This window comes from Lampetra fluviatilis, chromosome 6 (genome assembly GCF_964198595.1).
Source record: "Lampetra fluviatilis chromosome 6, kcLamFluv1.1, whole genome shotgun sequence".
NCBI lineage: Eukaryota > Metazoa > Chordata > Hyperoartia > Petromyzontiformes > Petromyzontidae > Lampetra > Lampetra fluviatilis.
Window position 1 is genome coordinate 17,938,479 of NC_136280.1, and position 72,089 is coordinate 18,010,567.

At 49.5% G+C, this 72,089-nt stretch overlaps 1 protein-coding gene across 1 annotated transcript; it reads right to left on the reverse strand.

Annotated features, from left to right (window-relative positions):
* Window positions 1-19,847: 19,847 nt before the first annotated feature.
* On the reverse strand, window positions 19,848-52,145 carry LOC144932937 (interferon-induced very large GTPase 1-like). Its single transcript, XM_078857336.1, has 3 exons — window positions 51,976-52,145; window positions 40,654-40,747; window positions 19,848-25,239 (listed from the first exon to the last, which is right to left on the reverse strand). Exons 1-3 carry the CDS (start codon window positions 52,004-52,006, stop codon window positions 20,418-20,420), a joined length of 4,947 nt encoding a protein of 1,648 aa, XP_078713462.1. The 5' UTR covers window positions 52,007-52,145; the 3' UTR covers window positions 19,848-20,417.
* Between the last annotated feature and the right edge of the window lie 19,944 nt (window positions 52,146-72,089).

Here is a 72,089-nt window from a genome sequence, read left to right on the forward strand (position 1 = left end):
CAAAGAGAACATGACAGCGTGCTCGGAGGAGCAAGACGAGTGCTTCTCCCAGGATATACTGGACTTTGAACGCCGCTACCAAGGACAATAGAACGAGAACATGATGGAAGACTACATTTGGGGACTTATTCGTGAAAGTGATTTACAGAATAATCGTAAATCTCGACAAGCTACTCACTTCTAAATCGTTTGTAGTTAGTTTTGCATTACTTTAGTATAATATCCTGATAGTGGCGTTGTATTTATGCTGTTCGCCTTTTGGCGTCCTCTGGTCTAACACTGTTTGAGACTAGGCTCTAAAGAAATCTGTCACTGGTGTGAACCAATCAGGTTCAAAGACAATGCATATACTGTCAGAGCATGTTTTTTGTTCGTATTTTCACCACAAGTATATGTGGTTAATGCAGACATTATTCCTTGCAAAAGGTTTCAGTTTGATGTTTTAACATCTTAACACCTTATTATTTGGTTCTTTCGGTTAAGTCACGTCTAAAGATAAAATAATAAATTAAATAATAGCATATTACGACGTTTCGATTGCAACACAAGCAATCATCATCAGGTATAATGAAATAGCGACATAAAATCTAACCAGAAAACTATAGACAGACATATAAGCAGACAGGTATCACCAAGATACATAGAGAGAGCAACACACGTACAGAGAGGGGCTGATCGTCTCTGTGGGGTGGCCTTAAATAGACAGAGGGGGGCGGAGGCAGAGAGAGGGAGGGGGTTAAAGAAAAAATTAGCATATCAATGAGTGGACAACAAACGTGATGCTGCAAGTGCGATGACACGGCAAGCAAGCCTGAAAATCGAAACAACGTGTGGCAAATTGTTTTTTTATCTAAGTGTTGGGAGTAAGCCGTACTTGGAGTTAAATTTCATAGTGATTGTAGTGTGTGAAGCTACGTGTCCTGACTTTTGGGCCACCCTGTAAAATTGTAAACATGTGTGTCCTGACTTTAGAGCCACCCTATTAAATAATAATCCTATGTGTCCTAACTTTTGAGCCACCCTGTTTGATAATAACCCTGTATCCTTATTTTCGAGCCAGCCTGTAAATAATTGCCCTATGTGTCCTAACTTTTGGGCCACCCTGTACAATAATAACCATGTGACCTGACTTTTGGGCCACCCCGAATAACAATAAGCCGATGTGTCTTGACTTTTTGGCCACCCTATAAAACAATAACCCTATGCGTCCGAAATGTTGGGTCACACTCTACATATTTCTCTCAAGCAATCTTCGCTATGCACAGCAGATGGCAGCACAATCCCTCCTGATTGACTACTCGATCATCTTGGCATGGATAATCCCAAACCGGTTTTTTTCTTTAGACATTCTTAGAGCTGGAATTTAGCCAAAGTACATACATAGCTAATGTTTAACTATGTTATTTCTCGTACATTCGTTGAGTGACCGGGCTGAGATGTTATCTCCCTTGCCTGTTACATATTTGGAGTCCGCGTGTTCTCTTTCTCTCTCCCCGTGTTGGTCGCATTGATTTGTCTCCGGGTCTTCCGGTTTCTGCATTTCACATTTTGAATAAACATGTGTTTAAATTATTTGTCTGCTATGAAAATGCCCTTGTGATAAGCCACTTCTTTGAGCTATCATTCGTGGCCAGGTCGCCTCTGAAAAAAGAGCTGTATAGCTCAGTGGGACTTACCTGGTTAAGTAAATAAGTAATATTTTTTTCTATTAAGATAGTTACAGTATATGTGTCTCTTAAGCCAGCTGGTCGCAGCTTTGAGGATACATACATTTAAGTGCGAAAGACACTCTTTCCAATGCATTATGAATGGGCAACTAAAAACATTGATACATCGGAACGTTGATGTTCTGATGGACACATTGACGTTTTGACATAGATGTTGTTGGTTCATCTGGTGACATCGGAACAAGGACGTTCTGACTGGACACATATGTTGACATCGCTTTATATTATTACACGCTTTTATTTAACTCACTCTGTTGTTTTCGTAGTCGTATCCTCAAATATTGTAACTCAATTTTAACCCACTCCCAATGTGGTATCGACTGCAAACTTGGTATCGACTGCAAACTTGGTATACTTATGTCACACTGATGACAATACTATATTCTATATAAAAAAGCATTTTTAAACATTAATTTTTATGTGTTATGTTTCGGCTTGGGTCTAATTGTCCATGCTCAACGAACGTTGGCTGTAAATCACCAAGGCCCCTTACGTTATGGCAAGCCTCGGGGCCACTTCCTGGAGTCGTGGAGTTCTGGATTACTCGTACGGTACATTTCATTAAAGCGTGTTTAAAAAAAAATGTTTTCTAATTCTTACTTATTGTGTTTTTAATTGCGTGGTGGAGACACAGGGCCCGCGGAGCGTGTAAAGTGGCTCGTGCGGAGCCAAGCGTGGCCCGCCGAGGGGCGGGGTTTGTGGACGGAGGGGAGGGGCGATGGGGAAAAGGAGCACGGGGGGGATGGGCAGCTCGGAGTTGGCCGGGGGGAGGTGCGGGGAGACGCGGGGATTCATGGGATGACAGCTCGGCAGTGCTGGGTGTTGTGCTGGGTGGTGCTGTGTTGGGTGCTATACTGGGTGGTGCTGTGCTGGGTGCAGTGCTGGGTGGCGCTGAGTCACTCCTGAAAAGTGCTATTACCTATTGTATCTAACCCCTAATAAAATGATGTATCTGATGACCAATATTGAATGATGACGAGGATAGTGCTTCTGTTTTTTTTAGTTTTGACGACAGTCGTGGTGGTGTTGATGGTGGTCATGCCGTGCAGGCCTTCATAGGTGCTACTCGCTAACAGCACTTGCTCCTACAGTCTGTTAAGGCTATACGGGAGATCTCTGTCTTTGATGGTGATGATGGCGGTGGTGGTGTTGTTGGTTAGCGCGCTGTGCTTCGAACCCGGCGACCCGAGTTCGATTCCTGTTCACGGCCAACACCAATGACGATTATCTGAAGCGGTCCTGGGCTTCCCCTAGGTCGACTCAACTTCAAATGAGTACCTGGTGCTGTGTGTAAACATCGCCACTGGGGAGACAAAGGTCGTGGTGCTGGCTACCCACACCCTCGTGTGCTTTGTCAGCTTTCATAGATGCTCGCTCACCGCACTTACTCCATGAAAAAAGCCGTGCAAAACTGCTGCCCTAGAAGAAATGGGACAAATGATAAAGTACGACCCCGATCAAGAGAACAATTAGCCTTCATCAAAATGCTTTAATACTTTTAAACGTTTTAACTTTTATCCATAATTAATTAAATATAATTTGGTAACAATATTTGACGCCACTGAAAAGTACTAAATAAAATATATTTAAAAAAAGTTTTTTTTTAAACACGCTTTTATGAAATGTAATAAAAGTTTTAAATAAATGTTTTCTGTTCAAGTACTTTGCATTATATATGTTTCATGTACTCTTGTTGTAACTGACTAAATAAAAGCGTGGGGCGCGCATACTATTTTAGAGCAAATATGGCAGTTATAACAAGAGTATATGAGACATATATAATGCAAAGTACTTGAACAGAAAAAAAAATATTTTAAACTTTTTTGTACATTTCATAAAAGCGTGTTTAAAAAAAAATTTAAACATCTTAAATTTTTTGGGTTCCTTTGATGGCATCGGTACATTGATCTTCTGATTGAACACCTCAGCATTCGATGGTGTTGATTCCTCTGATGGGACCTCCGATGAGCACCTTCGATTATCACGGTTGGCTACGTACGGTGCGAAATAAGTTCAACATACATACATCAGAACATCGATGTTTTTTGTCAAAGTTTTGTTCTGTATGGCATTTTTTACGCCAAAAAGCTGAAATGTGTGACATATCCTACCAACTGATGGCGTGGAGGAGGCCGTGATGGCGGGGAGGAGGCCGTGATGGCGTGGAGGAGGCCGTGATGGCGTGGAGGAGGCCGTGATGGCGTGGAGGAGGCCGTTATGGCGGGGAGGAGGCCGTGATGGCGTTGAGGATGCCGTGATGGGGTGGAGGAGGCCGTGATGGCGGGGAGGAGGCCGTGATGGCGTGGAGGAGGCCGTGATGGCGTGGAGGAGGCCGTGATGGCGTGAAGGAGGCCGTTATGGTTATGTATATCGTCTATTGTTAAATTTGAATTTCCTATGATTACTGTTGTTACATTGTTTTAATAGCTTTATTTTGGTGATTTCAAAAACATATGGTTAAGCCATGTTTTTTGCGGAAGTGCGGAGTTGATCTGATAACTTGAATCGAAATTGTCTAATGGTTATTGTTTGACTTGCATCACACTGGGATTTTTACACACAGCGTTGTAATACGGTGGGTTTTTTTGTTTTTCTGAAAGATTTGCTGGTTTATCCAGGATGTATCTGTTGTGCGTCATCGCTTTAAGATGTTCTCTGTTCATATTTTTGACTCAGGAGCCGCATGGCTCGCAGGGCTGTACCTAATAAATTAAACTTGAACTATTGGCCACCTTTAGATAATTAATTTTATTTTTGAAAATGTCGCTCTGCAAACGTTGGTGACAGGTGCATGTACTGTGGATGGATGTAAAGTTAATATTCTGGAAAGAAGATGTATGCTTTTTGTTGGTTCAGTTGTGACCATGCAGTGACAGCTTTAAAAACATATTCATGCGATTCTTTATGTGTATGTATCATTACTTATTCTTGCTTTGTTATTCAACATTTATTTAAAATACATAGCTCGCTCTTTCTTGCTTTGTGTTTAAAAAAAACATAACATAAAACGCTTTGAACATTGAACAACAACAAAAACAATAATTAAACTTTTATTTTCAATCTCCTAGTTGAGATCGATGTATTCGTTCAATAATATGCAATATAATCTTATATAGATGTATATGTAGTGGATTCAACTGAGTCGCAGACGTACTTCTTGGAGGCAACACATTTATTTATACCAACACATAACAAAAAGGGGTTACTGCCCCTTTACCAGATAACCTAGGGCGTTGGACCACCAGGCTAACTACACTGGTTACTGGGAGTAGCTACAACGGACAGGACCCTAGCTGGGGTCCTCGTCCACGTGTTGGTGACTTCTTCTTGGACATAAAACGTAGATCATAGATCTTCAGATGACGGCAGCAATGCTGAACCCCGGTCCCCTGTGCGGAACCCTGCTGGGTCGTGCCTGGCCCCGCCCTTGGCCACGACTACCTTCGAGAACCCTCTTGCAGGTTTCTCAACCCTTGCCGTAGGATCTCACCCTGACACGTGACCACTTCCAAGCCCCCACCTGGGGTCCTTGTGTAGATCTTACTGGTCACGTGCCTTCCAGGGTCAACCAGAGTGCCATGGCCGAGGGTAACCTCATCCCATGGCTGACACTCTCACACTCCCTCCTATAGGAGTCAGCACTGCACGCCACTGCGCTATGCCAGTGCTCACCGAGCCCCACCTAGGACTGGTACTACAACCACCTATGGGGTGTCTGCAATGACAATGCATCACACGCCGTGTCTCGCTAGAGCCGGCATTACACAGTGACATACACGATGTCACTACATACAGTGAGGGAAAAAAGTTTTTGATCCCCTGCTGATTTTGTACGTTTGCCCACGGACAAATAAATTATCAGTCTATAATTTTAATGGTAGCTTTATTTGAACAGTGAGAGACAGAATAACAACAACAAAATCCAGAAAAACGCATGTCAAAAATGTTACCACGACATAAAAATGACCACCAAATTAGTGGTCTGCAATGTTATTGTAATTCATACACACCTGTATGGTGCAGAGAGGTAGCTTGTCATAAGTTGCCTCTGTGGTAGCAGTTACATTGGAGAAACCAAACGACATGTCTCGGACCGCATCTGTGAACATAAAGCAGACCTGAAACACGGTAGGATGAACACCTCAGCCGTGGCAGATCACTGTTATAATTCAGTGGGCTCACATGACATTGACTTCTCCAAGACAGAGGTTCTCTGCAAGCCATCTGGCTACCATGAGAGATTCGTTCATGAGGCGATCCACATATACAAACACAGAGACAATTTCAACCGAGAAGATGGATTCTGGCTCAGCAATTATTGGAAGGACGTGATAAACCATTTCGGGTCTTAAATGATTGTGTTCACGTTTACGGTGACTTTCAGACCGCAATCCACTCGCTGGCATTGACTATATATCTTTTGTATTCTCCTCAGGGAATGGAGTCATTGCTCTGCTGCAAGTCTTCTATCACCACTCTCCCATTGACATATTTCGTTGCTTCCTCTTAGTACCTTTCACGCGACGGTCAATGGTATAGTGTATAGCAGATTGTATAATAATAAATAGTATAAAAGTGTAATGTTTAATATAATGTATAAGGTAATATATAGTATTGTAATTGTATAGTGAATATACAGCAGTGTGGTATACAGTAGGGTGTGTAGAATAATACATAGTGTAATATTACAATGTATAGTCTAAGGTATAGGGTGGTTCATCTTCTTGGTTCTTTCGGTAAAGTCACGTAGAAGGGAAGTAATAAAATAATAAAAAATAAAATAATTCTCACGACGTTTCGGCCACAATGCAAGCAGCCGTCCTCAGGTGAAAACCAGGTCTGTCGAGGCGACAGCGTCTGAATGAAACAGCACACGTGCTTGGAGCATATATATAAGCTGGGTTGGAAGGGGGGAAAGGGCGCCTTGACAAAAGAATTTGCATATCAAGAGGAATTTAGCATATTTATGGGAAATGCAGGTATGTGATTAGTACTACTTTTGCCCGTGCATTATGCACCACCGAAGCAGGTATGTGATTAGTACTACACATTCCACAAGTAGTGACTAATCCCATATCTGCATTTTCCATAAATATGCTAAATTTCTCTGTTGATATGTAAATTCCTTTGTCAAGGCGCTCTCCTCCTCTAATCCAGCTTAAATATACGCTGCCAAGCTTGGTGGTGTTCATTCGGACACTGTCTTTCCGACAGCCCTGTTATTCACCTGAGGACGGCTGCTTGCGTTGTGGCCGAAACGTCGTGAAAATTTTATTTTATTATGTTTTTTTTTTATTATTTCCCTTCTACGTGACTTTACCGAAAGAACCAAGAAGATGAATCCCTGCAGTCACGAAAGCTTTAAATCGAAAAGGAACGAACAGTTAAACTTCTCCACAAATCTGGCTGTCGCCCGATTAAGTTAGTTATAATTACTGGCGAAACGTCGTACTCAGATTGTAAATGTTGTGGATTGGCTCTCCAACACACTGGTGTGCTGTACTAGTGACGAATTTGCATCTTCTGTTTACGTGACAACCCTTACTAGTTGGCTGTGTCGGGTGGTGGCGGGTTTTCACGACACTTTTATATATTTACGCGATGTAACCCAAAACACCTATATTATGGGAAGTGATAAGGGTTGGGATTGGCTTGGGCGTAGCTGGGGGTTAGCAGTATCAGGATGATGATGGGCTAGTGGAGGAGATATGTTAATGGCGGAACGGAAGCTGCAGGTTGTTGTTGCTGTTAGAGTGAGGAAGATTGTCGCTCTGTGTGCTGCAGTGGAGGAGTTGGTTGCAGTGACGTGGAGTGAGAAGGAAGCAGAAGAGAGCGAGACTGTGCAGAGCATGGTGGCGAGGGTGGCACGGAGAGGGATGTTAGGGATACATATTCCCTACGCACCACCTCGTATGGGTCGCGCTAAGAGAATATATATTTAACTAAGCTATACAGCGTGCTTCAAAAACATATTAACACTTACATGGGACTATCGTTTTTAATGAAAAAAAGAACGGATAATACACTGTAACATAACAAATATGTATCTGGTTTAAGTTTGGTGTGTAAACATTTAACACCTGTTTTGTTGCCATAAAAAAGAGGAAAATCCTATTATAACAAATAAATGGTAATAGCTTCAAAACATCTCCACTTGTTCGCCATCATTGTCAACACATGCCTGAAATCTTCTCCAGGTGGTCTCCAGAGCCTGCAGGCACATTTCTTGTGGTATTGTTGCAAATTCTCAGAAGTGTTCACATTTTTTCGAAGCACCCCGTATAACTCTATTTGATAAGCGACCTGGCCACAAATGATAGTTCAACGATGTGGTTAATCTTGTGGAAATATGTAGTAGCAGCCAAATAATCACAGCACATGTTGATTGCAGTTTGGTTGTTGTTTTATAGTGCGAAAGAAATTCAACATATATTTATACAAATGTGGAGGTAAAAAATTAACCCGTAAAAACAAAGTTTTTCACTATAAATCCTTTATATGTGTGGCGGCTAGAGTCCTCTCGTCCTCTGGCTTGAGATGGCTGCCACCTATGGGTCAGATGATTGCATGCCACCATTAAGCAATTGGTAAATAAATATAATATTTTTGTCCTTAATAGTGTAAAATTTTGGGAAAATTTTTTTACGAAAATTAATTGTCACGCACAACGAGTCTGTGTGGAAAATGTCAGCTCGATTGGATCACGGGAAGTGGGTTAAAAAATGACCGAAAGATTTGCACGGTCGTAAGCAAGCAAGCAAGCGCGCAAGTGAACTTAATATGAAGGATTTAAAAAAGAACGGATAATACACTGTAACATAACAAATATGTATCTGGTTTCAGTTTGGTGTTTAAACATCTTAACACCTGTTTTGTTGCCATAAAAAAGAGGAAAATCCTATTATAACAAATAAATGGTAATAGCTTCAAAACATCTCCACTTGTTCGCCATCATTGTCAACACATGCCTGAAATCTTCTCCAGGTGGTCTCCAGAGCCTGCAGGCACATTTCTTGTGGTATTGTTGCAAATTCTCAGAAGTGTTCACATTTTTTCGAAGCACCCCGTATAATTCTATTTGATAAGCGACCTGGCCACAAATGATAGTTCAACGATGTGGTTAATCTTGTGGAAATATGTAGTAGCAGCCAAATAATCACAGCACATGTTGATTGCAGTTTGGTTGTTGTTTTATAGTGCGAAAGAAATTCAACATATATTTATACAAATGTGGAGGTAAAAAATTAACCCGTAAAAACAAAGTTTTTCACTATAAATCCTTTATATGCGTGGCGGCTAGAGTCCTCTCGTCCTCTGGCTTGAGATGGCTCCCACCTATGGGTCAGATGATTGCATGCCAGCATTAAGCAATTGGTAATTAAATATAATATTTTTGTCCTAAAAGGTGTAAAATTTTTGGAAAACATTTTCACGAAAACAAATTGTCACGCACAACGAGTCTGTGTGCAAAATGTCAGCTCGATTGGATCACGGGAAGTGGGTTAAAAAACGACCGAAAGATTTGCACGGTCGTAAGCAAGCAAGCAAGCGCGCAAGTGAACTTAATATAAAGGATTTAAAAAAGAACGGATAATACACTGTAACACAACAAATATGTATCTGGTTTCAGTTTGGTGTTTTAACATCTTAACACCTGTGAAGTATTCGGAATGACGGCGGGAAACCACTTGACGGGTAGCACACTTTATTTTCACTTGTCTTCCACAATAACACGTGTCGTCACTATTTCTCACACTACACACTCCACCTGACACTGGTGGTTACTACAGCTCACGCTACACACTCCACCTGACACTGGTGGTTACTACAGCTCACGCTACACACTCCACCTGACACTGGTGGTTACTACAGCTCACGCTACACACTCCACCTGACACTGGTGGTTACTACAGCTCACGCTACACGCTCACTTGACACGCGTGGTTACTACAGCTCACGGTACACACTCCCGGGCACTCCAGCCCCGTAGCGTCCGTGGCGCTACAGACCCACCCCAGCTTGGGCGTGGGTCTCGACCTCTGGGTCCCGCGGGCCGGCCCTGACACGGACGTTCGGCCCCGGGTCCCAAGGTCCCGCCTCTGGGCCACACAGGGCCCCGGTCCTCACAAGGACAGCGGGACTAGGTGCCTCAGGGCCCTATCTCTTCCTCCTCCGTCTTCTGTCTTCACTGGTCACCAACTCCCCGTGCGCCTGCGCGCACCGCCTTATATAGCCTCTCCTCCCGGGAGATGGAGCGTATGCGGACCGTGACGTGAGCACCCCCTTAGTTGACCAATCCCCACGCGCTTCCACACGATCCCTTCGCTGTCAGCGCGCGTCACCGATACCCAGCCAATCACTGCCTCACAACCCATGACCCCGCGCTGACCCATGATCCTTCACCGTCAGCGCGCGTCACCAACACACACAGCCAATCACTACGCGCTGGCACACGATCCTTACCCCAGCTTGTATCACCACAACACCTGTTTTGTTGCCATAAAAAAAGAGGAAAATCCTATTATAACAAATAAATGGTAATAGCTTCAAAACATCTCCACTTGTTCGCCATCATTGTCAACACATGCCTGAAATCTTCTCCAGGTGGTCTCCAGAGCCTGCAGGCACATTTCTTGTGGTATTGTTGCAAATTCTCAGAAGTGTTCACATTTTTTCGAAGCACCCCGTATAACTCTATTTGATAAGCGACCTGGCCACAAATGATAGTTCAACGATGTGGTTAATCTTGTGGAAATATGTAGTAGCAGCCAAATAATCACAGCACATGTTGATTGCAGTTTGGTTGTTGTTTTATAGTGCGAAAGAAATTCAACATATATTTATACAAATGTGAAGGTAAAAAATTAACCCGTAAAAACAAAGTTTTCACTATAAATCCTTTATATGCGTGGCGGCTAGAGTCCTCTCGTCCTCTGGCTTGAGATGGCTGCCACCTATGGGTCAGATGATTGCATGCCAGCATTAAGCAATTGGTAATTAAATATAATATTTTTGTCCTAAAAAGTGTAAAATTTTGGAAAGAAAATTTCACGAAAATAAATTGTTACGCACAACGAGTCTGTGTGCAAAATGTCAGCTCGATTGGATCACGGGAAGTGGGTTAAAAAACGACCGAAAGATTTGCACGATCGTAAGCAAGCAAGCAAGCAGGCAAGCACACAAGCAAGCAAGCAAGTGAACTTAATATAAAGGATTAAAAAAATCCACCCGATCACCAGGGAGAGAGAGATAGAATATGCAAACTCAAAATATGCAGCAGACGCAAGGGTCCAGGATCGAACCAACAACATCCTCCATACCAGGCAAGGGAGGTAACATCTCACCACTGCTGCGGCGCCCCAGGAGGAACGCACAGCGTTAGCTGTGACGTGAGCAGAGGAACACCATGCGTGGAAGGAATCAATTTATCCAGAAGCAACCACTGCAGAAGAACATCAAAAGCAGAGGAGGAATTTGAAGAGAATGAGGGGGGGGGTCCATCAGCGGGAGCTCCTGACCGTCAACAACAGCAACAACAAGACCAACATAGGCTGCAAACATGTTCTTAGCTTTAGGCTTTACTCTTTCCAACAAGAATAATACAGAAGATCTTGAAACACCAAATAGACACCGATTATATGACAAAGGCATGATTAAGTCTGGATTAACCACACATCATGCTTGTGGCAAAACATGCAAACAAATGTTCTTTCAAAGTAATGTATGCATTGCGACAAGGCCGTGAAGGAGGCTGTAGCTCTGGTGCAGGCCACTCAGTTTCAATGACAATGCATACATGTTTAGTAAAGCACGTATGTTTGCATTGTTCTTGTACTGTTCGCCTTTTGGCATTGTTTTCCAGTCAAACACTGGTGCAGAGACAATGCCATTAAGGAGGCTATAGCTCTGTCTTGATTTGAAGCTTTCGTGACTGCAGGAATCCACACTCTTTGGTTCTTTCGGTAAAGTCACGTAGGTATAAAATAAAATAAATCACGACGTTTCAGGCGCAACACGAGCATCCGTCATCAGGTGGGAAAGCATGGTCTGCTGCTGAGGCAGACCGTTTTAAAATGTTTGAAATAGGTGTAGCCCAAGTGTCATAAAGAAATGGCCGGGGCTAGTGATGTCAATGTGAGAAATTAGCATGTAAGATAGGAGAGTGGCCTCCTCGACGAGGGCACGGAAGTGGCTATGTTAATGTGAGGGATTAGCATGATGTTAATGTGATAAATTAGCATGTAAAAGTAAGCTAGGAGAGCTGCCTCCTCGACGAGGGCACGGAAGTGGCTATGTTAATGTGAGAGATTAGCATGATGTTAATGTGAGAAATTAGCATGTAACTGGAGAAAAGAAGGAGAAGAGCGGTCTCTTCGACGAGGGGGGCCTGTGAGTATGAGAGTGCAATCCAAAAGACATATGAGCATGAGAGTGCACTCCAAAGGCATGCGAGTGCAATGCAACGGACAGGTGAGCATGAGAGATCTAAGAGAGTGGCATAGAGAGAGAGGCACAGAGAGTCGAAATAACAGCTGACATAGGCAGGTTGGATGGAAACATCACAGTCAGTTAAGACTTTACCTGGTTAATAACGTCCTTCCAATGATTGCTCAGTTTGTACCTATCCTCTCGGTTGAAGGTGTGTCTGTGTTTATATATCTGGATGGCTTCATGAACAAATCTCTGAAGGTAGCCGGTAGGTTTTCAGGGTACCTCCGTCTTGGAAAAATCTATTTCGTGTGAGCCCACAGCGTTAAAACAATGTAACTGCTGCCACAGCAGTTACATTGGGAAACGAAACGACATGTCTCGGACCGCGTCCGTGAGCACAAGGCAGATCTGAAACACGGTAGGACCAATATCTCTGCCGTTGCCGATAACTGTTTTAGCTCTGGTACAGGCTCATCAGTTTCAAGGACAATGCGTATATTATTATCAAACCATGTTTGTTTGCATGTATTACCACGACATATTATGTTTGGTTAATGCAGACTTGATGAGGACAACAGGTGTCTAGTTGGTGTTTGAGCACCTTAACACCTGCAATATATTGTTCTTTTTTTCATCATCTTGGCATTTAAAAAATGTTCCGTAGACGTTATTAGTTTCATTCCAGAGCCACAGGCAAATACTGCTTTGTTAAGAAAAACTCCTCTAAAACAGGGCTAACTCGTTTGCAAGCAATTTCCCTGTTGCTTTCACGTCCAGGGGCCAACGTCACTGCACGGCTCGTACCACAAAAGACAAATATCCCACGTGTAGCCTAACAGGCTTTTTGAGCAAGTGCTGTTATTAACGAGTAGCAGCAGCAGCGCCCGCCCTAGGAAGATCAAATCCAGGGATGCACTTCTTTGGATATTTCACAAGGTGTTTGTTTGTGAGTAATTTTAACTCGATTCAGCTCTCCAAGCTTCATCAGCGTTGAATTCGCATTGTTTAAGATTAAACGAATGGGTCTAAACGGGCTTGTTGTGAACTCGGGTCGCCGGGTTCGTAGTACAGCACACAAGTTGGCACGGAGGGTAGTGGCAGTCAGAGCTGGGACATCGGTGGTGGCAGGCTCGGTGGGGGGAACTGAGGTTTGTATACTGGTCGATATGGAAGCATCAGCGACTATTATATCCCTGCACGTTTTTGATAGCTTCCCCACATGGCCCAGTGGGTTGCGCCCTATGTAGTGGCAAATGGGGGAAACATGGGGATTTTGGGACAGTTAGAGACCCAAATTCGGATGGGAGAACTGGTCATATCAGGCCCCGTGCTCGTCTCCAGGACGTTGACGGTTCCCTGTTTGCTGAGGACAGACTATTTGAATTAACTCCCTATCATAATTGTAAGGGACCAGGGGTGCATTGAAATGCTGTCAGGGGAACGTCTATATTTTTCGCCCGGACAACAGTAACCGGACATCAGCTCAGGTTCAGGCAGTCGTGAAAGAGACACTCACAGTACTCACAGCAGCACAAATCTTAATTCCCCCTCCATATCGCACACCGCTGTTGATGGCTTGACCAGACACACCTGTATTGGTATCACCGGCAATGGCGATCATGGATCGACACGCCTTAGCAGGAGCAGACACCATCCTGTGTAGCCACAAAAAATTGTACATTCAAGTTTGAAACACGGCAAACACACCTGTCACAATACATAGGGGAACGGTTTTGGCACATGTGCAGCCCATGCCAGCATGGACTGAACATGTGCCAGAAATAATGATGAATGAAACTGATCTTGCAAGCAAGGAGGCTTGCCCTGGCTGGAAGCAATGACAGCCCAGAATGCTAACTTGTCTGAGCCGCAGCGTCAGGCCCTTCAGACATTGTTACAGGATTTTGAGGACATATTTAGTAAGGGACTGTATGATTTAGGGCATACTAATTTAATGCCACACCACATAGAGAGGGAAAACGCGCCGCCCATCCGCCAAAATTCATATCGCATGGGGCCGATCGAGAAAGCTCACGTACAAAACGCGATCGGCGAGATGTTAACGGCCGATATTATCTTGCCATTTATGAGCCCATGGGGGGCCCCTATTGTCCTGGTGAAAAAGACAAACAGTTCATTGCGGTTTTGCGTCGACTTCCATCGCTGATTAAGGTTACAATAGTGGACGCTTGTCCGCTTCCACGGATTAACGATTCCTTGGATGTCTAAGTGTGAGCCAAATACTTTTCTACATTGGACCTACCACAGGGATTTTGGCAGCTACCACTCGATGAGGATTTAAAGCACAAAACCGCCTTTAGAACACTGCAGGTGTTATTTATTTTTTTACTATATTCTTGGGTTTTTTCGGTAAAGTCACGTAGGTAAAAACTTTAAAAAGTAAAATAAAATAAAAATCACGACGTTTCGGAGGCAACACAAGCTTCCGTCTTCAGGTGGTACCGTCACAGCCACGACAGCTGTATCGTGGCTGTGACGGTACCACCTGAAGACGGAAGCTTGTGTTGCCTCCGAAACGTCGTGATTTTTATTTTTATTTTATTTTACTTTTTAATGTTTTTACCTACGTGACTTTACCGAAAAAACCTAAGAATATGAATCATTGCAGTCACGAAAGCTTCAAATCTAGAATTATTTTTTTACTGTCTCCCCATGAGATTAAAAATGGCCCATAGAACTGGTACTGACGGGTCTCCAATGGTACGTTTGCCTGATATATTTGAACGACATAATTGTGTTTGGGCGATCCTTCCAGGAACACACCAGTTGAGGCTTGTTTTTTCACATATCAGGGAAGCGCATTTAAAACTCAAGCCTTCTAAATGCCACCTTGCACAGCCCTCGGTCAGATATTTAGGGTACATAGCGCAACAGGGGTAGTTACTGAGTCTGAAAATATGTGTGTTAGGGAATGGCTCACCTCCGTATCCATACCGGATGTTAGAAGATTTATAGGCTTTGTTTCCTATTGCTGCAGATTCGTACAGGATTTCGCAGACATTGTGAACCCCTAAACGTACTTACAGCGAAGGGGCAGAAATTCCAATGGAGTATGGAAGAGGACAGGGCTTTTAAAAATCTGCGTACACTACTTACAGAGGCGCCACCGTTGGCCTACCAAGATTTTTCATTGCCCTTCACGGTGGATATGGATGCGAGCGATGTAGGGATTGGGGCCATCCTATTTCAGGTGGTGATAGCATATGGCCATTGTGCATTTGTACAGCAATTTCACCCATACCTATAGTGACGAAAATTATCAGTGCAGACTGAGCACGCAGCCCTGCAATACTCGTTACGTATCGACCAACCATCTGGTCAAATGGCCAGGTGGATAGATAGGCTGCAAGAATTATCCTATGAGGTGGTCCATAGGAAGGGGTTGCGCCACACCAATGTGGATGCTTCATCGCATCTGCCCGAGGTAGGTACCTGTTCCTGTGCTAAGGGCTCGCCCAGGTGTAAACCACTCTCATCTGATACGACGTGCCTCATAGCCCCTATGCACATGTGGGAATGCAAACAAGAGCCTCCTCTGGACGATCGTGACTTAGGACTAGGTCAAGAGGAATGTTGTCGATTACAAGGGCAAAATGAGATGCTTGACCCCATTCGTGTCAAAGGACCAGCCTCCAACAGCTTCGAATTCGTAGATTACGAAGGGCAGTTGATACGTTGGGAAATCGACACACAGTCCTACTGTGCCATCGTGCCGACCTCCATACGCAAAAAAAGTTGGTAGCGGAGGTGAATTGCTGCCGCCTGCTGCGTTTGGGTGAGCTAAAAACACTTTCCACCATTAAAAAACATTATTTATGGCCGGGCATGATGGCAGATATTCGGGCATGGATGGGCTTATGTGTAGAATATGCATGGCAGAAACCGCCAGCACACCCTGTCAAAGTTCCCCTCCAGTCAATCGAGGTTTCTCGGCTCAATGAGTTGGTGGCCCTGGACATATTGGGACCCCTATCTCGTGCCGACAGATGTCACGAATATCTGCTAGTAGGGGTCGAGTATTTCATGCAATGGCTGGTAGCGTGGCCCCTGAATGAGCAAACCACTCAGTCAGTCGCAAAAGCTTTTGTTCAAGGACTTCTATCGGACCAGGGTAGATTTTTTTTTCTTCGAAATTGAAACAGGAAGTGTGCGACATCATAGGCACGAAGAAAGTGCGCACTTCTCCATACCACCCACAAATAACTAAATCGCACCATCATTTCCATGCTATGACAGGTGGTCAATGAGATTCAAACAGACTGGGATTTACACATAGGCGAGGTCCTGGCGGCATACCGGTTAGCCCCGCATGTGTCGACGGGATACTCTCCGTTTTTTTTATGTATGGTAGCGAGCCAGACCCTCCCATCGAGCGCCAGCTTAGTGATCTCCCATCTGGGGCTGCGAAATGGCGAATAACGGTACGACGGTTAATGCAGCAGTGGGAGACGGTGAGGGAGGCAGCACAAGCTGCAGCGGCTTCCACTCGCTCCGCGAATGAATGAGCTAGGCAAAAGAGAGTGACGCCCCTCCCTTTCAAAGTGGGAAATAGTGCATCCCCACAGGTGCCCTTAAGGACCTCGCCCAAACTGTACCATCCATGGCAGGGCGCTGTAAAGATGGTGTAAATTATCAGGCCCCAATGTGTATGGGTCCAATTGGGATGCCGGCAATGGTACATACACCCCGCTCGCCTAAAGCTGGAATGGTGGATGCCTACCATGGACGCGCCACTACACATGGCAGAGCACCCACTACACTCACTAAAAACCGGGTTACAGCGAACATCTACACCTTTACCCCTTCACTCACCTTCATCATCACTGCCGAGGTCAGGAAAGTCACTTGCGACGAACTGACCTCTAGAAGGTTGCCTTCCTTCCCCAGGACTGCCCATAACCAAGGAGGTGCAGCAGCATCCGACCGAGCCGCAGCTACATGTCCCAGTTAGGGGCCATCAATTTAGTACGTACGCATGGAGGGGGAGGGTTAACCCAAATGCGTACGCTTGTGTATGGGGGGTCTACTGGCAATGTACGTACGCATAGGAAACGGGAGGGGGAGGGGTGAAGACTCGATAATAACACTGTGTAACAAAAAAAATTGAGACCAGGACACAAAAGCAAAGTAAAAAATCCACTCCATTAATAACACTGTGTAACATTTTTTTTGTTACTGGGTAGTGTTATTTTCTAATTGCTTATGCCTCAAAAGTACAGAAAATGGCCATTATCTATTATTCCCCACAAACTTTCTTTTTCTGTCCAGGACAATGATATTTACCTATTTTCAATGAACAAAACGTGTGCATTTGTGCCATTACTTCACGTAAAGTCCTGGTCACAAAAGCAAAGTTTGTGGGAAATAATAGCCATTTTCTATACTTTTTAGGCATAAGCAATAAAAAAAACTTACCACCCAGGGACAAAAATCGTGTTACATAGTGTAATTTGTCAACATTGGACTTCAAATGAGCCACAGTTCAGTTTCTTCAGCTGTCAGACAAGTACTACCGGGAGAGGTGGGACTGAGGGGGAGGTGTCACTTGTATGCCACCGTACCCCTGACTGCAGCCATCACGCAGCTCAGCAAAATAAGTGGCCAAGGTACGCAACTTAATTATAATGCAGCCGGTGGTGTTTGCTTAAACAAGTTAATATTATGAATCTTTGATCGATTCTGCCTGGATTAAATATCGGCCGTTATATAGGATTCGTGGGGGGGGGGGAGCATACAGGTGGAGGGGGGTGTAAAAAGTACGCGTGCGAACAGGGAGGGGGAGGGATCCGTTTTGATAGATTTTTGCGTACCTACTAAATGGATTTGCATTGAATTGCCCATATAGGACTCACCACTGTGATCTCTACATTGGGTCAAACTTAACATCTCTTAATGTTCGACGGCTTGTGCACCAGATCTTATTTATTCACAAAAAAATCCGCAGACTATGTGTCTGCACGCACGCACGTGTGTGTGCGTGTGAAAGTGATTTTTCCAAGACGGAGGTACTCTGCAAACCTACCGGCTGCCTTCAGAGATTTGTTCATGAAGCCATCCAGATATATAAACACAGACACAACTTCAACCGAGAGGGGGGGTAAAAACTGAGCAATCATTGGAAGGACGTTATTAACCAGGTAAAGTCTTAACTGACTGTGATGTTTCCATCCAACCTGCCTGTCAGCTGTAACTTCGACTCTCTGTGTGTCTCTCTCTCTGCCTCTTTCTTAGATCTATCATGCTCACATGTCCGTTGCATTGCACTCTCACGCCTTTGGATTGCACTCTCATGCTCACATGTCTTTTGGATTGCACTCTCATACTCACAGGCCCTTTGGATTACACCCGTTTGGGTTGCACTCCCTCGTCGAGGAGGCCGCTCTTCTTCTTCTTCTTCCTATCTACAGTTACGTGATAATTTCTCACATTAACATCATGCTAATCTCTCACATTAACATAGCCACTTCCGTACCCTCATCGAGGAGGCCACTCTCCTATCTTACAGTTACATGCTAATTTCTCACATTAACATCACTAACCCGGGCCACTTCTTTATCACCCTTGAGCTACACCCATTTCAAACCTTTTAAAACAGTCTGCCTCAGCAGCAGACCATGCTTTCCCACCTGATGATGGATGCTTGTGTTGCGCCCGAAACGTCGTGATTTATTTTATTTTATACCTACGTGATTTTACTGAAAGAACCAAAGAGTATGGATTCCTGCAGTCACGAAAGGTTCAAATCAAGATTGAGTGTGTGAAAGCTTGAGTGTGTGGGGAACGGTCGCGTAGTGGTTAGCACGCTGTGCTACCAAAACGGCGACCCGAGTTCGATATCCCGCTCACGGCCAACACCAGTGACGATTATCTGAACCGGTTCTGGGCCTCCCCTAAGTAGACTCAGCCTCAAATAAGTACCTGGTGCTATGTGTAAACATCACTGGGGAGACAAAGCTCGCCGGGCATGGTGTTGGCCACTCACCCCATCTTGTGCCGTGTCGGCCTTCATCGGCACTGTTCGCAAATGGCACTTGCCTCAACAGCCTCTTAAGGCCATACGAGTGATATTTGACCCTTGTGGTGGTACCCCGGGGTATCAAACAATACAAAATGGCCGAGGCGATTAAATGTTTTATTTTTGGGACACTATTTTTCCAGAGGTGTACGTAACTCCGCGACTGGGGTACCAATTAATCCGAAATCAGTGCCACACTCCCCGATGTCGAAACGCAGAGAGGACGATTGCGCCGAAACCCTGAACCCTCGCACGCACCGTAGTGGTGATGCATCGTGTACAGCTCGTCGAGATGAGTCGATAGTCGGTCGCATCGCCGACCATCAACACAGACTAAAAATTACTGCATCACGGACATTATCCGAGAACCGGGGCACGATGGTCTCCCGGGGTACCGCCATAAGGTTAACTTGTCATTGGTGTCTGTGCGTGTGTGCGTGCGTCCGTGTGTGTCTGCGTGTGTGCGCGTGCGTGTGTGCAATTGTGGTAAGTCATTGTCCCTATGCCAACAAGCAAGCCAGCATCAGTACTCAAGTGAAAAAAAAATTCTATTCATGTTACTTTATTTTGTTTTATTTCCTATACAGTATTTTTTTTAGTGGTACTTACGCATGCACAATATTTATTTCTACTCATGAAATTAACGTTTTCCTATTGCATCGTTAACACATTCAATAACACTGATTGTATGAGCATTTAAATACGGTATATTATTGTGTTCCCACTGACGAACTGTTGGACTTACAAACGGGTCCCAGGAACGAATTATGTTCGAAGCCGAGGACTGCCAGTATATTATTCAGAATTAGAAGTCTATTTGCCACTGAATAAAGCCCACTGAGCTAAACTATTTTCAAAAGGGTGAGTCGGCTGGCTGACATCAAAGCATTCCACAATTACAGATATAAAAAAAAAGCAATTACGTTGTAAAATCACATTCACGCTTCAACCTCATATAATTCCTTGGATGAAATAATACGTGAAATTATTTTGATTTCCAAACAGTAACATTAATCGTGATGCGGGTAATTAGTTCATGAATTTTGCTGCAAATTGCACAGCAGCCTATCCTTAGTTATTTGTGTGTGCGTAGTACATCGTATCTCACCAAAATTTGTCGTTACATTGTTTATGGGGAAATAATTTTGGCCCAACACGTAATTTTTCAGGGAGACATCTACTCCTCCTGCGTTAAGCTGGGACTCACTGTACTTAAATTAATTTCACTCATCGATTACAACGAGGCCGTACATTCTTTGCAAATCGCGTTCCACTTGTTCCTTGGTAATATATTTCCATCCTCTCGGTATGTCTGCCGGCTGGGCGACTGCACGCTCAGCAAACTGTTCATTGAACTTGCAGAACACGAATCTCCAGAAGAGTGGGGCCTCCAGTGTGGAACTTTCCGGAATATTCCAAGAGCCGTAGTATTTATTCACAGTGCGGTAGTCTGCATAACGAACGATTTTCCTGTTTGTGTCACCGTTGGAAAACTTATGTACTTTGAAAAAGAACAAGAATCTCTTTGCAACAGAGGTGGTGCACACTTCGACGGACAGCTTGTTGCACGAGTCCCATTTTTGGCCGCAGAGTCCTTGAGGGTAGTGCAACGTTGCCCGATGCTCCCTGTGCTCTCCACCACTCTGGTCGCATGGCGCCTTGCACAGGGGACAGGCGTTCCCACATCCGGCCAACAGCTTAAAGAGCTCGCCATGCGGCCGCACGGTCAGTCTGTCCAATTTTCCCTCAATGTCGTAGGACTTCTCAAAGTCGATGGCGACCTCGCGGCTAACTCGATCGACGCCTCCGTCTAGCGACTCACAAAACCGTTTGGCGCTGTTGGAGTCTTGGAGCATGAACGGGCCGATGATGTCGAGGGCGTACGTTGCCATGACAATGTCGCCCGCTAGGGATAGCTTTAGCTTTTGCAAAAGGTCGGAAACCTTCACCGGAGTGGATTCCCTCAGGAGAGACGACACGACTCTCTTTGCTCGTTCCGATTTTTCGAACAAGATACTTTTTGTCAGATAGAAAATGTCTTCTCTGTTTTGTTCGCAGTAACTCACAACATGCTCCCTTATCCACGTTGTCGTAAACTTTTTGTAATCGTTTAAGAATCTGTGATATAAGTCAAAATTATCTCTCTCCAGTAAATCGGATAAGAGAGAATGTTGGAGGTTTTTACGATTGGATAACGTGATACATTTTATTTTGATATATTCCACAATCTTTGGACCTAGTTCTTGGTCTATGACTTCCTTCAAAGCAGGTTTGAGGCATTGATCGCAAAAGACCATTGCAATGTTTCGCATTTCATCGCCAGTATTATACATTTCCGCAAATACACTGTGGTATTTCTCCTTCATTGATGGAAGTTGATTCCATGGGTTGTTTTGCTCAACAAACTCTTCATGTTGATCTATGAATGGACCAATGGCAATTGCACAAATATGAATCTTGATGTCCACGACAAAGTGTTTGCCAAAAGGAATGTTCTGTTCAGATCCTCTCTGCAGTTGATAATCTACGATTGTGAAAAGCTCATCCCAATAAGTAGGGAGGTAATCGTTGTTGGACTTTTTCTTGGTTTCTATCAAATCTTTGCATTCCTTAATTATGTTATAGGACAAATCATACAGCTCTGATGGTATGTGGCTAATTTGCAGAGAAGACCCCATTTTCATAATCCAGCCTGCTATGTGCTCATTTTTCACCTGGAAATTATGCTTCTCCATGCACAAGATGGACGGATCGCGTAGCTTTTCATTCACCAATGCTTTATGGCGCTGTGTATTATGACAGAGTTGTTGCTCCATGTCTTTCTGTACGTTGCGCCTCCTTATCGATTCTTTGGGAAGCTTTGAAACCGTTCTTGACCACACATCTTCGAATTCCTTCTCAATTTCTTCGTCGGTCAAATTAGCTTTGCCGAATTTGCATTTCTCCAGAAGATCGTTCACACTTTGCGAGATGGTATTCCTGTACTGGCCTTGCAAAGTTTCCAAAGCGAGGAGACATTTCCTCTTACAGACGGTCTCCTCGCACTTGTCAAGAGCTTCGGTCAGTATTTGCTTGGCCAGATGCTTGGTGCTGATGTTGAAATCCTCTTTGTATTTCACAATGAGGTGAGCATCTTCAGAAGGTTTTGAAAAGAAATTCTCTATGTGCTGTAAAAGCAGTGTTTTGTGATTGTCGACTTCTTCCCTTCCTTTCTGTTGTAACCTCTCATGCACATCGTGGAGCTTGTCCGGTACCGCGTTCATTATGGTGTTCTGTGCAAGTTGTGTCCAGGAAAGGAGCTTGCTACGAAATTTCCACTCCCAATCTGCATATGTCGTACACAGATTGCTATATGCCTCAATGACCAAGATGTTTCTGAAGCTAAAGATGAACGTTTCCTTTTTCACTGAGTCCCATACCGTCGACACCCACTGTCCGAACTCGGTTAAGCTACAGGGTTTCTTCAACTTTAGTTTCTCTTCGAAGATGTGTGCCTTAAGTTGAAACACTTGTTCAGTATATCCATAACTAACAGGAGACATGGCAGAACAGCCAAACCAAAGTCCAGGAATGAACCAGTTGTCTTTGTTCAAATCGTGTGCTATGACGTCGGTAAATTTGTTGTAGTACATATCTTTGTGCTCCATTTTCGCTGCTGCATTCGTCATCCTGTCCAGTTGATCCAGCAGATGTTTCTGATCATTGAGAGTCTTGCCCATTGCAGATACGCTATTAAAATTCTGATGAACGAATAGGCAGTGTGGCTTTTTGCCGGCCTCTCTCATCCGTAAAAATGAATGGACGACAACCTGCAGTACGTCTTTCATCTCTTCTGCATTTTCCGTGGCCAAGTTAACGATGGCGACGTCACTCAGGGCAATTACCACTGTGGCCAGCTCGTTATCGCGCTCACAGCTGTCATCGAGATTTGCGAGCTGCGGCGCCTTCAGCCCTTCTGTGTCGATCACCAGCAGGAAGTCGAAGCAGAGCTCTCGCTGGAAGTTGTCGTCAACGTGGAGCAGCTGCATGAAAGCGCCGCGAGTGCATCGACCGCTGCCCACGGCGAACTGCAGGCCGAACATGACGTTGAGGAGCGTTGACTTCCCCGAGCTCTGCAACCCCAGCACAGACACGATGAAGACTCGGGGGTCACGGCCCAGCTGGGTGCGCACTTCGGCAAGTACGTCCGTCACCCAGTCGATGGGAATGCAGCCAGCATCTCCGTCGAGGAGCTCCATGGGGAAGCCATTTATGAGCAACTGCGCCATGACCGACGGAAGCCTCAGGAATTGAGGATTGCTTCTGCTCGCTTTGGAAGCCTCGTATATCTGCCCAAGCTCGCGCATGAAGTGCTCTAGACCCACCGGGGAGTTAGCAATCTTTGCATTGGTTTGTTTAAGCGCTTCTTTGTGATGGTTCGGGTCAATGCAGAGCTCCTTGAATTTTTCTTCCAAAGGAACGATAATGTTGCTTGACAATACATCGAGCTTCATTTTCATTCGCTGCAGGAACAACACTTTTTTGTCCACAGAAAATTCGAAGCATGCTGAGATGAATGAGTCCACCACGTCGGGAAGTTCCACTTTCGCCTGCTCGTTGCGGATTTGAATTTTATGTTCACTTAGTTGTGCAATGTACTCATTGATGTCCACATCTCCTCTATGTCTCAAGCGATTCATCTCCTTGTCCTTTCTTGACCATTCCTGCCAGAAAAACCCCTGAGCAGTGAGCAACGTCGCTTTAACAGATTCCTTATCCTTCATTTCAATCTCACTGACAATCCAGTCGGCGACAGTCGCGGACGCCTGGCAGTCGCTGCAAACTTCGTCGGTCATGATGCATAACTTTGGGTCAGTTTGAGACATGTTTTCCAAATTTTTCGATACCTTGTTGTATCTCAGCACGCCGTCGATGCTGCCGTTTATATTTTTCAAAAACACGGTCTGATTTTGATTGCCCCAGATGTGCACATTTTGGTTTTTCAATTTCAGTTCAGTCAAAATCCTCCTGACACTCCCCTCGGTTTGGCTTCGGTGCTCCACATCAGGATTAATCACGAGAAAAACGTTTGAATTTGGATCGAAGCTCGAGGTTAAAAAGTCACAATCTCTTTCGCCAATGTTGTCCACAACAATGAACACCGCGGCCGAGTTCAATTTCAGAAACTGGAACTGAGCCGGGCTGTTGCGCACGTCGCCGCGGAGATTCGCCACCGTGAATATCTCCGGGAAGACGTCGATGGTCGATTTCCCACATGGCAGGTGAAAGCAAACTTCGACAAGGCCATTGGAAATCCTTCGTGGAAATTTTCCGCATTCCATGTCCCGGTGCACGAAGAAATTGTGCGGCTCCTTGCATACAATGGAGTTGATGATCGATGACTTAGAGACCCCGCACTCTCCAATTCGCACAAAAGAGATCATTGGCATCGCTGTAGTGACCATCGCATGCTCAATGTAGCCTTTACTCTCCTCTTTAGAATGCGGTCTCCATTTGTGAATCACTGCCCTCATGGCCCAGAGCAGGAAGGTGATGCTGCCCTGACTCACGTCGGGCAGCAATAGAGGCAACGCGAACTGACACAAAGACATCTTGACCATGAGTGTCTGCTGCAAGAGGCTGTCTGAGCAGAGGAATACTGCGGTTATCAAGTCCAGGATGGTGACGGAGTACACTTCTGGATCAATAACGCTACCCAGAGAGAACTCTTCTTCATCGTTTGCATAAGAACGATATATAGGCGTGGTTCCTTCACTTAAACTGTATTCAGTGTTTCTAGATTTCACGTTTGCCCTCATTACATTGTACAGGAAATGCATGGGGATTTCGTTCAAAGACGTGGGTTTTTTTCTGAAAATAGAAGCTCTGGTTATCTTTAAAACAGAGCTGAGTGTCAATTTTTGAGGGTAGAACTCCGTCAAACCCAAATCACTTAACATGGCATCGAAATCATTTTTTATTTTAACGTCAACTTCTTTTGGTGCTTGCGAATCGGCGTTAGCACGGCGGTGACAGGATGAGCCATCTCCTCCTTCGTCTTCACAGCTGTAACAAACAATGAACACAAAAGTCAGGACATATTGGGTGATTGCAGGTGGCCCAAAGATCTGGACAAATTGGGTTAGTGTCATACAGTGTGGCCCAAAAGTCAGGCCACAGGGTTATTATTTTACAGGGTGGCCAAAAAGTCAGGACAAATAGGGTAGTTATTATACAGGGTGGCAAAAAAGTCAGGACACAAAGGGTTATTGTTATACAGGGGTGGCTCACAAGTCCAGACACATAGGGTGTTAGAATACAGGGTGGTCCAAATGCCAGGACACATAGGGTTATTATACAGGGTAGCCCAAAAGTCACGACACATACGGTTGTTATTATACAGGGTGACCCAAAAGTCAGGACAAATAGGGTTATTATACAGGGTAGCCTAAAAGTCAGTACACAGATGGTTATTCTTATACAGGGTAGCCCAAATGTCAGAACACATAGGGTTATTGTTATACAGGGTGGCCCAAAAGTGAGGAAACACTTATTATATAGGGTAGCACAAAAGTCAGCACACAGGTTTATTATACAGGTAGGCTCAAAAGGGAGGGCATATAAGGTGGTTATTTTACAGGGTGGCCCATAAGTCAGGACACATAGGTTTATCATACAAAAACACATCGGGTGGGAATTATACAGGCTGACCAAAAAGTCAGGACACAGAGTTAGTATTATACAGGTCAGGACACGTAGTTTTATTGTTGTGTAGTGACATCAGGGATGTCACTGTATGGTGCCGGCCCAGAAGGGCTACACTGTTCGATGTTCCTACATCGTGGACAGCACCGTGTGGGTGGCTGTGTATAATACCAGCCCTAGTGGGGCTTGGTGAGCAATGGGATAGTGCGGGCACCATGCACAGCGTGTGATGGGGGCTCCCACGAGGGGGAGTGGTGAGTGTCAGCCCAGGGGCAGGGTTTCCCCTGGCCATGGCACTCTGGTTGACCCTGTAGACACGTGATCCGGAGAATCCACACAGGGGGCCCCAGGTGGGGGGGCTAGTGGGTGATCACGTGTCCGGGGAGAGCTCTTGAGAGGGATTGAGAGGGAACGAGTATGCTCGAGAAGGCGGGCGGGGCCGAGGGCGGAGCGGCCCTGACCGTAGGGGGATATATGGCGGGTCCCTAGGAGGGACCGAGGGTTTCTTCGTTCTACAAGCTGGAAGCTCGGCGTCTCAAGCTGGAAGCTCTTCACCCTACGAGGAACCACGTAATCAGAGACCCGAGTTAAGGTCCAACCCTTCGTAGCAGTTACTCCTCTGTATAGTGTAGTTAGCTGGGTGGTCACCACCCTAGGTTGTATCTGGTAAAGGGGCAGTTACCCCTTTGTGTTACGGTGTTACAAATGAAGTACCGTTGATGACTCTTGGACACCGTTGGTGAGGCACACGTATTTATTCCGTACAAGTAGTCACAACTGTGGACATACAATACTAGAGGGGGTATCGGCCCCCTCACCCGGCTAGCTGGGAATACACTGCTAGCTATCTCTGACCTACCTCCTAGTCCTCCACTAACAGGCTAGGGGAGGCTGTCTGGCCCGACACTGGTAAGTCGGGCTACGGTACCCGGAGTCCCAGAGCACTAGCTCTGGTTCTCGGGACCACGCCGCTGGCTCGGTCCTGCGCGGCCCTGACAAGGGCGGCGTCCCAGGGGAGTCCAGGGCTCTAGCTAGACGATCTTCGGTCTTCACTGGTTTAGCTTTAACATTCTGCCCCGAGCCCTCTGACACATCCCCCTTTATACTCCACCCCCGCTGAGGGGTGGGGCCCCGGGCTGCCTGGTGCGGACGTCGGTGAGAGCACCCCCCCCGTGCACTCACGTAGCCCCGCCCACTGTGTTTGTTTCCCATAAGCTGCCATGCATAACGGCTCTCTCTCTAACACCCCTACATCACCCCCCGCCCCCCCCCCCCCCCCCCCCCGCATAGCTTGCAGCCGTCCCGGCTGCCAACATACAAAAAAAAACGACAATAAAAGCGCATTTACCCCCTGACCACGCGTGTGCCTCACTATTTTTCAACATAACGCGAAGAGAACAACAAGAACCAGAAAACCCCGAAGGGAAAACAACCCGACGCACCCCCCCCCCCCCGAATAAATACGAATTCCGTAAAAGCAACGTATATACAAATCGCAAGGAACCCCCAACACACACATGACACAACACAATGTGCCAGGAGCACACCACCGACGCAGCGCACAGTAACCATACACGTGAAAATAAAAAAATACAAAAAATTTCTTCTTTTTGTGCATCACAAGAGTCTGCGCATTCTTGCGCGCGTCCTTGCCGCAGGCCCGTCACACGGGGCAACCCCGGATGGCGGACCATCCGGTGGCAGCTGTCCATTTCGAAGTGAGTCTGCGCTTGATGTCGCGAGACCCTCGGCATCCCCCGTAGGGGTTGTTGGGCGGGAACCCGTCATTCCTGGTGCACCTGGGGGCGGGACAGCCGGCAACACGTCAGGCGAGAGCAGCAGAGACGGACCCTTTTAGTCGGCCGACCCCCCACATGTTTGGCCACGCGTGTGTGGAGTGGGGCCTCGCACCGCAACGAAGGGTTTCAGACTAGAGGGGTGCACAAACCACCGGCGCTTCCCCCATTTGATGCGAACGCACTGAGGCCGCAAAACCTCGACCACCTCGACGGGGCCCCGCCACGGCCGCACCAGTTTTGAGGAGGTCGCGAGTGGTACCTGGGGACAGTGCAGCCATGCCCTGTCCCCCGGCTTCCACTGTAGCACGTGCGCGCGACCCAGTCTGAGGAGCTCATTCACTTTCTGACGCCTGTCTGAATTTAGCATGGCAGCATCCCGTGCCTCAGTCAATTTCACAAGGTTAAATTTAACATGGTCGGCCAATTTAGTTTTTCCCAGGGGCGCGGGGATCTGCAGCTGTGCCCGAACAGGTGGGTCAGGTTCACGGCCATACATGAGGAAGAAGGGTGAAAATCCCGTCGCAGCATGGGGGGCCAATCTGTATGCTGCCAGGACCCCTTGAATTTGCAAGTCCCAATCGGTCTGTGAGTCCGAAACCTGCTGCGACAACATAGACGTGATGGTTCCATGCAGACGCTCGACCATCCCGTCAGTTTGTGGGTGATAGGGAGAGGTACGAATTTTTTTCGTTCCCAGGAGCTCACAGACCTGTTGGAGGAGTTTGCCGGAAAAAAATTTTCCCTGGTCGGTCAGCAGCCGCTCCGGAGCACCTTTGTCCATGACGTAACCTTGGACAAAGGCCTCCACGATGGCTGCTGCCGACTGGTTGGCCAGGGGCCAGGCCATAGGCCAGCGCGTAAAGTATTCCACCCCGGTCAACAAATATCTATTGCCCCTAGGGGTGGCGGGAAATGGCCCCAGAATATCCAACGCGACAAGTTCGTTCACTCTGGAGACTCTGATAGACTGCAAAGGCGGGTTTGACTCCCGTGCTGGTGGTTTTCGCTGCGCACACCGAGGGCATGATGCCAACAGATCTGCGACATCCCTCGTCATGCCTGGCCAAAAAAAATCATGCTGGAGCAAGGCGAGGGTCTTTTGGGTACCCAGGTGGAGGAGGCGCTCATGAGCAGCCCACACCACCCTACCCCGTAACCCAGAAGGGACCACCAGCCGGTGTCGATGGGATTTCCCGTCCCAATGCATAAGCAACCCCGCGTGCATTTCCCATGCGTCGGCATCACCCGTCCCCCGCCCCGCCTCCCCGGCGCGACGACGCGACGCGAGGAGGGAGGTATCCTCCATCTGGAGGCGCCCCCATTCATTAACAGGCAAACCCAGCAGGGAATCTTTTCCCTGTTGTGCGATAGAATTTGGAAGCAATGTTTCGTCGTCGGCGGCGGCCGCCAGGACCGGAACCGGCATGTCCCCTGCTGGCTTGCAACGTCCCGACCCCAGGAGGCATGCACATTCGGAGGTGGTTGACATGCGCGACAGAGCGTCCGCGTTGGTGTGGCGAACGCCCTTACGGTAGGTGGTTTCGAAATCAAAATCCTGGAGGATCTCCAACCATCGGGACAATTGTCCCGATGGCTGTTGAACTCGCAGGGCGTACTGCAGTGCCGCATGATCTGTGCGGACGGTGAAATGCCGACCGTACAGATATGGGCGATACTGTTGGATGAAATAAACAATTGCCAACAGTTCCCTATGGGTGACACAATATCTTTGCTCCGCTGGAGACAACACCCGACTGCCGTACGCAACCACCCGTTCCACGCCGTCAACCACCTGGGAAAGCACGCCCCCAATACCCGTGTTGCTCGCATCGGTGTCGAGCAAAAATGGTTCCGAAAAATCGGGGTAAATCAAGGGAGGAGCTTTTACCAGAGCGTCCCGAAGGGAGCAGAAAGCAGCCTCCTCCTCCTGACCCCAGTGGAACCGAACCCCTTTTGATGTTAAAGCGAGTAGGGGTTTGGCAATCGTCGCAAAATCAGCGACGAACCGTCGGTAATACGACGCGAAGCCAATGAAACTCCTGACCTCTCCCACCGAGGTGGGAGTCGGCCAGGAGCTGACACACTGCGTTTTGGCGGGATCGGTAGCAATACCTGAGCGCCCCACAATGTGCCCCAAATAACGCACCGAATCGCGTAACAAATGACATTTTTGGGGTTTGAATTTCAAATTAGCAGCCCGCATCTTTAGGAAAACCGCCCGCAACCTCTGGAGATGTTCGTCAAAAGTTTTACTAAAGACGATAACGTCATCCAAATAAATCAGGCACGACTCCCATTGCAATCCAGCCAAAACCAATTCCATCAAACGCTGGAAAGTTGCCGGCGCTGAGTGTAAGCCCATCGGCAACCGGTTGAATTGGAACAGGCTGTGCGGTGTACGGAAAGCAGTTTTAGGCTTTGAATCATCGTCCAGAGGAAGCTGCCAGGATCCCGAAAGTAAATCCAGTGTGGAGAAGAATCGCGCTCCCGCCAAGGCGTCCAGCGATTCGTCCATCCGTGGGAGCGGGTATGCGTCGGCAACCGAAATTTTGTTAAGGCGCCGAAAATCAACGCAAAATCGCAACGAGCCATCCTGCTTTTTAACCAGGACGATCGGCGCTCCCCAAGGGCTGGTGGAAGGAGAAATTATGTCGGCGGCTAACATGTCATCAATAGCCGATTTGACATGGTCCTTTTCGGCGGGACTTAACCGAAACGGATTCTGGCGTATTGGCGCGCTGTCACCCGTGTCAATATGGTGACGCAGCAGATGAGTGCAACCCAAATCGTATTTGTCCCGACTGAAAACGTCGGAAAATTCCCGCAGTAGCATTCTAAGCTGTTGGCGCTCTGAATTTGACAGGTCCGTCGATCCCGCACAAAGCGCATCGAGCCACCCTCCATCGCTGTCCGAATGTGGGTGCGGCCGGGGAGCAGTGCCAACGTGATTCGCAACAGGTTCCTCGCAGGGCACTGGCGTCGCGTGAGCAAGCACCGTCCCTTGAGGAACTACCACTGTCTGCGACCCCACATTGAGGACCGCGATGAAAGGGTCCCTGTCCCCTCTTACGACGGTCTGGGCCGGAATCAAATGAGGTCCACTAACCCCGGCCCTAGATGGTCCCAGCAGAATTCCCTGGTCCCCAATGCCCTCAGCGAAGGGCCGACGAAGTTTTAGAGGCACCAACATTTGAGCTCCCGGCGGCACACGAACTGTTTTAACGACGAACGCTGGTACTGTTACGAACGCCGTCCGAGCCGCAGTAGGGGAAGGCAGGAACGCCATGCGTCGTCCCGACGGGAGCTCAATGCATCCCTGGTCTATTAAAATACGAATCGGCATTTTGCTCAAGAAGTCCGTCCCCAGCAGGCACGGAACCGCCAGCGAGGAGGAAACAAAAATCGGGCCCGACAATTTGATATCCCCGATACAAATTTGCGCTCGAATCTGTCCAATGATGCCAAGAGAGCCCCCGTTAGCAGCATAGAATGGGACGTTAACCGGCAGTAAAGGACGGCTCTGGACAGGTAGAATATTGTAAATGAGTTCGGAAATGATGGTCGCCGATGCCCCCGTATCGACCAGGATGCGTACCTCCACCCCGTCAATGTGTCCCACCACGGCCGACGACCCCGACGACGCGGCCACAACGCGATGGGCCAACATGGACCACTGCCTGGGTTCGATTTGAGTCCCCATAGTGGTGCGTGTTGGCCCGTCGCAGCGCAATGTCGGCCCCCCGTTCGTTGCGGTGTGCGAGTGTGTGACGAGTGTGTGCTTGGGCCAAACATGAGGGGTGCCGCGACTCGCCGGATTATGTTGATGGAGCTTGGGAGGAGGAGGGCCTGCGTCCTGTCGAGGCATCGTCCCGCGCTGCCGAGGAGAGCGGCACCCCGAGGCGACATGGCCCCGGACGCCGCAGTTGAAGCAACACGGGAGCGCCGGCGGCGATGACGGACGGTCGAGGCGGCTCGACCCATCCCGGCCCGACCGTGCTCCCGTCCCCTGCTGCCGTCGACGGTCGACGGCGTAAACCTCCTCCGCCGGGAGGGTGGCTGCAGCCACCGCACGCCCGGCCGCTGCCCTGCTGGCTTTCCGACGCTGTGACAGCAGGTTGGCGTGGAGGAGCCGCGCAGCCTGGAGGGAACTCATCTCCGTGTCCTCCTGTGCAACGATGGCGATGTCCAGGTCGTCTGCCAGCAGGAGGATTTTTTCTGTGACCATGGCGTCCACGCCGTCGTCGTCCATTCGAGGGAAGGCCATCTTCGCCAGTGCCAGGAGACTCGTCCTGTACGCCAGGAGCGACTCCTTTGCACCCCGCTGGCGATCGTAAACCTGCTGCCTGCATTCCGCTGAAGGTCCGTAGACCCCGGCCAGCAACTGCAGCGCCATCTGTAGCGTGGAGCGCTTCTCCCTCGGCGCCGATGTAAGGGCGGCGAGTGCGTCGCTGTCGAGGAGCGCCGGCAACGCGCAGAGAGCCTCAGCATCCGACCACCGTGCCATTTCTTGGTGGGCGAGGAAGCGTCGCTGGAAGCCACCCCAGTCGCCCTCCGTGCCAACAAACTCTTTGAGCGGAGGCAGCCGTTGGTGCAGCGCAGCGGTCGCCATGGAAGCTCGCAGGCTGCTGTCCCCGTAACTCGGCTGCGCTTCGGCGCGAACGGCAGATGGTATCGCCTGTCGCAGCCGTGATGACGCTCCCTCCGCTGGCGGTGACGCGGCAGCCCCAGCGAGAGCGATGTTGGACCCGAGGTCCAGGCTGGCCACGCCCTCAGCAGCTGCTGCGGCGATGGCGGGAGATTCAAAGTTTGAATCCGTTGAGATGGCGGGAAGGCGCATCGGACGTCGGTTCTCCTCGCCCCGTGGTGGTCCACCAGCCCCCAGCCGCGTGATGTGTTCGAGTATGGCGGCAGCGGCGTAAAGCAGCTCCGCCAGCCTCGCGTGAGCCAGCCTCAGCCCTTCTGATGGCGGCTCCTCTTCATCCTGATGCCCCGGTAAGAATGCGTCCGGCCCCGGCTGCACAATGTCTTGTTGAGCCGTCTCGGGCTCGACAATTTCAGCAGTGTCCTCCACCTGCGGTACTCCGGCTCGAGCTGTCCGGCGCGTGTCCATGTTCGTAGTTGTTCTGACACCAGATGAAGTACCGTTGATGACTCTTGGACACCGTTGGTGAGGCACACGTATTTATTCCGTACAAGTAGTCACAACTGTGGACATACAATACTAGAGGGGGTATCGGCCCCCTCACCCGGCTAGCTGGGAATACACTGCTAGCTATCTCTGACCTACCTCCTAGTCCTCCACTAACGGGCTAGGGGAGGCTGTGTGGCCCGACACTGGTAAGTCGGGCTACGGTACCCGGAGTCCCAGAGCACTAGCTCTGGTTCTCGGGACCACGCCGCTGGCTCGGTCCTGCGCGGCCCTGACAAGGGCGGCGTCCCAGGGGAGTCCAGGGCTCTAGCTGGACGATCTTCGGTCTTCACTGGTTTAGCTTTAACATTCTGGCCTGAGCCCTCTGACACATCCCCCTTTATTCTCCACCCCCGCTGAGGGGTGGGGCCCCGGGCTGCCTGGTGCGGACGTCGTTGAGAGCACCCCCCCCCCGTGCACTCACGTAGCCCCGCCCACTGTGTTTGTTTCCCATAAGCTGCCATGCATAACGGCTCTCTCTCTAACACCCCTACACAAATAAAGATGTTGCCTCTAAAAGGAACAACGTCCGCGACTCAGTTGGACTCACTACAGTTGTACAATGTAGCCCAAAAAGTCAGCACACATAGGGTTATTATTATACAGGGTGGCCCAAAAGGAAGGATAGATAGGGTTATTATACAGGGTGGCCTAAAAGTTAGGGAACAGGCTTATTACATAGGGTGGCCTAAAATTAAGGACACATAGGATAATTGTTATACAGGGTGGCCCAAAAGTGAGGAAACAGACTTATTATATTGCGTGGCCCAAATGTCAGGACACATAGGGTGGAAATTATACAGGGTGACCAAAAAGCCAGGACAACAGAGTTATTATTATACATGGTGGCCCAAAAGTGGGGACACATGGTTATTATTATAAAGGGTGGCCCAAAAGTCAGGATAAATATGGTTATTGTTGGACAGGGAACCCCAAAAATCAGGACAGGGTTATTATTATACAGGATGGCTCAAATGTCTGGACATATATTATTGTCATACAGGATGGCTAAAAAGTTAAGACACATATAGTGGCTATTATATAGGGTGGCCAAAAAGTAAGGACAGATAGGGTTATTATTATGCAGGGTTACCTAAAATGCAGGACACAGAGGGTTATTGTTATACAAGGTGGCCCAAAAGTGAGGAAACAGACTTATTATACAGGGTGGCCCAAAAGTCAGGAGACATAGGGTGGGAATTATACAGGGTGACCAAAGAGTAAGGACACAGACTTATTATTATACAGGGTGACCAAAAGTTAGGTCACATAGGATTATTGTTATACAGGTTGGCCCAAAAGTGAGGAAACAGAGTTATTATACCGGGTGGCCCGACTGTCAGGACACATAGGGTGGGAAATATACAGGGTGACCAAAAAGCCAGGACACAAAGTTATTATTATACATGGTGGCCCAAAAGTAACTATACATAGTTATTATTATACAAGGTGGCCCAAAGGGTGGCCCAAACCTCAGGGTACATAAGTGTAGTGACATCGCGGGATGTCAATGTGCAGTGCCGGCCCTAGAGAGGCACGGCGTGTGGTGTAACGACATCGCGAATACCACAATGGTGTTGGTGTAGTACCGGCCCTAGAGGGGCCCGGTGAGTGCTGATTGATAGCGCTAGATGGCACCACGCTTTGCGTGCAGTTCCAAACCTACAAGACAGGGTGTGTGAGTGCCGGCCGAAGGATGAGGTTACTCGAGGCCATGGCACTTTGGTTGACCAGGCCGAATAACAGAACTGTGTCACACGCCGGGAACTTTTTTCTATAGTTTTTTTGGTACAACAGTATCTCCCCTATCTTTATGGCAGACGCTTTGAGGTGCGCTCTGACCATGCAGCACTACAGTACGCGCTGCATATTGAACAGCCGTCTGGCCAACTTTCATGTTGGTTGGAAGTCCTGCAGGATTATTCCTTTACTGTTTCCTACCGCAAAGGTACCCGACACACAAACGTGGATGCCATGTCGCGATTACCAATGAGCGATGGGTGCACATGTTTCTTGGGCTCGGGGCGCTGTAAGGCGCCTGCCAAGGACTCGCCCCCTCCCTTTGCGGCATCGGCACCTCTGACACCTCTGATGAAGCCGACGGTACTATGGCACGTGACGCCGTTATTGGCTTGGACCATGCGGAGTGGGGGCGCCTCCAGGTTGAGGACACTTTCCTGTTTAAGTTACGACGCCGTATCATGGAGGTGGACGGGGGTGGGGATCGACAGGGTGTAGCCTCTGTCATCCTCTGCTCATGCATTGGGATGGAGGGTTTTGTCGTTACAACATTGCGAGGTAAAATCATCTGGGCGGTACACGAGCGACTGTTGCACCTGGGTGTGCATAAGACACTAGACACACTCAAGCTCGACTTCTTCTGGCCCGGCATGGTGGAAGATGTCGCTAATATATTGAAGGGGTATGTGCAATGCGCGCGGCGGAAACACCCGTCTAAACCCTGTTGTCCACCGTTGCAATCCATCCCACTTTCCCGCATAAATGAGCTGGTCGCTATTGATATCCTTGGTCCATTTCCAACCACCCCTCGCGGAAATAAGTATTTACTGGTGGGCATCAAATATTTTTCGTTGTGGCCGATGGCCTGGCCGCTTCCCAACCAGTTGGCGGCCGCCATCACCGAGGCATTCCTCGATGGCTATGTGATGGACAAGGGTGCCCCTGAGGGCCTTCTGACTGATCAGGGTAAATAATTTTCTTCGAAATTGCTGTGGGAGGTGTGTGATTTGTTGGGAGCAAAGAAAGTACGTTTGTCACCCTACTACCCCCAGGCAGATGAAATGGTGGAGCAGTTGCACAGGACTCTGACTTACATGTTGGGCCATCAGGTCAGCGAGTCCCAGCTTGACTGGGACTTGCATGTTCCCGGGGGCCTGGCTGCCTATAAAACGGCCCCTCACGCGTCCACTGGCTACTCGCCATTGTTTTATGTTGGGAGAGATGACGACCACCCCCATTGATGTCCAATTATGAGCCGTGCCAAGCAAGGCTAAATCTAAAATTTCGGAGTCCATGCGCCTCGCCCTTCAGAGGCTTTCGGAAGCGCGCGAGGCTTCCAGGGAAAATTCCAATTCGTGCCAATTGGCACGAATTGGACAGAGCCTGGCTGCACTATCCACTGGTACCACTGGGTACATCATCCAAATTGATTAAACCCTAGAGGGGGCCGGTTGATGTGATTTGGGTCGTTCGGCCCCAGTGTGTTCAAATTCGCTGGGGTCGACGAAGTTGGTTTGTACATCCCTCTCACCACAGGCCTTTCATCGTGCCGCATTAATTCATCTCATCTCCACTACACAGGGGCCGAGTGTCAGGTGTGTCAAGCGAACTGAAGTGTGTACCCACTGAGGTTGGTCCTCAGGGGAGTTATGTGATCCCGTCCTCAGGTTCCGCGCGTTTAACTTCCCCCAAGCCGCAACCTGCGACGTCTCCACACGCTTCGAGAGCGGAGGGTCCATCTGCCCGGCCGACTGCTCTTTGTGAGGAGCTGGGTTCGATGGGAAATTTTCAAATTCCCCCCGGGACACCCAGGAAGAGTACATTCACCTAACCTGGGGCCCGGCCACAAGGACTCGATCAAAAACTCTTCGGTTTTTGTGATCATTATACACACACACTCCCACACAGTCAGTTGGTTGTCGCACTCGGTATGTTGTATCGGTCATTGGCTGAACCTGGCCTTTATTGTGCTTGTGGATGTTGTTACACGGTGAGGGTGGGAGATGATGGTGCTGGAGGGGGTCCCGAGTTTTTGCGTGTTACTGCGTGTTGTTTATTTCTCTCTCTCTACTAATGTCCCCTTCCCCCATTTGTCTCTGTATATATTGAATATATGGGATGGGGTATTTATTTGTTGAGGCACACTAAAGGGTTTTATTTGTTGTGTTGAGGGGGAGTTGACAGGCGGGATGGCTGAGTTCTACGAAAGGGGGAGTGATGTAGTGACATCGTGGGATGTCAATGTGCAGTGCCAGCCCGAGAAAGGCACGGCGTGTGGTGTAACGACATCGCGGATACCACAATGGTGTGGGTGTAGTACCGGGCCTAGAGGGGCATGGTAAGCGCTGATTGATAGTGCTAGATGGCACCACGCTTTGTGTGCAGTGCCAGCCCTACAGGACAGGGTGTGTGAGTGCCGGCCGAAGGATGAGGTTACTCGAGGCCATGGCGGGGGCCGCTTCTCCCCAGAGCGGCCCGACGGAAGGATGGCAGGAGCTGGTGGCGGAGGTGGATCGGCTCCGCTCGACAGTCGCTCATTTGGTGGCGTCGGTGGGCGCGGCGACATCGAGGACGGAGGTGGCCGTGGACGAGTTGCTTACTCGAGCGGGGAGGACAGAGCAGCCGCCTGCAGTGGGGGTTCCCGTGCTGGAGACCACGTGGTCGGTGGCCGCCATTTTGCGGGATGCAGCGCGACCGACGGCCGCCATTTTGGAACCGGTGTGGGAGGCTGCGGAGATAGTGCCAACTCCCGCGGTGAGGCAGGGTGCCGCCGATCGACCACGAAGGCTACCCCCTGTGAAGTTCACAGCAGCAGGGGGAGATTGGAGTGCCTTCACCCACTGGTTTGAGGCGGCGTACCGATCTGTCGACTGGACGGAGGAGGCATTGCGGGCCTTGCCTATGGCTCTGGATGATGATGGCCTGGCAGCACTTTGGACCATCCCTGCAGAGAAAAGAGCTACGCTACAGGAGGCGTACAGAGAAATGGCCGCTGTATACGACCCACCATTGGCCACGCGAGGAAAGTTTCTCCAGCGGTGTCGAGGGGACGCCGAGACACCCCTCGCCTACTGCGGCGTGCTGATGGCATTGGGGCTGTCGGCCTACCCGCGGTGGGATCAAGCGGTGCTCAACTCCCTCGTTATAGAGAAGATGTTGGAGTTGGCTTCAGAGATGAGTGTCGTGCTGCCGGTGATAGACTTAGAGGCTCAGACATCCTTGTGGGCCGCCCTTGTGTCTGCAAGCGTATGAAACGCTGCAGAAGCAGACCAGAGTGGCCGCGTGGATGGGGAAGCTGTTGCCGAGAGACGGGTCGCTCGGCCGACCATCACAGGGCATGGAGGAGCCGACGGAGGATGGCGCTGCATCTACGGTGGAAGTGTCAGCGGCGGTTCGGGAATGGGAATGGCCGCGAGGAGACATGCCGCGACGGGACCGAGAGTGGTGATCCAGGTCGGGGCGACGCCATCATCGTGAGCGGCCAGGGCCGCCAGTTTCCATTGTGGCCACCTTGGCCACTTCGCGCGAGGAAGCCAAAACGCCGCTCGGACATTGACGGGGTCCCGCACGTCCACCACCTCGTCAACCACTGCATCCCAGCCCCCCCCAGGCAAGTCATGACGCACTGAACACTCGGCCGCTAGAAACATATCACGCATCAGAAAACCGGGTTCTTTAGAAGACCAAATCTACCCCCCTCCCTCTAATCGGGGGCGATAGTCGGCTGGTACCGGTGGTGGGCTCGTCGGTGATCATCAGGCGGGTACAAGGAGTGGAGGTCCATGTTTTGGTTGACACGGGTGCCTCGGCTATTATCATGTCAGAGGTAATTTTTTTAACCTTGCCCTTTAAAAATCGTCGTGTAATGCCGGTGCCACCTGTTGCAAACCTCTGTGCGGTATTTGGGCCACATCGTGAGCGATTCTGGGATAGCGACGGACCCCGACAAAACGGCATATTTGCGCGACTGGCCGACTCCTCAGTCGGTGGGGGAGGTGCGGAGTTTTGTCGGTTTCGCGTCCTATTACCGAAGGTTCGTTCCGCAGTTCGCGACGATCGCTAAGCCTCTCCATGCTTTGACGGCTAAAGACCAGAAATTTAGGTGGGAAGAGGGGGAGGAGGCCGCTTTTGTCACACTGCATGAGAGCCTTGCCAATGCGCCTCCCCTTGTGTATCCGGATTTTTCCTTACCGTTCATCTTGGATATTGATGCCAGTGACACGGGCATAGGGGCTGTCCTGTCACAGGTTAAGAATGGCGTCGAAAGGGTGGTCGTGTACGGGAGCCGCGTCCTGTCATCCGCAGAACAGCATTACTGTGTAACGAGAAGGGAACTCTTGGCCATGGTGCACTTTGTGCAACAATACAGACCCTACCTGTATGGGACGGACCACGCGGCCCTCCATATAGATAGAGTGTGGCTGCACTGCCCACTGGTGCCGTTGCACACGTCCCCCAAATTGCACCGACCATGGCAAGGACCAGTGGAAATCGTTGAGGCTAGATGGCCACAATGTGTTCGTGTACAGGTAGGGCGCCGGCGCTGGTTTGTTCACCCATCGCGCTTAAAGCCGTATGTGTGTCCCCGATTTGAGAATTTATTCCCAGAGTCTATGTGGTCAGGGTCTGGTGTGTCGGATGGGCCGGGGCGGTTTGCCAAAATAATCGGACGCCGGGGAAATGGTGTTGTTCTGTCCGCAGTTTTCAAGCCCCTGACGTTGGGGAAATCTCGAGGGCCCTCCACACGCAAGGGACCACCGGGCAGAGGACCTGCCAAAGTCTTCAGTGGCCAGCCACTGAAGACTTTGACCCCTCCGTTCTGATGGCTGAGCCATTGTTGGCCGATGGCAGCCATATTCCCACCTGTGGTGACGGGCCGGCATCGAGGACTCGGTCAAGGGGGTTGACATTCAGTTAATGGGTCGCCCTAATTTGTGTGTTACGTTGTGTGCTGTGGGCGTCCATATGTTCAAAATGTCAGTGGCTGGGGGTGATCGCGGGGGTTGTGTGCGTGTGTTGTTCAGGGTTGGCGATATTGTTGTGTTACGGATTTTGTTGCGGCGGTTCGCATCGGGTTTCTGAAGTGTAGGTCGTTCCTTCAACCCCTAAACAATTATTACGTGTTGTGTTACATGGTTGATTCGGCCTAAAAATAAATTGTTGAAATTGTGTTAGCTGAGAACGGCTATTTTTTTAAGAGAGGGGGGGTGATGTAATGACAGTGTGGAGCGATAGTAGGACAGTATGGTTCCCCGGGACCATGGTTATTAATGGATGAGCTAATGATGATTAATGAAACAAGCATTGACAGGGTCACGTGAGGGGGAGCATGGGATCCAATGGCGGTGATCGGCAGGGTGGTGATCGGCAGGGCCAGGTGTGGTGAGGAGAATTCGGGAATAAGGGCGTGGCCGGACCGGGCGAGGATAAGTAGCAGCGTGAGCGGAAGCTTGGGGCTGCTTGGTGTGGGGAACTGCCGCCGTCGTCGCCTTGGATCCATCGTCAGCGAGTTGTCTTGAGACTGGAAGCTATGTTGTCTCAGAATATAGTTGTGTCAATACCCAAGTGTACGGAGCCACTCTCGTGTTGAGTTGTCATTGGACTTTACTCTTAATAAATATACAGAAGACAAGACGGCGTCTCTGAGAGCTGCATTACACATGCAACATAGCAGTATTAACCACTGTACCACCACTCCCAGCTCACACAGACACAGTGCGCTAACCACTGCATCACCGCTCCACACGTACAAATTGCGCTAATCGTTGCACCACCGCTCACACAGTGCGTTCACTCACTGTTGCACCACCGCTCCCCACACACGGCACCAATCACTTTGCGCTATCGCTCCCCACTCCCACACACACAGTGCACTAACCGCTGTACCACCATTCCCTGCACACACACACATCGTGGCGTAACCACTGCGCCACCGCTCCCCACAGACACACACACAAAGTGCGCTAACCGCTACGCCATTACTCGCTGCCTTTTTTGTCGGCAGAAGCAATGATTTGGCAACAGAAGCAACTTCAGCAACAGTGTTACCTCTGCGATGGCAATGGACCAAGGCTCCTGGCTGAGTGTCCGCCACCTCCAGGTATCGGACGGTCGGGCGTTGGCTCATCCGCTTCGTCGTCTTCTGTGATGAAGAAACGTCGTTCATGTGACGAACCGTTCAAGTACAAAAAAACCTTTATGTGAATAACCGTTCATCTTCTTGGTTCTTTCGGTAAAGTCACGTAGAAGGGAAATAATAAAATAATAAAAATAAAACATAGTAAAATTATTCTCACGACGTTTCGGCCACAACGCAAACAGTCGTCCTCAGGTGAAGACCAGGTCTGTCGGGGAGACTGCGTCTGAATGAAACACCACCACGCTTGGGAGCGTATATTTAAGCTGGGTTGGAGGGGAAGACTGCCTTGACAAAATAATTTGCATATCAATAGGAATTTAGCATATTTATGGGAAATGCAGATATGTGATTAGTACTACTTGTGAAATGTGTAGGAGGTGGGCGGGAGGTTTCAAAGTCATTATGCCCGTGCATTATGCAGGATTAGCAGCATCAAAGGGAGGGGATAGGGGTAGCATTAATAAAGGGAAGGAATGTTGATAGTATGTACCTGCAGTAACTAAACAACCACGTAAAAAACTAAAGTATAAACTACATAGTATCATCAGTATACTAAATATACTCTCCAATAAGCTGAGCTACTAACAGTAAGTAATACATTACAATTCTATATCGCAAAAAGATGGATTCTGGCTCAGCAATCATTGGAAGGACGTAATAAACCATTTCTGATCTTAACTGATTGTGTTCACGTTTACGGTGACTTTCGGACCGCAGTCCACTCACTGGCATTGACTATATATCTTGTATTCTCCGCAGGGAATGGATTCTTTGCTCCGCTGCAAGTCTCCTACTACCACTCTCCCATCGACATATTTTGTTGCTTCCTCTTAGTATCTTTCATGCGACGGTCAATGGTATAGTGTATAGCAGATTGTATAATAATACATAGTATAAAATTGTAATGTTTAATACAATGTATATAGTATCGTAATTGTATAGTGAATATACAGCAGTGTGATATACAGTAGGGTGGATATAATAATACATAGTGTAATATTACACTATTTATTATTCTAAGGTATAGGGTGGTGTATAGTAATACAGTATATAATTTAATGTTGAGTTTGTCTATGGCAGTATATAGTACAGGGTAGACCCGTGTGATGTAAGGGAAAAAAGTTTAGCTGGAAGCATATTATATTTTTTGCGACATAGAATTGTAATGTATTACTTACTGTTAGTAGCTCAGCTTATTGGAGAGTATATTTAGTATACTGATGATACTATGTAGTTGTTTAGTTACTGCAGCTACATACTATCAACATTCCTTTACCTTTATTAATGCTACTCCTATCCCCTCCCTTTGATGCTGCTAATCCTGCATAATGCATGGGCATAATATGACTTTGAAACCCCCCGCCCACCTCCTACGCATTTCACAAGTAGTACTAATCACATATCTGTATTTCCCATAAATATGCTAAATTCCTCTTGATATGCAAATTCTTTTGTCAAGGCGCTCTTCCCCGCCAATCCAGCTTAAATATACGCTCCAAGCGTGGTGGTGTTTCATTCAGATGCTGTCTCCCCGACAGACCTGGTCTTCACCTGAGGACGGCTGCTTGCGTTGTGGCCGAAACGTCGTGAGAATAATTTTATTATGTTTTATTATTATTATTTTTTATTTCCCTTCTACGTGACTTTACCGCAAGAACCAAGAAGATGAATCCCTGCAGTCACGAAAGCTTTACATCGAAATTGAATAACCGTTGTTTGCGGGAAGAGCGGTTCGAGTTAAAAAAAACGTTCAAGGTAAGAACCATTTTTGTGAAGATCCGTTCACGCAGTAAAAACACCGAAGAAATCAATCCACGGGTTGCAATGCTAATGCTGATGTGTGAAGAACGCTACTGGGCAGTGCCAGGATAGGTGCACCTTGATGCCAATGGGCAGTTGGAGGCAGTCACCTTCCAGCAACAGCGGAGGGCAGAGGAGGGACACTCACAACAAGCGAAGCACCGGGCAGAAAAAGTCCAGAGTTGGGACAATGGGCAGCACAAGTGGTACACATCTGCCCGTCATCTCTGTCAACCTATTGCACCTCACTCTGTCCCGGGACCTCCTGCTGCACCTAGCCTGGCACAGCAGTCAACCCATGGCACCTGGGTTTGTCCCGTGACTTCCTCATCCTGCACCTAGCCTGGCACAGCAGTCAACCCATGGCACCTGGGTCTGTCCCGTCACTTCCTCCTCCTGCACCTAGCCTGGCACAGCAGTCAACCCATGGCAGCTGGGTCTGTCCCGTGACTTCCTCCTCCTACACCTAGCCTGGCACAGCAGTCAACCCATGGTACCTGGGTCTGTCCCGTGATTTCCTCCTCCTACACCAAGCCTGGCACAGCAGTCAACCCATGGTACCTGGGTCTGTCCCGTGACTTCGTCCTCCAACACCAAGCCTGGCACAGCAGTCAACCCATGGCACCTGCTGGGTCTGTCCCGTGACTTCCTCCTCCTACACCTAGCCTGGCACAGCAGTCAACCCATGGCACCTGCTGGGTCTGTCCCATCACTTCCTCCTCCTGCACCTAGCCTGGCACAGCAGTCAACCCATGGCAGCTGGGTCTGTCCCGTGACTTCCTCCTCCTACACCAAGCCTGGCATAGCAGTCAACCCATGGTACCTGGGTCTGTCCCGTGACTTCGTCCTCCTACACTGTCTTGCCTCACGGCAGATGTGGAGCGTACGGTCACAGGAAGTTCCTGTTTTTTTATGCTAATTTTGGTCACGTGACCAGGAAGTTACGATTTTAGATTTCCACTGTACCACGCGGGCGTCGGCCATTACACAGATAAGTCAAGATGGCGGCACGCATCGCATCTCAGTGAGACCACAGCCGCACTTGTCCATTGTGGGAGCTTAAGAAGCATTGTCTGTAAGTTGTTTATATTCCTATAATATTGGCAATGCTGTTGTAATGTTGGAATGACCGTTATAGTGATGTAAATGCCTTTATGGTGCCGTTAAGTTGTTTTAGTAAATACGAGGCCTAGTTAGTAACGAAGCCTGCGTCTTTCCTTATTGTGGATGTTACTTGTGATTTAGTAGGTCGAGTCAGACTTGTGCCTATGACGAAGTATCTCATCCACAGTTTAGTGTTATGTGTAATGCTGTACATTTGGGGTGCAGTGGGATGAATACACGATGTGCTTGTATGCAACGCACCGGCTTGTGCTTTTGTCTAGTTGTTCAGTGGTAATGTAGGGGCCTGGTCCATCCAGGATCTATTGTTATCTAAGACAATGTTCTGATGCTGTGGTGTTCATTGTGTTGGTGTTTCCGGATTATAACAGATGCTGTATCTGTGTTTTCTCACCAGTTTTACCTTGTTACAATCAATAAATGACGATTGGAGTCAGACGTTCATCCTGGCTCCGAGGGTTTATTGCAACGCAGCGCACAGCGAGGCCGAGATAGTAAAAAGACACTCTTCTTGGAGCTCTCAAGCAGTCAGCCTGCATCAAGCAACCAGCTCTCAAGCAGTCAGCCTGCAGCAAGCAACCAGCTATCAAGCAGTCAGCCTGCAGCAAGCAAAGGAGCTCTCAAGCAGTCAGCCTGCAGCAAGCAACCAGCTCTCAAGCAGTCAGCCTGCAGCAAGAAAAGAGCTCTCAAGCAGTCAGCCTGCAGAAAGCAAGGAACTCTGCAACGAGTCTACATTAAAATCGTGCTGCAAGCATCGCAGCGTGGAAAGCCACAGTTCAGCAGGGAGAGATACTGAAGAAGGTTATTTAAGCAATCCAGGACCTCCCATCCTGCCTCAAGAGGACCAAGGGAGTTCAAGGCCCCAAAGAGAGGTCAGGTTGACACAATGGGCCTTGGAAAGCGATGAGGCTGAGAAATAGGACCTTGATGCCAGGATACAACGGGCATGGAACCGGGTTGAAGCAGATTTATCTGAAGCTTCAAATGCCTCAGACACAGTGGCCTCAATTCAGTGGGCCATCCAGCAAGTGAATGTGAGCAGCTCAAGCTACAAGCTCCTGGCAAATAGATACATCTCCCTCCTGATGAAGGTGAAAACAGATGAGGGCATTGAGGGAGTGCGCAGACAAGAGCACTTCCTCGAACTTCTCGATGATAATGTGCAGGCAGTGATACAAGATGCAATGGACCGTGTGGAGGGCTTAAGAGAGACACAATCTCAGCACTCTGTCTCATCCAGGTCCACCACAAGATCTAAAGCCTCAGCACACTCAAAGACATCATCTACTAGTATGGCAGCAGCTCAGGCACGCGCAGCAGCAGAAGCAACAAACGCCCGTATTGCCTACATGGCCGAAGAGGAAGCCATGCTAATTGAAAGGGCTCGTATACAAGAAGAAGCAAGCATAGCAACTGCTGCCGCACGGAGGAAAGCAGAGCTCGCAGAGCAAGAAAGTATATTAGCAACTGCTGCCGCACGAGAGCAAGAGAGTATATTAGAGGGAACTGCCACACGGAAGAAAATTGAGCTGGATGCTAAGTTAAGCACCCTACAACTCAAAAGGGAAGCAGCTGCTGCAATGGCCCAGGCAGAGGTGCTCGAGGCAGCAGCCAACCTGGATAAGGAAGAGAATTGGAGTGAGTTTGGCACTCAGATACCTGTCAAGGACCGTGATCAACTCACCAGAAAAAATATTTTGGACTGGTCTTAACAATGCATCAATGCTCCTCCACCAAACCATACTGAACAAAGGGTGGACGTTCAGGCTTCGCCATCTCCACACCGAATGAGCATGAATGCTGACTACGGGAATGGTGGAAATGCATATCCTGCCCTGAGAGTTAGTCGCCGACTCAGCGTCGTGCACGTGGGGTCAGACGTGGATGCACCAAGTCAGACCCACATTCCAGACAGTCACATAAGGGGATCCAACCAACGTGATCGAAACCCTTTGGGCTCACAGTCCAACGCCATCGCAAATGACGGCATGCAAGGCAAAACAGCCAATAATGCCACCTCACAAGCGCCAGTATGGACACACCCTGGATCAGCAGGACTAGGGGACTTTGCTAGGTACCTGGCTCACCGCGAACTAATCAACACAGGACTCGTTAAGTTTGATGACCACTCTGAGAACTATCGAGCCTGGAGATCTACCTTCAGGAATGCAATCCGAAATGCAGACATCTCTGCAAGTGAAGAACTCGACCTGTTGGTGAAATGGTTAGGAAATGAGTCTGCAGAGTACGCAAAGAGGATCCGGTCAGCAAACATTAACGACCCCACCTCAAGCCTGCATGCGGTGTGGGAGAGGCTCGAGGAGTGCTATGGTAGTCCAGAAACCATTGAGAAGGCTCTCTTCAAGAAGTTGCAGAACTTTCCAAAAATCTCTGGTCGAGACAATAAAAGGTTACGGGAGCTTGGAGATCTTTTGATGGAGCTTGAATCAGCCCAGGATGATCCCTACTTACCAGGTCTCATTTTCTTGAATACCTACCATGGCGTGAACCCCATCGTAGAGAAATTGCCATTTGACGTGCAGGAAAAATGGAGGACAGCGGGTTCAAGATACAAGTCAGAGCATCAGGTTGCATTCCCCCCATTCTCTTTTTTCTCAAAGTTTATCCGCAACCTGGCTAAGACTAGAAATGACTCGAGTTTCACGTTTGGCACCACGGGGATTTCCAGTCCAGATCTCCCAAAAATGGAAAGAACGATGGCGAAACGAGGAACAGCGAGAGTGCCAATTTCCGTACACAAGACTGAGGTCTCTCCTACGACATTCGCAAACTCCGTCCAAGCAACCACCACAAAGAAAAAGATAGAGGATCCAGAGAAGCAATGCCCATTGCATGATAAACCTCACTCCCTCCAGAAATGCCGTGAGTTCAGGAGGAAGCCATTGGAAGAGCGGAAGAACATGCTGAAAGAATTTGGAGTGTGCTTCAAATGCTGTGCTTCTACAAACCACCTTGCAAGGAATTGCAAGGCAGATATCAAGTGCGAGGAATGTGGCAGCGACAAACACGCAACTGCTCTGCACACATTTTACTCGAAACCCAGTGGCACTAAGGCTTCCGATCCCGAAGCAGAGCACGGCGGGGAGCAAGGCGAGACCGCCGCACTCACTTCGTCAATCACAACCAAATGCACAGAAGTCTGTGGAGAAGGCTTCAAAGGAAAATCTTGCTCAAAGATATTCCTCATCCGAGTCTATCCCAAAGGACATCCTGAAAGGGCAGTAAGGATGTATGCCATAATGGACGACCAGAGCAACAGGTCTTTGGCAAGATCAGAGTTCTTTAATCAGCTAAGTGTAGGTGGGAATTCCTTTCCATACACGCTCAGAACATGCTCAGGACTGATGGAGACAGCGGGAAGAAGAGCGAGCGGCCTCATGGCGGAAACCACGGATAGCACCATGAAGCTAGCCCTTCCTACGGTGACAGAGTGCAATGAGATACCGGACGACAGGAGTGAGATTCCCACGCCCGAAGTCGCACGTCAACACCCACACCTGAAACCCATAGCAGAGTTCATCCCGCCATTGGATCACACGGCACAGATGTTACTTCTGCTCGGCAGGGCCATGCTGAGAGTCCACAAGGTTCGCAATCAACGCAATGGACCTCACGACGCTCCCTATGCCCAGAGACTCGACCTAGGATGGGTCATCGTAGTGACGTTTGTCTCGATGGAACACACAAACCAGACCACATTAGCACATTCAGAACAAGTGTGCTCACAAATGGATGCACGTCACACTTCAAACCATGCCCCAACCACTTCAAGCTGAAAGAGAAACTCGGCTAGAGAAGTCAAGGCTGTACCGTGCAGACTTACGAAGAAACCACCACGACTTCGCTTGTACATCCACCGTCTTCACTGGAGTTTGTTCCTCCACGTTTCTCCAAGCCAGTCCTGACTGACGGGAAGAATACTAAGACGAAACCGCTGCTCGTCACTCTGCTGGTGGTCGTGGCGGTGGTCGCTGCGGCCGTGGCCTCTCCGTTCCTCGACTCGGAGCTGTCGTCCGATTGGGAATCCTGGAAGGAGTTCCATGGCAAGGCCCCACAACCGGAACATACCATCCCAAGGCTTGAGCTGTGTGGAGCGGTTCTTGCTGCAGAGGTGGCGGAACTGATCTTAGACGAATTTGACATCAAATTGGACGCGGTAAAGTTCTACACGGACAGTAAGGTCGTACTAGGCTACATAAACAACCAAACCAGAAGGTTCTACACCTACATCAGCAACCAGGTGGAGCGCATCAGGAGATCGACGCAGCCGGAGCAATGGAATTACGTTCCAACTGACCAGAATCCAGCAGATCTCGCAACTAGGTCCGTCCCTGCATCTCTGCTGAATCAAACCATCTGGCTGACGGGTCCAGCGTTCCTGTTACAACGTGACGGTGGCCCATGTACTACCAAGGAGACCTTTGGACTCGTAGAGCCCGAGTCCGACAAGGAGATTCATCCTCAAGTGACAACTTTCGTAACAAATGTGCGACCAAGAAGTCCACTGAGTCCACACCATTTTGAACATTTCTCGAAATGGACGACGCTCGTGCGAGCGATAGCACATTTAACACATATCGCAGACTGCTTCCATCGCCCAATGAGAGACACCACTGGTAGCTGCAATGGATGGCATCACTGCACAGTGCCACGCACTGAAGACGAGCTTTCCAGAGCAAGGAAATCAATCTTCCGCTGTGTGCAACAGGCAGCTTATGCAAGTGAGATCAAGGCCATCAACAAGGGAGAAGACCTTCCTAGGGTCAGCACCCTCAGGAAGCTAAACCCCAGGATGGACAAAGACGACTTGCTCAGGATCGGTGGTCGGCTAGGGAATGCAAAATTAGATGAGAATGAACGAAACCCCCTCATAATCCCAAGCCAGAGCCACATCACAATTTTACTTGTGCACCACTACCACGAGGTCAAGCACCAAGGTAGGCACTTCACAGAAGGAGCAATCCGATCCGTAGGGCTGTGGATTGTTGGAGCAAAGAGGTGCATCGCCAGCACAATCCACAAGTGTATCAGGTGTCGCAAGCTACGTGGAAAACAGGAAGAACAGAAAATGGCAGACCTCCCAGCCGATCGACTCAGTGTGGAACCTCCCTTCACCTCTGTAGGGATCGACGTGTTCGGACCATGGACAGTCATCTCCCGCCGCACCAGAGGAGGGCTCGCGAACAGCAAACGTTGGGCAGTGCTGTTCACCTGTATGAGTACACGAGCAGTGCACATCGAAGTCATAGAGTCCATGGACTCTTCGAGCTTTATAAATGCACTCCTGAGATTCTTCGCCATCAGAGGGCCAGCCAAGCAACTCCGTTCTGATTGTGGAACCAATTTCACTGGAGCATGTAAAGAGCTTAAGATCAATACGGAGAATATCGAAGATGATTCTGTCAGGAAATACCTTAGTGACCAAGGCTGCACATGGATCTTCAATCCTCCCCACTCTTCGCATATGGGTGGAGCTTGGGAACGCATGATCGGGATTGCTCGACGCATTCTCGACTCCATGCTATGTGATGTCGGGTCCACACGGCTCTCTCACGAGGTCTTGACCACTCTCATGGCCGAGGTCTCAGCCATAATTAACTCAAGACCCCTGATCCCCGTCTCAACCGACCCGGAGTCACCATTCATCTTGACTCCTGCTACACTTCTTACGCAGAAGACAGATGTGCTCACAGCACCTACCGAGGAGGCCAGCACTGCAGACCTCTACAGACGTCAATGGAGACAAGTGCAGAGCTTCGCGAACACGTTCTGGCGTCGCTGGAAAAACGAGTACCTTACGACACTCCAAGTGCGCAACAAGTGGCAGTCTAACAGACCAGACATCCAAGAAGGCGACCTCGTCCTACTGAAGGACAACCAAGCCAAACGGAATGAGTGGCCAATGGGCCGCATCCTCAAGTCGATTCCAAGTGCCGATGGAAAAGTTCAAAAGGTCGAGGTTATGATTGCGAAGCAAGGTGTCGCAAGAACTTTAATCAGGCCCATAGTCGAGATAGTACTACTTCTCTCTCGCAAAGATATGGACAAATAAGTCGACCCGTTGAAGTTGTTATACACTTGTTTATGAGATAGGAAATAAATGGTGGTATCTCCATGATACCAGACGGGGAGTGTCTTGCCTCACGGCAGATGTGGAGCGTACGGTCACAGGAAGTTCCTGTTTTTTTATGCTAATTTTGGTCACGTGACCAGGAAGTTACGATTTTAGATTTCCACTATACCACGCGGGCGTCGGCCATTACACAGATAAGTCAAGATGGTGGCACGCATCGCATCTCAGTGAGACCACAGCCGCACTTGTCCATTGTGGGAGCTTAAGAAGCATTGTCTGTAAGTTGTTTATATTCCTATAATATTGACAATGCTGTTGTAATGTTGGAATGACCGTTATAGTGATGTAAATGCCTTTATGGTGCCGTTAAGTTGTTGTAGTAAATATGAGGCCTAGTTAGTAACGAAGCCTGCGACTTTCCTTATTGTGGATGTTACTTGTGATTTAGTAGGTCGAGTCAGACTTGTGCCTATGTTGCGATCCTGAGAGTAAAGATGACGAAGTATCTCATCCACAGTTTAGTGTTATGTGTAATGCTGTACATTTGGGGTGTAGTGGGATGAATACACGATGTGCCTGTATGCAACGCACCGGCTTGTGCTTTTGTCTAGTTGTTCAGTGGTAATGTAGGGGCCTGGTCCGTCCAGGATCTATTGTTATCTAAGACAATGTTCTGATGCTGTGGTGTTCATTGTGTTGGTGTTTCCGGATTATAACATATGCTGTATCTGTGTTTTCTCACCAGTTTTACCTTGTTACAATCAATAAATGACGATTGGAGTCGGACGTTCATCCTGGCTCCGAGGGTTTATTGAACGCAAGGTTATCTACTCGACTAGCGGTGCAACGCAGCACACAGCGAGGCCGAGATATACACCAAGCCTGGCACAGCAGTCAACCCATGGTACCTGGGTCTGTCCCGTGACTTCGTCCTCCTACACCAAGCCTGGCACAGCAGTCAACCCATGGCACCTGTTGGGTCTGTCCCGTGACTTCCTCCTCCTACACCTAGCCTGGCACAGCAGTCAACCCATGGCACCTGCTGGGTCTGTCCCGTGATTTCCTCCTCCTACATCTAGCCTGGCACAGCAGTCAACCCATGGTACCTGGGTCTGTCCCGTGACCGCCTGTCCCTGGACAGGAAGTCAGGATACATAGGGTTGTTTAATTTATTTTTTAATTGGCAATTAAATATTAAAATGTTTTATTCTTTAAGTTAATATTTTAGCTATATTATTATCAACATCTATGTTTCAGTCTTCCTTTTCAAGTGACATTTAAAATATAAATAAAATTGACTCGAGACGAACCAGTTCAACTAGTTTTTATAACGTATGCTAAATAAGGCAACTGTAAAAATGAATCCTTAATTAATTTCCAATTCATGCGTTTATTAAAATAGTTATAATAATTTTTTGTTAAACTAAATATAATCACCTAATGTGATTTGTTGCAAGAAATATAATCACCCTATATGTCTCCTGACTTTTACGCGATGCAGGCGCTCTTTGTACATGAACAAGATCCCCCGTGTATCCTGACAGAAGTGTCTGGGCAAGTACTCTGAGCGAGCAGCAGCACCTATGACGCCTGGAACGGCACACGACAGGGTGGTGGCCAGCACCACGCCGGGCCGCCTTTGTCTTCCCTGTGGTGATGTTTACACACACCACATACTAATTTGAGGCTGAGTCAACCTAGGGGAGGGCCAAGACCGGTTCGGATAATTATCCGATTATAATCATCACTGGTGGTGTCCGTGATCGGGAATCGAACTCGGGTCGCCGGGTTCGTTGTGCAGCGCACTAACCGATCTCCTACACACAAAAAAACAAAGATCCCCCATAGAGATTTAATAGACTGGTAGGGCAAGTGGTTTTAGCGAGCACCTATGAAGTCCGACACGGCGCACGAGAGGGTGGGTGGCCAGTACCACGCCGGGCCGCCTCTGTCTTCCCAGTGGCGATGTTTACACACCAGGTACTAATTTGAGGCTGAGTCGACCTAGGGGAGGTCCAGGACCGGTTCAGATAACCGTCACCGGTGTTGGCCGTGAGCGGGAATCGAACTCGGATGGCCAGGTTCGTAGCGCAGCGTAGCGCTAACCGCAACACCACCGCTCTGCTACAAACACACTCCTCGACACACACACCTCGACACACACACACCTTCGCGTCTAAATACACACTCAAACGCACACTTAACAAGTGCTTACCTTTCGCTTTTACATGCTCACTGCCTTCCATCTTCAAAACAACAACGGATCTCTCTGTCTCTCTCTGGTAAAATAAACTAAATATGAAAGTAAAATAGTAAATTAGTAAAACAGTACATATATTGTATCTCGCCTTGCAAGGTAATCACCGACTGAGGATAATAGCTGTGGGCAGAGTATATAGCGGACTGTTCCTATAATCTGGTAAGGCGGCTATAGGGGTGATCTTTATAGGGGCGCTGTGTGTGTGTGTGGGACCGCCCAACATTTCTCTCAAATCACGGGGCACGCGCGTGCGTCAAGAGACAAAAGTAACCCGCGTAGCCTCTAACAGACTGTTGGGGCAAGTGCTGATATTAGAGGGTGGGTGGCCAACACCAAACCACGCCTAACCGCCTTTGTCTCTCCAGTGGCGATGTTTACTACACACCACTGCACCAGGATACCCATTTGAGGCTAAGTCAGCCGAGGGGAAGCCCAGGCCCGTTTCAGATAATCGCTATCACAGGCGTTGATGATATTCGTGGCCGTGAGTGGGAATCGAACTCGGGTCTCTGCCAGGTTCGTAGCGTAGGGCAGCGCTAACCACTACATAACACCCACACATTCACTGGGCCACTCACACTGCCCTACTCACTGGTACACAATTAATTACACACACACACTGGCACACTCACTCACCCACACACACATTGGCACCCTCAATCACTGACTCGCCCACTCACACACTCACTGGCAAACTCACATACCCAGCCACGCACTCACTGACACACTCACTCGCCCAGGCACACACTAGCACACTCACTGGCACACTTTACACACACACTCGCTGGCCCACTTTACACACCCACACACTCACCGGCACACTGACCGGCACACTCACCGGCACACTCACCTACCCTCCCACCCGACAGACAACATCGAAGTATGCAAAACTCGCATTGCTTTGACCTCATCCGCATGGTACAGTACTCCTGGTATGTGGGCTAAGCACCCGGATATTTATCTGCATTCTGTGACCTTGGTTTTCGCTCGTTTTTGGTTTACTTTAGAACTCATCGACGAAAAAAAGTTAATTTAACTATATTATTTGGGTCTTTCGGTAAAGCCAAGTAGATAGAAAAAATAAAGAATATTAATTCATGCAGCCACGAAAGCTTTAAGTCAAGATTTAATTAAACTACCTTCAAGACTCATCGCCAAAAAGGCATTTTACCCCTGTGTAGTCCAACTATGCAGGACTAGTAGCTAGACACGCTGTGTAGTACTAGTAGCTAGACACGCTGTGTAGTACTAGTAGCTAGACGCACTGTGTAGTACTAGTAGCTCGACACTGTAGTACTAGTAGCTAGACACACTGTGTAGTACTAGTAGCTAGACACTGTAGTACTAGTAGCTAGACACAGTGTAGTACTAGTAGCTAGACACTGTAGTACTAGTAGCTAGACACTGTAGTACTAGTAGCTAGACACACTGTGTAGTACTAGTATCTAGACGCACTGTGTAGTACTAGTAGCTGGACACTGTAGTACTAGTAGCTAGACACACTGTGTAGTACTAGTAGCTAGACACACTGTGTAGTACTAGTAGCTAGACACTGTAGTACTAGTAGCTAGACACACTGTGTAGTACTAGTAGCTAGACACTGTAGTACTAGTAGCTAGACACACTGTGTAGTACTAGTAGCTAGACACACTGTGTAGTACTAGTAGCTAGACACACTGTGTAGTACTAGTAGCTAGACAAACTCTACTACTAGTAGATATGTAGAGGAGTACCGCGAGGGACGATCGCGGGTAAGTGTGAGTTTGTGGAAAGGTCGTGCAAGAGCATGCATTATGCAACCTTGCGCAAGTCTCTCTGTGAGTGAGGGCAATTGGGAGCGAACAACAGGTGTGCGTGTGGGAAGACGGGGTTGGCGCCGTGGAGATGGGAGATGGGGTGATGATAAGGATTAGTTCGTGGAGGGGCGCCATAGAGACGGCAGCTTAAGTGGGAACATGGGATGCGAGGGGCGCCGTGCAGATGGAAGCTTAAGTGGGAGCACGTGCGGAGGGATATTTAAGCAGGAGTGTGCGTTTTGGGTCGCCGTTGGGAGACTGAGGTCGCCATCGTTGGGAGAGAGAGAGGAACAAGAGCCTGCGTATACGACATCCCAGCCGCCGCCGAAGAGAGCTTGAGATGTAGAGGTCTCACCTCATTTCCGGGCAGTGTTGGGTGATCCCCTGCCCCGGACAGACGAGTGGGTAGACAAAGGGGAGCCGTACCGGGGAGTAGATAATGAAGGGATGTCCGTGTAAAGGACAGAGTTCTGGCGTGCACCATAACGGGTGTAAGCGTCGGGTGCAGAGAATGTAAACAAGCAGAGTGTGTATGAGTGAATAAACGGCAAGCAGCCTTAAGTAACAATCCTCGTCTCCGTCTGGTTCTACAATCCTCGTCTTCAGGTGAAAAAATACAGCAGGCGAACTGCTGTGGCAGGAGAAATATATGATACTAGCCGGAAGTACCCGGCGGAAAATATATTTCAAAACTTCTTTTAAAAACCTTACATATACATGAAAGCCCGGTGGGCCGTTTGTCCATTTCTCCACCAACAAAATTATAAGAGGCTTGCAGAAATCCAAAAAGTTATAGATAATGGGGGGTAAATAGTTGATATAAAAGATTTCCGAAAATTGTCGACTCCCCCCCACTTAAAAAATATTTTTACCCCCACGTAGGTTTATATATATAGGTACACACCCTACAGACAACAGAGTAAGTCGTATTTATTGACTGTAGTTGTATCTACTGACTGTACAGTAGTATCTACGGAGCCAGTAGTAGCTACTGACTGTGCAGTAGTATCTACTGGCCCTACAGTAGTATCTTCAGACTCTATAGTAGTAACTACTAATTTATAGTAGTATTTGCTGACTCTATAGTAGTATCCACTGACTATAGTAGTATTTACTGACCGTAGTGGTATATTGACTGTTTGAGAATCTACTAACTCTATATAGCAGTATCTAGTAACTCGATAGCAGTATCTACTATCATTACAGCAGTGCATACCGACTGTTATGGTACCTGTTATCACTACAGCTGTGCATACCGACTGTGGTGGTACATGCTATCACTACAGCAGTGCACCCCACTGCGGTGGTACCTGCTATCACCACAGCAGTGCTTACTGACTGTGGTGGTACCTGGTTTCACTACAGCAGTGCATACTGACTGTGCTGGTCCCTGCTATGATTACAGCAGTGCATAGTGACTGTGGTGGTACCTGCTATGATTACATCAGTGCATACTGTGGTGGTAACCTGCTATGACTACAGCAACACATAGCAACTTTGGTGGTATCTGCTTTCACTACAGCATTGCATACCGACGTTGGTGGTACCTGCTTTCACTCAAGCAGTGCATACTGACCATGGTGTTACCTGATATTACTACAGCAGTGCATAGCGACTGTGGTGGTACATGCTATCACTACAGCAGTGCATACTGACTGTGGTTGTGATCTTGCTATGACTACAGCTGTGCATAGTGACTGTGGTGGTATCTGCTATGACAGCAGCAGTGCACACTGACTGTGGTGGTACCTGCTTTGACAACAGCAGTGTATACTGACTGTGGTGGTACCTGCTATGATAACAGCAGTGCATACTGTGGTGGTACCTGCTTTCACTACAGCAGTGCATACTGACTGTGGTGGTACCTGCTATGATTGCAGCAGTGCATACTGACTGTGGTGGTACTTGCTATGATTACAGCAGTGCATACTTACTGTGGTGTGAGCAAACAACTAACCTGACAGAGTGGCATCGTGAGGCCTAGTCGCGTGCAGAGCCCCCGGCCACGCCTAGATTGCCCAGCCGGGCGATGTGGCACCTTGGCAGGCTGGGGACTGGGCCGCAACTCCCCCTCCCCCCGCCACCATCTCCCTGCCCGCACTACAATAATACGATCTAAGCGATATTATATTAATATCTACGGACTCTATAGTAGTAACTGCACGCATCGGGGTGGGTTGGGGGAGAAGAGGACATCACACTGTGATGTGCATTTAAGCGTTGTGTATTTTTTTTTATTTTAAACGTGTAAAATAAAATGTCCCCCTCACCCCCACCGAACGAGTGTGACTTGGTACGGGCCGCCCCCCCCCACCGAAGGCGTGTGAGTTGGCATCGTTAGATACGATTACCCACCCAGCAGTATAACAAAAGCAGTAATTGACCACTTCACAACTCCTCCTCCCCCGCTGCCCTTCCTGGCTCCTTCCCCCTTAACCACTATATAAGGTACAGATATTTTGCTGTGACGGTTTCACCTGAAGACGGAAGCTTGTGTTGCCTCCGAAACGTCGTGATTTTTATTGTTTTATTTTTATTATTTTTTTATTTCATTTTTTACCTACATGTCTTTACCGAAAGAACTAAGAGTATGAATCCTTGCAGTCACGAAAGCTTCAAATCTAGAATATATGTATCAATATAAACCATGTATAATTTAGAGATTTTTCTGTTTTGCGATAGCAGCTTGGTTTGGTGTTCTGTACTTCTTACGAAAAGTAACTCTGGGAACATTGCGTTGTTGGGCGGTATGTATTTCCATGCAGCAATGCAGTTTTTTCACCGCACGGCTTGCACGTGGATTTTCAAAAAAATATTCTTCAAAACCTCAAACCTTGGAAATCATGAATAAACAAAACCAGCACTCGCATTCATGTTAATTATATTTTTTACTCGCTTTTACAAGCACCTTTTATTCTCCAGCAAAATATTTACTATAAAACATTTTTTTTACCAGGTGTAGTGAGTCACTTCGGAAACACTATACAGGAGGCAACAACGTTTATTCTACACTACATAACACCGTTATACACGGGACTACAATACACCTTTTACACTTGTTACACACGGGACTATAACACACCTCTCTCTTTGCGCACACGGGATAACTATAACCGGGTCAGAGCAGCCAACGTGCTGTCTGACCCATAACGTCGGAGACGAAGACGTAGCACTTGGGTTCCACTTCATCTGCAGACAGCCCCAATATTCGATCGAGGATTCCATTTTATCTGTTTCGGTGCGGCCTGACTCCACCCTCGGCCACGCCCCCCGCTGGAACATTCCTGATGGTTCCAGACTACCTTGCACCTGCCACCTGCCCGGATCCACCCTTACCCAAGACCCCTTCGGGAACTATATAGACGATTCCTGGCTACACTTCCTGTGTCCCCTCGGTCACCTTTTCCCCCCATTTCTCACCCCGGCCCATCACGTAGTTTACCCAATGCCGGGGTGACTCGTCGTCATATGCCCCCTTCTGCCAGTGACCAAGTATCTGGCAATTACTCGCTACGCTGGAGGAATGGCTGCTATTCCCTACTCTGTCGGCAGGACTCATTTGCCTCTTTCTGCTAGCACCCGGTACAAAGCCCCTAGTGACCCACCGTATGGTACTGCACGGTGTGCTAGCCTCTGCACCAATAATTCCTTGTTTTACAGCACTTAGCACTACGTGTCGCAGTGATCCATTTTTACATCACTACATCACCCCCCCCCCCTTTATAAAACACAGCCATCCCGGCTGACCTCGATACCTGCGCAGCGGGACGACCCACCGTAACAACAACAATCCTGTCACAACACAGCGACCAACTGTCACATCCCTTCTCAAGTCAATGACAACAACAACCGTAAGCCCCCCACCCTCCCCCTTCGTGAGTCAACAACAACAACAAGACAAACAAATATTATGTAATGCACTGCAATAACCCACCCCCAGACTATGTATAACACCCCACGAACCCAGGAAGGACCCAGTTCAACCGGCAAACTCAGCCCGGCTCGTAGCTGTGGCCTCTTGCCAGGCAGAGTCGGAATAAATAGGATGACCGGGGTGATCATTTAAACCGCAAAGTTCTGGACCGGGTACTCATCCCCGGGCCCCCAGGCGGAACAAGGGCGGGTTTATCGGGGACGAGTTGAAGTTGGCCTAAAGGGCACGACCCCTCCTGGACAGAAGATGAGGGGAGGAAGAGAAGCGGATGTCGGCCGCTCCCTCCTCCTTGGATGGCCTTCCATGGCGTAACGGGTGGCTCTGTGGATGTCAAGTGCCGGATCCCTGTGGGTAGAGGAACAGAAATCTGCTGCGGCACAACCTCGGTGGTCGCACGCCTGGGCTGGTCAGGTACATCAGACACCCGGCCTTGGGGTAGTGGGGATGAAACATCTTGATTTGAAGCTTTCGTGACTGCAGGAATCCATATTCTTTGTTTTTTTCGGTCAAGTCACATAGGTATAAAATAAAATAAATCACGACGTTTCGGGCGCAACACAAGCATCCATCAGAAGACGGGAAAGCATGGTCTGCTGCTGAGGCAGACTGTTTTAAAAGGTTTTAAATGGGTGTAGCTCAATGTGAGAAATTAGCATGTAACTGTAAAAGAGAAGGAGAAGAAGAGCGGCCTCCTCGACGAGGGAGTGCAACCTGCTGCCACAACATAGCTGTGATAATCCTATGCAGCCGCTCCATCATCCCGTCAGTCTGGGGATGGTAGGGCGAAGTCCGAATTTTCATAATGCCCAATAGGTCGCATACTTCCTTTAACAACTTGGAAAAAAAATTGGCCTTGGTCCGTAAGGAGACGTTCCGGGGCCCCATTGTCTAACACATACCCATTAATGAAAGTGTCAGTGATAGCCGCAGCCGATTGATCCTGCAGAGGCCATGCAATAGCCCACCATGTCAGGTATTCTATTCCCACGAGCAGAAAATGATTTCCCCTCGGCGTGATGGGAAACGACCTGAGGATGTCAAGAGCAACAAGCTCGTTTATACGCGACACCCCCATAGAGTGCAGTGGTGGTCGGGCTAGCCTCGGTGGGGGCTTTTGACGCGCGCACTCCACACATCCCTGAAGAATGTTGTGGACGTCTTCAGACATCCCGGACTGAAAGAAGTCACCCTTCAAGGAAGACAAAGTATTCTGCACATTTTTTTGCACACCAAGGTGCATCAGCCGCACATGGGCAGCTCTCACAACTATACCCCGCAGGGGGGTCGGCACAACGATGCAGTGGCGCTGCACTTCTGCATCCCACCTCATAAACAGCCCATCTCTGATGACCACTGGAGACATACCCCCTCGACCCTTTCTGCTGCTCGCTGTACCGACGTGGCGACCCATTTTTAAAAGGGAGGCATCCTCTGCCTGGAGGCACCCCCACTCGTCGAGTGCAAGACTGATGGTATTGTGCTACCATGGTGCAAGGCACTCCATCACCTACCGGTTTACAATGCCCGGCCCCAGTAAAACACGCACACTGGCCCTTTGGCGGCAACCACGACAAAGCATCTGCGTTACAGTGGCGCAACCCCTTTCTGTCGGTGATTGTGAAGGAGTAATCCTGCGGAACCTCCTACCAACGCGATAGCTGTCCAGATGGTTTATCAACTCGCAACACATATTGCAGGGCCGCATGATCCGTGTGGACCACAAAATATTGATTTTGTCGACACGAGGACTCAAGATGACTATCGACTAAAGATCGGAAGTGGGCGATAGAGCCGTGGTGGTCGTGGTTAAATAAATTTCATTAATGAAATTAAAAATGAAAGAGGTACAGACTGGGAGTGCAGGCAAGAGGATAACCCGGTCAGGCGAACTCATCATGCAACGCGACCGTTGGCTGAGAAGAAGAGGAGGAAGAGGAAAAACCCAGCGCGTAGCCTGTCTATGTTTCACAATGACTCAGCATCAGCTGAGATGATTATAATCTGGCTGGTTGGCATGACGTCAATCTAATGTTTGTTGGCACTCGTACTCAAGATGATTATCGACTCGAGATCAGCACTGGGCGGAAGAGACATGGTGGTAGTGGTGGTAGTCGTGATGGTGGGGAGTGTTATTGTAGTGGTGAGCGCGCTGCGCTACTGACCCGGCAGAGACCCAGTTCGATTCCCACTCACGACCACCAACACCAAATGAGTACCTGCTGTTGTGATGTGTAAACATCGCCACTGGGGCGACAAGGGCGGGCGTGGTGCTGGCCACGCACCTCCTTGTGTGCCTTGTCGGCCTTCATAGTTGCTCGATAAGGTTATATGGGGGATCTTTGCCTTTATTTCTGTGTCACTGTATGTGTGTATGTGTCACTATGTATTCGTCTTCCCATTCATCAGGAACGTTCCCCGTCATAGGTGCTTAATTCTTGAGAGACTGATGGTAATGCCCCACCTCTTAGTGGCATGCTCCAGGTTCAGCAGCAGAACCTCAAACTCATTATTAGATTGAGCAGCAACCACCAGATCATCAGCGTACATATAATATGGTTGACCATTTGGATGCCATCCTTTGACCACACCCGGGCATCGATTATCCTTCTATTGTATCTGTAACATATAGATATTCCACTGGTACCGGCATGAAAGGCTTCTCGAACTACGTGGTCGAAGATTATATAAAATAATGTGTACGCCGCATGGAAAGATGCGAAATAGATAATGCTTGATGAGTGGAGGTGTAAATATGACGTTGAAGATGATTTAATGTGGACATGGAATTGGTGGACAGGTGTTTCAGAGATAAGAGAGCTGATGCTAGTGTAGTAAGTATCAGGAGGCTTGACGACAGGGTCGGATGCACACTTATTTATTGACACCAACTTGTGCACAGTAATGGGTACACACAATACTTAAGGGGTATCGTCCCCTTCACTCGGCTACAGGGATACACAACCTCTAACCCCGCTAACCTACGCCCAAGTCCTCCACTACGGAGCTAGGGGAGGCTACCTATCCCAGCCCTGGTCAAGCTGGGATCCCGGCACCCTGAGTCTCCAGACCAGCTCGACAGTCTGGGCTCTCGGGGCCCCGCCACCGGCTTGCCCTGGTCGGCCCTGACAAGGACAGCGAGCCAGGGGAGCTCTGGGGCCTATGCTAGCTGGTCTTCGGTCTTCGCTGGTTAAAGCTGATACCCCCGACCTCGAGCCCTCCGGCTCACCACCTTTTATAGTACTCAGCCCCCGGGAGGGGCCCGTGGGGGATGCAGGTGCGGACGTCGGTGTGAGCACCTCCTATGTGTACGGCCCTAACCACGCCCCTTGTGTTTGTTGGCCATCCGCTCCCATACACAATTACACCTCTACATCACCCCCCCCTGTACAGCTCGCAGCCGTCCCCGGCTGCAACAAAACCAGAATAAAGGTGCATCTCTCCTCAATCCCGTGTGTGCCTCGCGTAATCTTAACAAGAACAATGACAACCATAACAACAACAACAACAACAGGAAACAGGTAGAAGAAGAAAGAGAAGAAAAAAAATAACCCGGCGCACCCTCCCGAATAAACACCCCATTCCGTAAAACCACCATATATATACACGCGCCCCAGGCGCCTCCCCCCCCCTCGTCCGCAAAGGCCCCCCAACGGCCGACCTCACAATAGTCTGCGCGTTTTGGCGCGCGTTCTCGCGGCGGGCCCGTCACAAGGGCCCGTCCCGGCCTGCTCAGTGGCGGTTGTTGACGGTCCGGGTGCGAGAGAGTCTGGTGCCGCTGCCGAGCGACCCCCGACCCCCCCGGGGGGGGGTTGGCGGTCGCGGAGCCGTCACTCCGGTTGCACCTGGAGATGGCACAGTTGATGTCAGGTTAGGCGAGAGCAGCGACGCCGGGGAGTCGGCGGACTCCTCACACGTTTGGCCATGCGTGCGTGTGTGCGAACCACGGGGCGGCGCAATGAACGGTTTCAACCTTGAGGGGTGCACGTACCGACGCCTCCCCCATTTGACGCTTACACATTGCGGCCGCAAGACCTGTACGACCTCCACGGGCCCCCGCCACGGCCGTACCAACTTTGACGAGGTCGCCAGCGGCACCTGGGGACAGTGCAACCATGCCCTGTCCCTGGTTTCCATTTGAACACATGTACCCACCCCAGCCGAAGCCTCTCGTTCGCCTGCTGGCGGAGTTCAGAATTTTGCACGGCCGCTTCCCGCGCCTCAGATAATTTGCCGATATTAAATTTAACGTGTTCGGACAATGTAGACTTCGCCTGAGGCGCCGAGAGCTTCAGCTGGGTGGTCACAGGGGGGTTAGCCTCGCGGCAATACATCAAAAAGAAAAGGGAAAATCCGGTGGCCGCATGGGGAGCCATCCTGTAGGCTTGCAACACACCGGCAATGCGAAGGTCCCAATCTGTCTGGGATTCCGATACCTGCTGGGACAGCATAGACGTGATGGTCCGATGCAGCCGTTCCACCATCCCGTCAGTTTGTGGGTGATACGGGGAGGTCCGAATTTTCTCCGTACCCAAGAGGTCGCACACCTCGCGGAGGAGTTTCCCCGAAAAATTCTTACCCTGGTCAGTAAGCAGCCGTTCCGGAGCACCCTTGTCGAGGACATAGCCCTGGACAAAGGCCTCCGCGATGGCTACCGCCGACTGGTTGGCCAGGGGCCAGGCCATAGGCCATCTCGTGAAGTATTCGACCCCTGTCAATAAATACCTATTCCCCCTGGGTGTAGCGGGAAATGGGCCGAGAATGTCTAGAGCAACGAGCTCGTTAACCCGGGAAACCTTTATGGACTGCAGCGGAGGGTTGGACCCCCTTGCAGGTGGCTTCCACTGCGCGCATTGCGTGCACGACCCCAGGAGATCCCCCACGTCCTTTGCCATGCCCGGCCAGAAGAAATCGAGCTGGAGCGTGGCAAAGGTCTTGTGAACCCCCAAGTGCAGAAGCCGCTCATGAACAGCCCATACCACCTTACCCCTTAATGCTGCAGGCACCACGAGCCGTTGGCGGCAGGATTTTCCGTCCCAGTGCATTAAAAGACCCTGGAACAACCCCCACGAGTCAACGTTCGCCACCCCCTGACCAACCCCCCCGGTGCGACGGTGCAGAGCGAGGAGGGATGCGTCCTCCATTTGGAGGCGTCCCCATTCCGTGACCGACAACCCCAGCAACGAATCCCTCCCTTCTTGCTCGATAGGACCCGAAGCCGAAGGCGCATCGGCGGCGGCCACGAGAACCGAATCGGTGGAGACGTTCGGGGGCCTACAACGCCCCGAACCCAAGAGGCAAGCGCACTCCGAAGTGGGTGGCAACCGCGACAGGGCATCAGCGTTCGTGTGGCAGACGCCCTTACGATATGTGGTGACAAAGTCGTAGTCTTGGAGAATCTCCAACCATCGAGACAACTGGCCCGATGGTTGTTGAACCCGCAGAGCATACTGTAGAGCCGCATGATCTGTACGGATGGTGAAACGCCGACCGTACAGATACGGGCGGTACTGCTGAATGAAATAAACAATTGCCAATAATTCCCGACGGGTAACGCAGTACCGTTGTTCCGCTGGAGACAGTACCCGACTACCGTAAGCCACCACATGCTCTACGCCCCCAACGAGCTGGGACAGCACGCCCCCAATGCCCGTGTTACTTGCGTCTGTATCGAGCAAGAAGGGTTGTGAGAAATCGGGGTAATTCAACGGCGGAGCCCCCACCAGGGCATTCCGGAGGGCGCGAAAAGCAGCCTCCTCCTCCGGCCCCCAATGAAACCTGACTCCCTTGGACGTCAAGGCATGCAATGGTTTCGCGATCGTAGCGAAGTCAGCCACAAACCGCCGATAGTACGACGCGAACCCAATGAAACTCCTGACCTCTCCCACCGAGGTGGGAGTCGGCCAGGAGCTGACGCATTCCGTTTTGGCGGGATCAGTGGATATCCCCGAGCGCCCAACAATGTGACCCAAATACCGCACCGATTCGCGGAGCAAATGGCACTTCTGCGGTTTAAATTTTAAATTGGCAGCCCGCATTTTGAGAAAAACAGCACGCAACCTCTGGAGGTGTTCCTCGAAGGATTTGCTAAAGACGATGACATCGTCCAAGTAAATTAAACACGAATCCCATTGCAAGCCTGCCAAGACCAGTTCCATTAACCGCTGAAAAGTTGCCGGCGCAGAATGTAAGCCCATCGGCAAACGGTTAAATTGGAAGAGACCTTGCGGTGTACGAAAAGCAGTCTTAGGTTTTGATTCGTCATCCAGAGGAAGCTGCCAGAATCCAGATAGTAAATCGAGGTTGGAAAAGAATCACGCACCCGCCAAGGCATCGAGCGACTCATCCATTCGAGGAAGCGGGTACGCATCTGCCACAGAAATTTTGTTCAATCGCCGAAAGTCGACACAAAACCGCAGTGAGCCGTCGTGTTTTTTCACCAAAACGATCGGCGCGCCCCACGGGCTGTTGGAAGGGGAAATGATATCGGCGGCTAGCATGTCATCAACAGCCGATTTGACATGATCCTTTTCGGCGGGACTCAACCGAAAGGGATTTTGGCGGATTGGCGCGCTGTCACCCGTGTCAATATGGTGTCGCAGCAATTTAGTACAACCAATATCAAATTTGTGTTGACTAAAAACGTCGGCAAATTCGTTCAGGAGAACTCGCAGCTGCGCACGCTGCGAGTCGGACAGGTCCACTGATCCCGCGCAAAGCGCATCCAGCCATCCGTCATCACAGTCCGAATGCGGTCGCGACGGAGGATCGGTGCTTACCTGACCCACGAGTGGTTCCTCATAGGGTACCGGCGTTGCGTGTGCAAGCACGGTCCCTTGAGGAACCACGGCCGTTCGCGATCCTACATTAAGGACTGCAATGAAGGGGTCCCCATCCCCTTTCACCATGGTCTGAGCCGCTAGCAAATCGGGTCCATTGACCCCGGCCCGAGATGGTCCCAACAAGACCCCCCGATCCGCAACCCCTTCAGCAAACGGCCGACGCAACCTAAGAGGGACGAGCATCTGCGCCCCCGGGGGTACGCGCACAGTTTTTGTCACGAGCGCCTGCACGGTGGCAAACGCCCGACGCTCCGTGGTGGGGGAAGACAAAAATGTAACACGTCGGCCCGACGGGAGCTCGATGCACCCCTGGTCAATCAAGATACGAATGGGCATTTTGGCCAAGAAATCCGTCCCCAACAGGCACGGAACCGCGAGTGAGGAGGAAACCAAAACAGGCCCGGATAATTTAATGTCTCCAATGCAAATTTTGGCACGGATTTGCCCAATAATGCCCAGCGAGCCCCCGTTAGCAGCATAGCATGGCACGTCAACGGGGAGCAAGGGACGACTTTGAACGGGAAGGATGTTATAAATCAAATCAGATATAATGGTCGCCGATGCCCCTGTGTCAATTAAAATCCGCACCTCTACCCCATCAATATGACCGACCACAACCGACGATCCCGCCGACGCTGCAACGACACGATGGGCGAGCTCCGACCACTGACCCGGTTGGAGCGCTCGCCGCATTTCAGAACAAACGGGCGCAACGGCCAGCGATTTTCGAGCCCTGTTCAGTTGAGCGCGTGAGTGTGTGTCGGATGTGTGCATGGGCCAAACGTGTGAGGTGCCACGACTCGCCGTATTTCTCTGCTGGAGCTTGGGTGGAGACGGCGCGGCGTCCTGACGAGGTGTCGCCCCGCGCTGACGGGGAGCCCGGCATCCTGAAGCAACGTGGCCTTGCAGGCCACAGTTGTAGCAGCGTGTGAGCGCCCCAGATGGCCTGGGCTGCTCCTGGCGGCTCGGTCCATTCCGAGCCTGTGGTGCCGCCGATCTCCATTCCCCCCGCCGCTCCACCCCGCAGACCTCTTCCGATGGGAGGGTGGTGGCCGCCATGGCATGGCGGCCACCCCCTTGGCGGCCTTGCGACGCAGCCCCCGTGGATGTGGCGCGCGACCAGCAGGGACGACATCTCTGCGTCGTCTTGAGCCAAGACGGCGACGTCCAGCTCATCAGCGAGTAACAGCAGATTTTCAGCGACCATGGCGTCCACTCCCTCCTCGTCCATCCGCGGAAAAGCTGCCTTTGCCAGGGCCAGGAGAGCCGTCCGGAAGGCCAGGGGCGATTCGTTGGCGCCCCGATGCCGATCGTGGAACAGCTGCCTGCAGTCCGAAGGCGGCCCATAGACGGCTGACAGCAGCTGCAGCGCCAAGTGGCTGCGTGGCGCGCTTTTCCTTAGGCGCCGAGGTGAGGGTAGCCAGGGCGTCGTTGTCCAGCATCGCCGGCAGCGCGCGTAGTGCCTCGGCGTCCGTCCAGTTCGCCATCTCTTGATGAGCGATGAACCGCCTTTTGAAGCCGCCCCAGTCTCCGTCCGCGCCCACGAATTCTTTGAGAGGCGGCAGTCGCTGCTGTAACGCGACGTCCGTGGCTGCAGATCGCGCTCCGTCCCCAACAGATGTTACAGTGTGGGCGGGCTGCGAGCATGGCATCGCCGGTCGCTCTAATGTTGACGCGCTGGCCGGTGCTGATGACGTCACGGCTTGTGCTTGGCCCTCAGCAGTCACCTGACGTGGGCCGGCCCCGCCCTCTGCCCGCACTGTAGTGATGGCCGGAAATTTAACCGCGAGCCGCGTCGGGGTGGCGGGAAATGTCGCCGCGCGTCGGCTGCTGTCGTCGTCCCGCGCAGCCCCTCCAGCACCCAGCCGCGTGATCTCTTCCAACGTGGCGGCCGCAGCGTAGAGCAGCTCCGCCAGGCGGGAGTGAGCCAGTCGAAGTCCCGACGCATCCCCCCCTTCCTGTCGTAGCAGCGCGGGTGTACTCGGCCCCAGCTGCTCCGATCCGACCTCGGCCATCTCTGGTGGCGATTCGGCCGCGGTGTCCTCCATCTCCGGCTCCCTGGTACGTGTCGTCCCTCGTGTGTCCATCGTTGGACGTTTTACTTCTGACCCCAGATGTAGTAAGTATCAGGAGGCTGGACGACAGGGTCGGAGGCACACTTATTTATTGACACCAACTTGTGCACAGTAATGGGTACACACAATACTTAAGGGGTATCGTCCCCTTCACTCGGCTACAGGGATACACAACCTCTAACCCCGCTAACCTACGCCCAAGTCCTCCACTACGGAGCTAGGGGAGGCTACCTATCCCAGCCCTGGTCAAGCTGGGATCCCGGCACCCTGAGTCTCCAGACCAGCTCGACAGTCTGGGCTCTCGGGGCCACGCCACCGGCTTGCCCTGGTCGGCCCTGACAAGGACAGCGAGCCAGGGGAGCTCCGGGGCCTATGCTAGCTGGTCTTCGGTCTTCGCTGGTTAAAGCTGATACCCCCGACCTCGAGCCCTCCGGCTCACCACCTTTTATAGTACTCGGCCCTCGGGAGGGGCCCGTGGGGGATGCAGGTGCGGACGTCGGTGTGAGCACCTCCTATGTGTACGGCCCTAACCACGCCCCTTGTGTTTGTTGGCCATCCGCTCCCATACACAATTACACCTCTACACTAGCATCGTTGAGAGCCGCGGTTCAAATCCAGTTCTCAGCTGTCATTGATTAAACCCGCTATTCACGTGCAGTAAGTTGATGATCCCAGTCCGATCACCAATGGACTGTGCAGCAAAAAAGAAAACATAAACGTTGCTTTTGCACTGAATTTAACCAAATTCAAAGTCTGAGAATTAAAATATTCGGTTTGACTCATGCAACGAACGTGACTGTCAATGGCAGGGTCTGTGGAAAAGGGTTTCTGCCCACTTAGTCTATGAGCCCTGCAGACCAGACATTTCACTTATCTGAACGAACTGATGCGGCATAGTTTAGCGGTTAAAATGTCATTGTTGTGGCCAATACTATTGGATCATCTGATAACCACGACATTAGTGGATTATCATGTGATTCGCTCTTATGGAGTACACAAATAACCCAGTTACGACTAACGTTTTGCTACTACCCTCGAGGGGTACCAATTCTGCTACTGGCCCATGGACTGTGTGGAACCGAGGTTGTTTGAAAAGATCTCAGAAGTAGCTCTGTGATGTCTGTTTATAAGGGTTCTTTTAAAAAAAAAAACGAAGGGCAACACCTGCACTCCATGAGAAGTAAGAATGGATTTTCATTTCACGATACGATATTGACAGCGAAATTGGTAAAACTATTCTATAAAAAAACATATTCACACATTATATTCATATATATATGAAATGAATAAGTTAAGTTTATAGCAGCGTCTCTTATACATAAATCGTAAGTTACTTTCACATGCAAACCTAACGCAGAGGCAGTGGAGATTAAATAAATGAAGATTAGTTCACATTTTATTCTTACCACCTTCTCCTGGTGGAGCCAGGGTATGGCTCCTCCTCGACGTCGACCCGCGGGAAAGGATTGTGGAGCAGATGGATATTAGACATATACGTCTCAGTAGAGGACGATCTGACCGAGAGGAGGCCCAGGACCCGTTCAGATAATCGTCACTGGTGTTGGTGGGCGTGAGCGGGAATAGAACTGGGATCTCGGCCGGGTTCGTAGCGCAGTACACTAACCACTGCGCCACACGCCCCACATCCACACACATGCACACACAAACGTCTGCACACACTGTATAACGGGGGATAACGTTTTGATTATGTTATTTTATTGTAGGATTACAGATTTACCCCTTGATCACAAAGTCACCCAAAAGCATTGTAATGCAATTATAAATGAAAATCACGTGTAAATCTTGTCTAATAACATGCCATTAGATTCGTCTTCAATTGCAGATATATTTCCGTCAACTTTTTAGAGGCCTGTGTGAATTTCACGACATCATTGGAGACAATTCCACGGTGACGGGATTCGAATGTTGAGTATCACACGTGCACAAGTGTTATCATTAATGTACACTGCGCTAATTTTAAACAAATGCTTTTGCTACCAATATTATGATTCATAATAAGGCGTTTGGATTGGGTCGTCGTGTACCCTTCTCATAACCCAGACCAGAAAGTGTTTTAACTCGAGATCTAAGCTCATGTTAACCACCTGATGATGCTGGATGTGATCTCTAGTGAGTAATCGCTCGAGATCTGAGCTCCTGTTAACCCCCTGGCGATGCTGGAAACACACTGTTACCAGAAGTAATGATCGCCCCGGTTGTCGAGTCAAAGAACGGATCGGCAGCCGAAGGATGGAACACTCATGGAAAGGATGTTCACGGTGGATATGAGTGCCGGTGTTAGGTCAGACTGTTAGAAGCCAGCTTTTTTTATTAGGGAAATCTATGAATAACCAATGATGATAATGATGATGGTGGTGGTAAGGACGATGATCTACAACGTATCTCACACTTGTTACGCCATCACCGTGGATTTGTCCCATGCGCGAGCGCCTGACGTCTTAAGCGGGGAATTCACAAATGAAATGAAGTTGGGTATGACAACCAATGTCATTCCACTTGCCATCGGGATATATATTCACACAGTCCTCATCGCCACCCCAACTATTGGGTTCACCTGGAGTAAAGATTCTATACCACCCGAGCCTGGATCCATCCGAGAACACGAAATTATTTTCAAGCTGAATGTCATTCAGGCCAATGAAAGCGCGGTCGCCTCTAACGACCTGCTGGATTCTGGCATTCTGAATGGCGTTCTTGGGCATGGCCAGGACACCGCCGTGATTTGCGCACTGCTGCCTGGCACTGTGGTAGTTGGATCGATTGGTGAACAGCCGGTAGATCTTGTCTGAGCATCACCATGAAGAGTGGCCAGGAGAAACCAGGATTCCGTCATCGCCGTCGTGGGGAGGAGGGCAGAGAGAGATGTCAGTGGTGTAGAAGACATGCAACTGGAAATCACTTGTAACACTCTGTTCGTACGTCTGTCTGTAACATTCAATGTATATGCTATGGAGAAAGGGCCATTGTCCGCATTAACTGTCGACTGTCCTTGTAATGCCACACGGTGCTCTTCGCAAACGGGTCAAGTTTTATTTTTTTATTTTTTTGGTAATGAGGGGTCACAGATTTCCGCAAAAATTTTTTTAAAAATTGTATGGCAATTTGATACCAATAAAAAATCAATTGTACCGAATGGATCAAATGATTCCCCACAGCAACTTGAATGCAAAACTAAGCAGAGTCGAAAGCAACGTCGCCAAAAACCCTTCCTGCGTAGCGAATCGATGACGTCAATGCCTGTGACGTGATGCCGCCAAGAGTCGTGTCACCATCAATTACCGGCATCTTGTTCTGCGGCTTTCATCGTTAACCATCGTCGGTAATTATTTAAACACATCTGAAAATCGTTGCCTGACCCAAGGGTATGTTAGATTTGTATTAATTGATCATAACGCCACGAATTCAACCGTGTTTTTTTGTTGTTGGCCAGTGTCAGTAACTTGGCAGTTATCGTTTTCAATGTTATATGTCCTCTTGAATCGTGGTGGTAAAGTATGGCCTACCAAGCACTATAGCCAATATGGGGTGTAACATAAGTTTTCACCCAGCAGTGGAAGGGCAAAGTTCCGTAAAAATTTGTATTTACATACATAGGCTTCTACGATCACTATTATGATTCATAATTAGTTTGGATTGGTTTGTCGTGTCAATTGCGACATTATAGGGTCCATCGTGACAATGTCAATTGTGACATTACAGCTGCGCGATCTAACCTCCCATGCTACATGTTGGTTAATTACGAATCAAAATCGCTGTAAACAATAGTTTATATTTCTCCACACTGGGGGAGAGGGGGGGCAGGGAAGACTTTGCAGGGGTGCGCCTTTACCCGTTCATCGACTGCGTTGCCTCTCACTCACTTTTTGGCAGGTGCCGCCTGGTTCCCTTGAGTGAGTCGATCTGCGACTGGAGTGAGGCGAACTGTGCATTGAAGTTGCAGTTGCACGGGGCTCCTGGTAAAGAAACGCATGCCGCTTCAGTAATTTCCTTTTTTTTAAAGGTGCATTTACATGCACAGATCTCAATGCGCCGCCGTGTATGGAAAGCAGGAAATGAAGATAACCTGCAGATTAAACAGCCATAACTAGGCCAGTTTGAAGAGGTTGGTTTTCAAGACAGACTTCAAAATACATCTAACGATACTGAATATGTTCTGAGAAATGAAAAATCGTTCCAAAGCCTGGAAGCTGCACATTGGCAAACGCCCCATCACCACAGGAACAGTGCCTTGATCTCCGAGTCCTTAGAAGAAGTTCGATCCGAAGGTCTCAGGGACTTTGTGTGAGAATAAACGTGGATGAGTTCCTGCAGATAGTGTGGGTCTAACCCGTAAAAAGCGGTGTAGGTCATCAGCAAGATCGTATAGTCCAATCGGTACTTGACTTGTCGCCAATATAAAGACAAAAGAGAATGTGTGTGATGTGCTTGCGAAACGGTGTTGCGTGTGTAATAGAGTTCACGACTCTTGGACGCCGGAGTTGGAGGCACACGGGTTTTATTCACACAGCACGGTTCTGGCTTACAACACTAGAGGGGGTGTCGGCCCCCTCACCCGGCTAGCTGGGGATACACGCGCTAGCTACTTCCTAGCCTGCCTCCTAGTCCTCCTCTAACGGGCTAGGGGAGGCTATCTGGCCCGACACTGGTAAGTCGGGCCTGGTACCCTGAGTCCCTGACCGCGCGTGTGCCTCACTATTTTTCAACAATAACAAGAACAACAACAAGAACACAACAAGAACGCAACAGCGAGAAGAGAAAACAACCCGACGCACCCCCCCCGAATAAATACGAATTCCGTAAAAACAGCCTATATACAATTTGCAGGGAACCCACCACACACACAACACATGGCGAACCCAACATATGTACATCCAAGGAGCCGGGAACACACCACCCACACAACACACAATGAACACAACCTATGTACACATCTTCCGGCCTCACAACAGTCTGCGCATTTTAGCGCGCGTCCTTGCAGCGGGCCCCTCACACGGGGTAACCCCGGGTGGCGGACCGTCAGGTGGCAACTGTCCGTCTCGGAGTGAGTCCTCATCCGACGCCGCGTGACCCTTGGCATCCCCAGGAGGGGTGATCGGGCGTGAGCCCGTCACTCCTGATGCACCTGGAGGTGGCACAGCCGGCAAGGCGTTAGGTGAGAGCGACGGAGACGGACCCAGTGAGTCGGTCGACCCCCCACATGTTTGGCCACGCGTGTGTGAAGTGGGGATGTGTACCGCAACGAAGGGTTTTAATCTAGAGGGGTGCACGAACCACCGCCGCTTCCCCCATTTGATGCGCACGCACTGCGGTCGCAAAACCTCGACCACCTCCACAGGGCCCCGCCACGGCCGCACCAGCTTAGAGGAGGTAGCAAGTGGCACCTGGGGACAGTGCAGCCATGCCT

Bases quoted from the DNA above. Each gene is read 5' to 3' on its own strand.
- LOC144932937 (XM_078857336.1), bottom strand. From the start codon at position 52,006: ATGGAAGGCAGTGAGCATGTAAAAGCGAAAG. The intron at 40,748-51,975 runs GTAAGCACTTGT...TCTTCATCACAG, and splicing joins TGAGCATGTAAAAGCGAAAG to AAGACGACGAAGCGGATGAG. The intron at 25,240-40,653 runs GTAACACTGTTG...TGTTTGTTACAG, and splicing joins GGTCCATTGCCATCGCAGAG to CTGTGAAGACGAAGGAGGAG.